The sequence below is a fragment of the Mustela nivalis genome, assembly GCF_964662115.1.
Source record: "Mustela nivalis genome assembly, chromosome: 3".
Taxonomy (NCBI): domain Eukaryota; kingdom Metazoa; phylum Chordata; class Mammalia; order Carnivora; family Mustelidae; genus Mustela; species Mustela nivalis.
In genome coordinates, this window is record NC_139022.1 from 53,979,639 (window position 1) to 54,051,727 (window position 72,089).

Here is a 72,089-nt window from a genome sequence, read left to right on the forward strand (position 1 = left end):
AAGCAAACATACTGAATCATTTTTATATGCATGGTCAACATACCAACAAATGTTAGTTAGTTGATAAATAATATGTCTGCTTGAAACTCCTTAACCTATCACCAAAGATGAAATTCAGAGATTCTACTTTGAAGCATGTGTATATGTGCATATATTTAGGTGCAATTTTAGAAGTATCTTGGACTAGTTATTACTATCTTAAGAATCATACACATGCTGAAGATAAAACTACATAATGAACAGCAACAATAATCTGTATAAGAGATTTTAAACCTCAGTCATAATGCAAAGCGTCTTCAAAAAAGAAGCTGCATAACTAAAATGCATTTTGAGTTAGGAATCTGCATAATTTTATTTTTTTCTAAAAATCTTGGAAAGATATGTATTCTAATATATTTTGAGCCTTGTTGATATCACATCTCCTATTCATAAAATTTGTTGAAGAGTGTTTAATTACAAAACACAAAAAGTATGCACCATATTTATAAAAATATTTTTAAAAATGACTTTACATGTATAAAGTAATTTTGAAATATGGTGAACTTAAGTATGTGCAAATTAGTGTTTTGCTTGCTTTTTATAATCATTATATCAAGCAGTGCTAAGCAATCATATATCAATGCCATTTGATATAGACTCAACTCCTTGTGTGGTAGAAACCTGGGGTTTCTTTTTTCTGTCTTTCCATGTCTAGAAATGTTATCTATGAGAAACATGAGAAACCACTCAAGATTTACCCAGATGTTTATATAAATTAATGATTTAAAGGAGGAAGCAGATAGCGAGGTAGGCTGATATTACTAAGTGGTTTCTCTTAGTTAAAAACTTATTTATAGAGTTTGCAAAAAACCCAGGTATAGCCAATAGCATAGGCCAGCATAATATGAAAATTCCAATAAAATGTAGATATGTTGGTAGAAGTAAATAGGTGATTTTTTTCACAATTAGGTTCTAATATATAAAGGGAAAAGAATAAAAGGATTTATAAAAAGGGTTATGTTCAGTATAATACTTCCTAATATATAAAAATAAAACTTGAACTTAATATAAAGACAAAAGTCAAGGTACTACATTTAATTTGTGAAGGAATATGTCATCAGGTATCCTGAAAAGATCAGTACTTGTAGTGCTATTTATGAGAAAGTAAGTGTAGAAATATATTAGAGAGAGAGTGTTTTCCTGTTTTCCAGAAGTAGGAAATGAAGTGGAAACTGAATGAGTCATAAGAGTTCGAGAAAGGCATAGTAAAAATTGACCCATATTATTTCTTTACTGTTTTTGCAAAGTATATATGAAAGCCTTAGAAGAAATTATTATCAAATACATTTGAGCAAATAAAAGGAAATACTTCACACAGCACTGTGGAAATATATTGCCTTTAGAAGGTCATAGAGTCAAAACTGTTACTGATTAATAAGACCAATGATAATATTTGTATTGGCCAACATGAGGAAGTTGGGGCCAGCTCCATGCTAGCTTCAGGGACTTTTCTCTGAACTTCATCCAAAAGCACTTCTAGCTTGGGGGCCCTGAGTGTGCTTAATTAACTCCGTCTGACTTAGTCATATAGAGTAAAGGCATCAATCTATCAGTTTTGGCTCACTTTCTTCCAGGGAGTTTTAGGTGAAGGTCTTCTTCCTATTTTTGGACTAACAAAAGCAAATTGCCTCCTCTTCCAACCCTCCCCCCTCCCCCCACACACACATATACACCAAAGAAGAAAACATTATACTGGTTAACTCAGCACTTTGATCTGCACTGATGAGTGCATAGTATTTCCTATTCTGACTCTATGCACACAATGTAATAGACAAAATATAAGTAAGTAAGAAGTAAGACTCAGAAAATCTGGACTAAAAAACAGGGTGTTCTTTAACTAACTATGTGATTTTAGGCAAACTATTGAACTTTTCATTCATTTTGTTTTCTCCATTAAAATAATAGATAAAATAAAGTAAAATAAAATAAAACAAAATAATGGAAACAATTACAATAAAACTTCTAGGAATATAAACCCTAAGTCATTAGTAAATTTTTTTTAAAGATTTTATTTATTTATTTGACAGAGAGAGACACAGTAAGAAAGGGAACACAAGCAGGGGGAATGAGAGAGGGAGAAGCAGGCTTCCCTCTGAGCAGGGCTCAATCCCAAAACCCTGGGATCATGTCCTGAGCTGAAGGCAGACACATAACAACCGAGCCACCCAGGTACCTCAGTAAAAAATTTTTAAATTACATTTTTGTTGAAAAATCTATTTGTAATTGAGGAATTCTCTACCATATATGAATATAAAATAAAGTTTATTTTGGATCTTCCTATATGTTTTCTTTTTTATGAGTTTCACTTTTTCTAAATGTTAATTCTGTTCACCAGATCCCAGGTTCTGTATCACTTCGTGCTCTACCAGTATATATGCACATTTATTCCACACTATTTTATTTGGGCCCACCCAAGAAAACTGTCTTAATAAAGTGAAGCTAAGTAAATGAAGGTTGATAATGGGAAAATTACCTACAAAGGAGCATGTTTGAGTTGGCCTTATTGTCTCGTTTCCAAGATTCACTTTCTCAGGTATTTCTTTTTTCACCAAGATGGCCTCAGGAGTCACTTGCTTCAGTTATGGGTAACTAAATTATAGGTACTTGATTTTATTTGTTTATTTATTTATTTATTTATTTATTTATTTACATACTTATTATTTTATGGTAAAGATGGTAAAATTAGCCACAAAACAAATCAAACCCTCCTCCATAAGTGAAGCAGGGTCTAGTGGAATACATTTCCCAACCATCCACCCTTCTCCTGTTGTCTCCAGGCATCCAAGCGGAGTGATGGGTTAGAAAAATCATATGGAAAAAGCTTGGTCTCTGAATCATCACATAAAGGAAACCTGCCTGCCAACTATACAATTTCAACTATTACATCGAACTGCTTTAAGAATTAGAAATAAGCTTTATTTTGTTTATTTATTTGACAGATAAGTAGGCAAAGAGACAGGCAGAGACAGAGGAGGAAGCAGGTTCCCCACTGAGCAGAGAGCCCAATGTGGGGCTCGATCTCAGGACTCTAGGATCATGACCTGAGCCGAAGGCAGAAGCTTTAACCCACTGAGCCACTCAGGCACCCCAATATTTTACTTTTTTATTCCTATTCTTTTCCAATGGTCTTGACCACAATTTAATTTTATTTAACTCTAGTATCTGTATGGGATGCTATAAGTTGGGCTTGTGGTTCCTGTGAAAAACTCGCCCTCCCCCTCTCTAGTTCTGACTCATTTTGTAAAATAGAGGACAAAGGCTTAACCATTATTCTTTTACCAATATAATTGATATTTCAATATGTGTCTTGGATACTTGCAAATTCAAGTTTGTTAACCCTAGAACTAGACCAATTTGCCTGCTCAGTTAGGGAAGCTGATGCACCATCACAAGCTCCATGATGGCGGAAGACCCCTGTAAAACAAAGTATGGAGGTGTGAAACAGAGCAGAGGGTATACTTTCTGTGTGTAAGTTCAGTCCTAATAGTGAGGAAAGAGAAATGGATGAATACAAATCTCTAGCCTTTCATTAGTTTGTTTCCTTCTGAGTCCATTAATCTAGTTAAACCATTTTTGTCCAGTATATTCTCACCCAAGAGTGGCATGACGGAAGGATTGGTTGGGGCAGAAGTGATCAGCCATCTTTCAGGATAACCTGTTCCCAAGAATTCAAGAAATTTGTCCAGGTGAAAACAAGACACAGAAACATCGGTTGCACTGAACAATATGATTTCCATAAGTTACCACAATCACAGTTAAAAAAACTAATGCAGTAAGTCTAATACTTAATGACACAGGACCTCGCCTGAAGCAGATACTTTTGATGTCTCAACTACTACTTGTTTATTTCTCATATATTGTAGCCCAATGTACCAGATATTGAGGATACCATTTTCATAGAGTACCAAAAAATGCTTTTTAGATCATGTTTATTGTATCTAATTCTTCAAGAAAACTTTCCTGCATCTCATTACATCCCCAGCAAAATTAATTGCTTCCTTCCCTAGTGTTTCATTAAGCCCTGCTCAAAATGCCAGAAGACAACTTTCAATAAAGTATTATGATTAATTATACATATTTGCTTTTCCTTACCTAGTTGACCGTGATTAAAATGCTATATTCCTAACATGTGAATCATGGTCAATCAGGAAAAACAAATATATATAATTATCTGTATTATCATATATGTATCAGTTTTATTAATATGTTTATAAATACATAAAATTAATGTAGACTATAATATATTTTATAAATGTATATTTTTATTGTGTTTAATAGGGAAAAGTAATTCTCTCTAAGCAAGAATGAAAAGTATTAAAATTTCAGTGTTATGAAATTCTATGTGTGACTGGGATTTATTTGTGTATTGCAGGAGAGGTTAAGAGCTTTCCAATATCTCTCAAATTATGTCTCCATGATTACAACTCTGTATATAAAATATAGGATGTCAGTTTTGTGTAGTTTTAAAGTAAGAGATAGCAATTCAGAAAGATGGTTTAAGAGAGTCAACTGATAGGATTATAAAGGTGTGTAAAGCATGAACAGTCATGAATTTTTCTTATATGAGCTATTAAATAATATTTGATCTTTTAAAGAATTTTTAATTTATTAGATCAATGTCTAAATTTTTAATAATTTCTTGAAATAATACCTCTTTTAAGTAATACATAGTTTAATGATCTAAGATTTAAAATATTTCAGATCACCAGCTAGTAATAGTTATTTTCTCTTAAATTATTTTAGCCTTCATATCTGTTTATATAAACAGGTGTTTGAATGATGGCATCAACTACAAAACTAAAAAAAACTATATTGTACAAAGAAAAACACAAGAAAATTAGTGTTCTGAAGAATTTTCCATATTTTTGTTACTATTGATAAATTTTCAGGGAAATAATGGCTGTGTGTGAATTAAATGCCGTGAAAATATATATTTTTCGTTAAGAGATGATATTTACCATGGAAAGAAAATAGTTTTTATTCAACATATACTATGTACCAGACCCTATGCATGTAATTTCATTGAATGACATTATAACTCTTATTTGACAAATACTGGAGTTACTAAATGTCACAAAGCAGAAAAGTGGAATAAGCTAACTCTCTTAAAAAAAATAGACATCACAGTGCTAATGTCAATATTATGTTTAAAAACATGAAAGTGATTAGATATCCACTAAACTTTAAAAAAGTATGCTCCACTAATATTTGTTGAGCTCCTACTCTGTACCAGACTGGACTTTTAATAGTCTATATGTATACATTTAAAAATAAGATTAAAAATTTACTGTGACAAAAGTATTTTTTTAAGAATTTAACTATGTCAGCTTTTGTTATAAACATATTTTTCTTATCATATTTAAATAAATGTCAGCTCTATTTGTATATTCCCATTCAGGAAGTTTTATCTGAGAATCAGTCCTGGGAAAAAATTATTTTTAAACAGAAGAGATAAACCGAAAGATCAGATAGCTTTTTTTGGATAATATTTCACAGCTTCTTTTATTGTCTCTTACCTCACATTGATATCTTTCTTCTGATTGCCTATACTGGATACTTGCAATGTTTTTCAGTGCTTTTAAAAAAAAAATTATCATGATCTCTTATGGCCTCGTTTAAAAAAAATCCCTATTTCCTACTATAAAATCTACTCTCCTGCAGTTTCTTGTTAACTTGCTATGTAAACATCAAAAAACTAACTTTTGAAAATAAATACTTCTAAGATTGTGAAATCAATATGGACCAGTCTAATTGAAACAGTTTCATTCATATTTTAGTTTGTGTAACTCCTAATGAAGATTTTCAGTTGTTTCCCCAAAGCAGGTCACATAGTATCTTTCATCAAATGTATGAGTACCTTCTATTTTAATTCAGTACTATTTCCATTGGACTTATTTTAAATAAAATGTAATTTATTCATTTAGAAAAATGTGTACATGTTTTTAATACTCTGTATGTCTATAGCATACATATGTGTATATTTATAAACAGATACAGAGAGAATGTTATAAGTACAACGTATTACATTAATAATTTGAAAATGAGAAATTAGGTACAGAGAAGTTCTTCAGATTAATAAGGAAAAATACATGCTAAGCAGATCTGAAAGATTTTTGAGTGTTATGCAAATTTTGTTAAGCTCTTTTGAGGCTTTGCTTGTTACTTATTCAGAAAAATCTACAGCATTTCCTATTGCATGAGATTGAAAAAGAGCATTCGCTGGTGAAGAGTAGTACTATGCACCCAGGTTAAGGGGCAGAATGTGCGTTCTCTTTCTTTGAAAAGGTGTTCTATATGTTCTTAGCCATAGAGCATTCCTTTTTTTTTTTTTTTTATATTTTATTTATTTATTTGTCAGAGAGAGAGTTTGAGAGCACAAGTAGGGGGAGTGGCAGGCAGAGGGAGGGGGAAGCAGGCTCCCTGCTGAGCAAGGAGAATGCTGAGGGACTCTATACCAGGACCCTGGGATTATGACTGGAGCTGAAGGCAGACACTTAACCTACTGAGCCACCTAGGCATCTCTAGCATTCCTTTTAAACTTAATCTTATTTTGTTATTGGGCTACCTTGTTAGATAATCATAGAGGATAAAGAAAGAGATAACTCAAGGACTGTGAAAAATAGGTAATGTGAAGATGATAGAATTTAAATATGAATTTTGGACATTAACTCAATATTGGGCTGAGATGCTACACTTAAATGGTCAGTGGACATCAGGAAGTCAACAAAAGTTTACAGAACATATTTTTTTTTAACATCTCTGTTTTTTGTTTTTTAATTACTCTAGGATTCTAAAGAAGTTGCAAGAACTAGGAAAATAGAAACAAGAAGGGGTTATTGTAATGTTCAATGTTCAAAACCCATGTTCAAAACCCACATTAGAGCTCTTTAGAAATCATTGTGTTTTGGGGGTCTTTTAAAGGTCAAATTGTGATTTTGTGATTTTTAAATAGGTAATTTTGTTGAAGTGATGTAATCCTTTCTGATTATTTAATACCAATATTCTAAAATACCAGTGTGAGTGCAAAAATATAAAACACTTAATTCATTGAGACATATTATAAATAGTGGATAGGAATGGTAACTTTTAAAAACTATACAACTATATGGATCAAATGAAATGAAATGTTTTCATGAAATATTTATTTTGAATTTATTGTTGTTCTGCCATAATCATTATATAACTAAAAACCACTGAAAATAGCTCTTGGATAAGTTTTGTTTTTAAGTTATTTTAGGTTTTTGGCATGTGACACATGCAAACAATGATGTTCATGAATAGTGATGTCTGTGATCAATGGCTTTTGTGCTAGATACTTGTGTTAGCATGAGGTCCGCTATCCTGTAGCCTCTTGTAAATGATCTTCACCCAACTCACTCATAGACCCTGAGCAAAAAGGACCTATGACCACTTCACTGTAACAATGCTTCTAGAGAAAGAGTAGGCACCTGACCAAAAAAATAGCCAATCAGTATATCAGCCAGCCCGATATGATCTGGTCTGCCAATATTGGCTAAGTCATTCAGACATTCTTTCTTGGAAATGTAAATTAAGTACTTAGATATGGCAGTTTATGGTGAAAGATGTTATAAGTACTTGTAGAGGGGTGCCTACGTGGTCAGTCAGTTAAGTGTTTGCCTTTGGCTCAGATCATGATCCTCAGGATCCTGGGATCAAGTCCAGCACTGGGCTCCCTGCTCAGTGGGGAGCCTGCTTCTCTCTCGTCCTTTGCCTGCCACTCCCTTGCTTGTGCACTGGCTCTCTCTCTCTCTCTCTCTCTCTGTCAAATGAATAAATAAAATGTTTTTTTAAAGTACTCATAGAAACCCAAAGTTTTGAGAGAAGATAAGTTACAATTATGAAGAGGCAAAACCTTGAGAAAACCAAATCTATAAATTAAACACATGTCCTCACACAGTGGAGGAAAACAAGGGGGTTGTAGCACAATGGAAATAAGTTTAGGGAGTAGTGGCCTGTTAATACGGACATCAGAGTGAAAAGCCTGTAGTTGTGTTCTACTCCAATTACTGCCCTACTTGAGGTTAAGATATTTGGCTTCATATAATACATCTGAACTTGTCTTCTTCACAAGCACATGAACTTAATTAGATAAATGACAAGGTAAAGATTTTTTTTTTTGAAGTATAGGCTAAACAAACAAAAAAAAACCAGAGCATTTGATTATCTTTAGAAAAATGCAGTAAAATGGGGATTTCTTTTTCAAGTTTAACTAAACAGAAATATTAGTGTAGCAAAGATAGTAAATTTTGGCACTAACTACAAATCTTCCACTTAATAGCTGTGGGATCTTTAGCAAGGTACTTAAAAACCTCTTGTATCTATTTCAACAGCTACAAATGGGGATAAAATTCATACCTATTTCAGAGAGTTAATATGATGAAGAAGTGTTATTACAGCTGAAGTGCTTAGAGGAGTACCTGAGGCATATAAGATCAGTGAATGTTATTTTTATTTATTTTTTGTTATCATAATCACATGCTAAAATACTTACCATTTGTACATTTAACCACAAAGTGTCCTAATCTTTTTGTGTCAGAAAATGATGCTCTTACATAATAATAACTTAGACATTAATAATGAGTGTTTGATTCTATAGGAACTATTCACATAAAATTAGTTTATATGGTTTAAAACTAAATGAAAACAGAGCCAAGATACAAATTCTTTGTTTTTATAGTGGAACTGACCATGGGAATAATACTTATAACTCTTTTGGAGAGGAAGTAACTATTGGCTGTCGTTCAAGTCACGAATAGACACACTGAGTAAAGGAACTGCTGAGTATTAACTTACAGCTATTTCATTCCATGGCAGACATGGAGTCAAAGGGAACATTTCCACTTACTGTGAGGCTTTGAACTACTTTGGATTATATCCTTCTAGGGAAACATAGAACTTGAAATTTAAAACTTTCCAATTTACTTTTGAATGTATGCTTACTGCCTTATTGTCCATAATTTAAGGGTATAAGGTTTAAGAATTTGTGACAGAGTATGAGAGTTCATAAATTGGAGAGGACTAGAAAGGATAATAAAAAAGATATTTTTCCTTACCTTTATTATTTTCTATTAAGATATTTCTTCTATTTTTTACCCATGCAATTGCTCTTGGACACACTTTTCTTCCCTTAGTTAATTATATTCAGCAAAACCACTCAAAGAAAGCATACTGGTTGTGAATGACTACTGTTGATAAATATCCTTTCCATTTGTAGGAGTTAGGAAGGAATCATCCCTAACCATTTGGGGATTCATCAGTTTAGGGACGTTTAAATAAATTACTTGGCACAGTATATAATTTTAGGTTAAAACTCTTGAAAATAAATTTCTCATAAAGTAAATAGATAAATTATAGCATATTCAATCTTGAGTACATTTTTAAACGGCTATAGCAATGAATATGTTCCAGGAAAGGTTTCCATTTCCTCTGTTCCTTGATTTTTATACTCCTATTGGTTAAATTAATCTTCAGATTATTGATTACCAAGTAACATTGTGAATTGGTCTTCTATAGTGTGAATCTAACTAGCATGTTTGTTTTATCATTAATCTTGTTGGTCATTATATCATTTACTGTTCATTATAGCAAGAGATAAATTGCACAAATGCTTAATATTGTTAGTTCAGCTTGGCTGCTTTCTTTAGTGACACTAATTCTACAGAGCAGTTGGGCAAAATCAATGTCTTATGCACCATTTATATTAAATTATGCTTGTTATATGATTGAATCAACACTACATAGAGTTTTCTCAAGTTAATTGATCAACTCCTACAGAACAAATTAATATGATACATCAAACTTATGGAGTTGTCGTCCAGAAAGAATATAATAAACATCAGTGTTGAAAGAAAACCAGTACTCCTCTTAGAATACTGAACTCCTCAACCCTAATTAAGTGGCTAGCTAAGAGTATTAGAGAAAATGCAAATGTAGATTTAATGGGAGATTTTCCTACTTTTCTAGTAGGAGTTAAGATGTATATATGTCAGGTGAAATAAGTGCATTTGTTAAAACATTTCAGTCCCCCCCCCCCACCCGTTACCTGCCCCACCTGGTTAAGAAAAAACAGATTTTGAAAAATCACGTAGGAGGTTTTTTTTTTCTTTACCAGTTTAAATGGCTATAATAGGAGACATCTCCCTAAAGTTGAATCTTAGTAAATACTCTATGAACTGCCTTCTATGTTTTAACAAATTAACTCAATTTTCATATTGTTCAAATATTTCTTTTATGAGAACAGGATGTCAAATTTATCCAGCTATGTTTGAGTATTACTATGTTTGATAATCATTAACACAAATTCATTAGAGTTCTGTGTGGATTGAGGATGAGTATAAGAGGGGTGCCTGGTGGCTCAGTCAATTAAATGTCTGCCGTCAGCCCAGATCATCCCAAGGTTCTGGGAACCAGCCCCTGCCTCTGGTTTCCTACTCAGCAGGGAGTCGGCTTCTCCCTCTCCCTCTGTCTGCTTCCCCCAACCCTGCTTGTGCTCTCTCCCTTTCTCCCTGTCAAATAAATATTTAAAAAAGAAGAAAGGATGAATGTAAGAAAATTAAAATATTATAAATTAGTATTACATCAAAAAGTTTTTCAAATAATTTAGTCCTTCTATTTTTGCAGACTTGAGATTTTGAAAGTTTGAGCCATTGTAAAAAGAAATGCACACACACATGAGATATACATGTATACACACATACATACATACTAGAACTTCTGCCTCATATAGGCAAATATTATATAAGCAAATATAAGAAAGAACATGTAAATCCTATGTGTTTATTATATATGACTTAAAGAAAAAATTCTATATAAAGTATTTTACTTTGTTTAATATACAGTGTTAAGTTTAATGATCTGGATGCATTTAAAGTAACTAATAAATAAGAGAAGAAATGAAAAGTATTTAAGACAAGTAACAATCAGTAGCATCCAGCTAACTACCTGGTACTTTACCAAAGAAATAAATATAAAACTGGAGAAAAACATGTTGGTCTGCTTTAGCTATGTATTGTAAAGATGATGCAAGATGAATACCTTTGAGCAGTATTCTGTTTATCTATGTTTAAAGATATAATGGCTTGACACTATATATTAATTTAGCAAAGTTAGAGTATGGGTGTCCCTTTCAGTTTCTTTCCCTGTTCCATAGCATACCATTTCATTTCTCTCTCAAAGTATTCCCTTAGTGTTTAGATATAACCCTTAGGAAAGGATGCAATTGATAATAAATTAGTCTTTTCAATCTCCTCTGATTAATAACTAGTTAAAAATTATATACAAGTTTCCTGAACAAACACATAAATTATATATTCAATGTCTTCTCTGTAGGGAGGTGACAAATTATAACTATATTCCTTTGTGTTAAATAGCATCTGTTGAGTGAAAATATAATTACAAAGTACGTTTCTTTTAACTGTATTTTTGGAAATTCTATGGGATTACATTCCCAAAAGATACTAATTAAAATTACTTTAAATAACTGGGCCACTCAAGAAAATATTTGAAATTTTTATATTTTCAAAATGAAAAAATATTTTACCATGATGACATTGCATCCTACATATCGTCAGATATCTCAGTAAAAATTGAATGGACATGGGGCAGCTGGGTGGCACAGTTGGTTAAGGGGCCTACTGTTAGTTTTGGCTCAGGTCATGATCTCAGGGTACTGGGATCAGGCCCCACTTTGGGCTTTGTTCTCAGTGGGGAGTCTACTTGAGGATTCTTTCTCTCCTACTCCCTCTGACCCTCTGCCTGCTGTCTCTTTCTCTCTAAAATAAATAAATTTTAAAAAGATTAAGTGAACATAATCTTTGTAATTTTATTTTATATATTCAAGTTTTAATTAACTAAGTAATATGTCTTTAATTTATTGTAAAAGCATGTTACAAGTTTAATGATACTATAATCATTTGAATTGTATTGCCTACACATTAAGTACTAACATTACGTGTCATGAAAGGTACTTTAGAACTATAGGAATAAAGCCAGTATATTTATAACAAGAATTGATACAGAGATGAAAGACCTGTACTCTGAAAACTATAAAACACTGATGAAAGAAACTGAAGATGACACAAGAAATAGCAGATCATTCCATGCTCATGGATTGGAAGAACAAATACTGTTAAAATGTCTGTACTATCCAAAGCATTCTATGCATTTAATGAAACCTTGTCAAAATACCAACAGCATTTTTCACAGAACTAGAATAAACAGTCCTAAAATTTGGAACCACAAAAGACTCTGCATAGCCAAAGCAATGTTGAAAAAGAAAGACAAAACTGGAGGTATCACAATTCCAGACTTCAAGTTATATCACAAAGCTCTAGTAATCAAAGCAGGATGGTATCAGTGCAAAAATAGGGGCATATAGATCAATGGAACAGAATAGAAAACCGAGAACAAACCTATATTTATATGGTCATTTACTCTTCAACAAAGCAGGAAAGAATATACAATGGGAAAAAGAAAGTCTCTTCAACAAATGGTGTTGGGAAAATGGTGTTGGGAGAGATACATGCAAAGAATGAAACTGGACCACTTTCACCATATGCAAAAGAAACTCAAAATGAATTAAAAACATAAATGTGAGACATGAGAACATTAAATCCTAGAAGAGTGCACAGGCAGTGATTTCTCTGACATTGGCCATAGCAACATTTTTCTAGGTATGTCTCCAGAAGCAAGGGGAATAAAAGCAAGGGAAATAAAAACTATGTCAAAATAAAAAGCTTCTGCACAGCAAAGGAATCACTCAACAAAACTAAAAGGCATATTATTGAGTGGGAAAATATATTTACAAAGGACATATGTGATAAAGGGTTAGTATCCAAAATATATAAAGAACTGATACAACTCCACACCTCAAAATCAAACAACCAAGTTAAAAAGTGGGCAGAAGACATGAAGAGACATTTCTCCAAAGAAGACATCCAGATGACCAACACACACACATGAAAAGATTCTAAACATCACTCATCATTGGGGAAATGCAAATCAAAACTCCAATGAGATATCATCACACACCTGTCATAATGGCTAAAATCCACAACACAAGAAATAACAGATGTTGCTGAGGATGTAGAGTAAATGGCACCCTTGTGCACTGTTGGTGAGAATGCAAACTGGTGCCACCACTATGGAAAACAGTATGGAGGTCCCTCAGAAAGTTAAAAACCAAACTATCCTAGGATCCAGTAATTGTAGTACTGGATATTTACCCCCCAAATACAAAAATTCAAAGTGATGCATGCATTCCTATATTTATTACAGCATTATTTACAATAGCCAAATTTATGGAGGCAGCCCAAGTGTCCCATCAAAGGATGAATGGATAAAGAAGATGTGAAACATATATATCTATATATATATACACACATATATATACTAGCATACACACACATATATACTCATACAATGGAATATAGCAATACAAAAGAATGAAATCTTGCCATTTGCAACAACGTGGATGGAATTAGTATCTTGCTAAGCAAAATAAGTCAAAAACAGGTATCATACGATATCACTCAAATGTGGAATGTAAGAAACAAAGCAAATGAGCAAAGGGAAAAAAGAAAGAGAGAGAGAAACAAACCAAGAAAGACTGTCAACTATGGAGAAGAAACTGATGGTTACCAGAGAGGAGGTACATAAGGGAGTGGGTGAAATAGGTAATGAGAATTAAAGAGTATACTAATCATGATGACATTTGAGTAATGTATAGAATTGTTGAATCACTCTGTTGTACACCTGAAACTAATATAACAATACTGGAATTAAAATAAAAATTAAAAAAATTCTTAGAATAAAAACTACAACAGATAGAAGAAAAAAAATTGATTGAAATACCTCTGTATCTGATAATTGAAGATATAAATGACATGCTAAACACATGGTACCTTATTACAATTTTTGCTATAAAATATTGATATTCTTATTTATATGGCAGTATGTTGGCATGGAATTTCATAAACTGTTTACTCTTATTCCCCATAAAAATTCTTTTGCAGAAAGTTGAGGTACCATAAACTGTTACCTGCATAATGTCTATAACTAATTGTACCTTAATTCATAGGCACTATAGGGTGATGGAATAAATTAGATCATTTAGGACCCAAATATATTTTATTCCCATAACTTCCTGATTATTAGAAGTTAAACACATTTTCTATAAATGGCATTTAATTTTTTTTTTTTATTATGGTTGGTTTCAGTCTGAAGGAAGGCTTGATTACATGATAGAAAACCATTCTTTGGGTGTGTCTTTATAACATTAAAGTGAGAAAAACAAAAATAAAAACAAGATGGGAAAGATGAGAAAAACAACATTGCATGAATTGCCTTTTTTTTTTTTTAAACATTTGCCTGGATGTTTTATATCATATAGACACACTGATTGAGAGGCAGCTTTTCATGTACATTAGCAGGTAGATTTAATGTAGATTGGTAATTTGGGGTTTTGTTTTAGGCTATAAATTGAAAAATCTGAAAAAAATTATTGTCTTCAACATTTACTTTTGCTTTTTCATCTCTGTCATGAGAAATTTGGAAAAAGGTAGCTGGAACTGGTAAGGACTTCACAATGCTGTTAGGAGTATAGGATCCTTTGAAATTTTATTTTATTTTTAATTTTTTTTATTTTTTAAAGATTTTATTTACTTATTTGACAGACAGAGATCACAAGTAGGCAGAGAGGCAGGCAGAGAGAGAGAGGAGGAAGCTGGTTCCCCACTGAGCAGAGAGCCGGATGCGGGGCTCGATCCCAGGACCCTGGGATCATGACGTGAGCCGAAGGCAGAGGTTTAACCCACTGAGCCACCCAGGTGCCCCTCCTTTGAAATTCTAATCATTTATTCCTAACTTGTGAAAAGTTCACTTGTAGTTTCAAAATGGTTTCTTACTTCTGGGCATTAAATCACTTTTCCTGGCAGGAAGGGCACGGGGAAAATGTCACATACCTTGGAGTCACCCATCCTCCATCCCTTCACTCAGACATTTTAAGGAATTTTCATTTTCATTAAAGTTACAATCAACAACTTCTGTTTATATCACATTGACTGGAATCCTTTTATGTGAGTACTCCAATCTGCAAGGGAAAGTGTAAAATAAAGATTTACTCTCCCTGATGCAATTAGGAGTATTTTTGTAGTGAGAAGGAAAAAAATGGATTTTGGTTATGGAAATTTTACTCTTTGCCTCAGTCTATGCAGTAGTTTTACAGAGTAACTTTATTATTAATATTGCAGTATTCACATCATTTTCAGGGCATATTATATCCAGAAATCAGAATAACATCTAAGAGATGGTTCCTGCATAGAGATATTTTATTAGAGTAGAATCAATATGACTATTACAGTCAGGCAGAGAAATTTGATTCTTTGTTTTTTTCTCTTACCCAGATGTGTGAATTTAGGCAAGTATCCTGACCTGAAGTTGCTTCATTGACCGTATACTGTTGCTGAGTGAAATTAAATAATCTATATAAAGAAGATGGCACATGGTACTCATGGTAGTCAGTGATTGTTACTCCCCTCCTCCCACCTGTGTATCTGGTATCCTTTTTAGTCTGAAAAGGACATTTAAAATCTTTCCTTCTGTAAGTCAGTAAGGTTTTTTTTTTTTTAAATCCATGAGTGTCAAATCCTTACTACCTTCCAAAGTACTACCTTACTACACAGTTATCATTATCCTAAGAATTTTAATCATTATTGATGAATTGAATTTGAATACAGGACTCAAGAGAGTAAGGAGTTCATTTTGCCCATTTAGCAAGACATTACATGTAATAGACTCTTTTGAACTAAAAATTAATTTTCAGAATTTTTTATTGTATATTTTTCTTTTCCCTACAGCTACTGTAGTCTTCTTGGTTCCAAATTATCTGGTAGCTGCTCTTCGTCCTTGCTAAATTTTGTTCATTTTTTTGTATTTGCCATTATTGTTCTGTCCTTTTTGAAATCTCCACATATCAGATCTCAACCAATGCAGCTATTAAATTATTAGAAGAGGTCATATCTTTAGTAAGTAGATCTCATTCTAAATTATTTAGGAAGAATATTGCTTAAAAAATATATAAAAAGCTTGTCCCTCTTAATTTTAATCCTCACACATTTCTTACTTTGTGATAAATTATGTGTTTATGTTTTGAAATATTTAATACTTTAAAAACAATTTTCCATGATCATATCTAAAGGTAAGAGAAACTATTTAGACTTTTTCCAACTTTTACAAAATTACCTTAAAATATGAAAGTATGTTCCATTTTAAATTGAAAGTAAAACAAAACAAAAAAAAAGTATTTTCATCTCAAAATAAACCAGAAGGATCTTATAATAATTATGGTTTATGATAATAATGAATGGATGATTTTTTCTGGTAAAAAATTATTTTACTAAAATTAAATATAAAATTATTAAAATATAACTTAGAAAAATCTACCATTATCAAATCAAGAGATTTTTCAATTAGTATGAAACTATCAAACACAAGATATAAATTCTTCCTACTTATTGAATATTACATTTGATAATCAAGTAGGACAAAGGAGGAAGTATTCTGAAATACATATGAAATATACATTCTGAAATAAAATATGTTATATTCATGTTTGTATTTTCTGGCTTTTTCTTGCCAAAGTCTCCCAAGACTCTAGGAGATAACTCTTTCAGCCTTACTTAACACTCAGGTCTTGTTCTCTGTTATCCAAAAACCCTCCAGTCTAGATGGTTTCATCAGCACACAATGCAAATCTTCTTCTTAGAGATTTTTTTTTTTTTTTTTTTTTGAGCACTTCTTACTTCCCAGGTCCAATTTCAAGAACTACTTTAAATACTGTCCTTTAAACTTCCTCAGACTTCATAGACCATTTTAAGGTAGAATTTGCCGCCTTATGTTTTTCATCTGGTGTCTGTTTCTTTTCTGCAACTAAATTATGAACTCCTTATGGGCAGAAATAATTTCTAATCCTCAAAGAATGGCACATGATTTATGCATGTTTATTATTACTAATGATATAAAGAACAATTTCAGCAAAACACAAAACTGTGAACTAACTCTGCAATGGATAAGTAAAACTATATAGGATAGGTAACATTTAAATGGCTAGTTAAAGGATGCCTGGATGGCTCAGTTGTTAAGCGACTGCCTTCAGCTCAGGTCATGATCCTGGACTCCTGGGATCAAGTCCCACACCGGGCTCTCTGCTCCCCAGGGAGTCTGCTTCTCCCGCTGACCTCTCTCTCTCAAATAAATAAAATCTTAAAAGAAAAAATGGTTAGTGAAAAATAAAAGGAAAAGAAAAACCTTACTGTTTAAATCTACATTGTTTCACAGACAATTCATAAAAGAAAGAACATAAATACATTAACTCTAGCCATTCATGAAAACAAGGACTCCCTCAGATTCCCTGAACTCAAAACAAATGAAAGGAGCTTTGGAATCTAAAAGGAATACCAGGCTTCCTATCTGTTAAGTTTGGTTTACTTGAAAGATGCTCTGTGAGATTATATTTGCTATGGGCAAATAAGGTGATTCCTCTTCACATGACAGACCAGCATGCTGGAACATTTTGTCATAGCATATAAAACAGAAAACTCATCGGCTGTGTAAATTCGCATTGGTATATTTTGACCCCAGATGGATTGAATTAGTTGAAAGTAGCAAGCAAATCTGCTACATCTTCAGAAACTTTCTGGTCTTGTCTTATCTTTATTTAACCACAGTGAAGTATCCAGGATTGGACAAGTGTAGCTATAGTGTTTGTCGTGGTTAAAAAAAAAAAAAGGTAAAAATGTCCACTCAAACAGTTGAAACAGAGAAAGCTGCCTGTAGAATACCTGTGCCATATCTCCTTTATTCTTTTTCCCCCAGTATTCAAAAAGAAAATAAGTGGCAATGATGAGATTTTCCTTTAAAAGTTGGAACTTTACTATTTGATAAGAACTTTTGCTCACAAAATAAGCCTTTGGGGTTATTTGTAAGACTGATGGGAGATATTTGTGGAACAAGAGCCACATGTAGTTGCTTACGGCTTCTTTGAGAAACCATAAATTCCTCTCTGTTGATGTAATATTTATGACCATAATTAGGTGGAGGAAGGGGAAAAATCCAGCCTTTATCTTTTTGGTTTTGGTCCTTTAATTTTGATTTTGAGCAACTGATTCAGGCAGTACCAGACAACAGGTTATGTAAGATAATTTCTTTTTGATTCCTGTGATACCCATAGAATTTTGTTTAAGTTATCACAAATAGAGATGATTTTCTTTTCATTGGTTTAATATTTTCTTCCCAACATATATCACATCTTATCATTTAAATACTTACTTTCTTATGGTGAAATCACATCTGTTACGCTTTTTACTGAAACCTCTTACTTCTGCAACAGATTAAACAATCTGAAGTATGAAAAATAAGTCTGAAAGAAATCATGGAGTTTGTTTTCTTCATCTTGGAATAAAATGCTATAAAAGGATAGAAGAAAAAAAAAAGTTTCTTCCGAGTTCTCTAAAATCAGACTGTTTTCATAAATTTTTATCTAGAATACATATGGATCCCAAAATTAAAATCTCTTACCTCATCGATAGTTATTTGTTGTTTTTGTACTTGGCAAATAGTGATCAAAATGCCCAACACATCTTGCATTTTTTTCTTAAACTTTCTATAACCTTTTTCATAAACTACGTGATATTTCAACTTCCTACCTAATAATTAACATACTGTCAAGTGTTAATATAAGCACAGCCACTCCTTAAATGGAATATTTAAGGTATCATTTTTTGATGCCCACCCTTTCAAAGTAACTTACTATTCTTTATTTCCTTTAACTATTTTATCACATTCAGCAGCTCTTTGACTTTCTTCTTTCTATGCACAGTGGAAAACAAAGGAAGCCTAGTCTGCATCAATGAAATTTTATCACATTGGTCTGCATCTTATTTTCTGTTGTAAGCACACAGAAAACTAAACTCTTTCTATAAAAGTCATTTCAGCTTTTAATTACCTGTGAAATATTCCTTTTGATTTTAAGTGGAAAGTATTAATCTATCTGGGAATGTGACTTCTTCCTTAATCCTCCACTAGATCTTACAGACTTTTTCAATATAAAATTTACATATTTTATTCATTCTAAGACAGTATCTTCTATTTTTTATTGCAAAATATTTAAGCTTTCATTTTCATGTTTTGCATTTTCTATTAATTGGAAACCAAAACTGCTGATATGGCACTTATATATCTATTTTCCATATATAACATATTTTTTTATTTATTCTTCTGTGTTACTAAATGTTTCTTTAACATGTATCACAGATTTTTATTGAATTTATTAAATTTACTTTAATTGTACTTCTAATTTCCAAAGTCTCTTTTCTATTCTTTAAATAGACTCTTCTCCTAGCATCCTTTGTATCTTCTCAAAATTACACTAAGATTATATATCCCAGTATTTTTAAAGTTTTCTTTTTAAAGGTCTCTTGTTTCATCAACCATCAAGGGATTTTTTTCTTACTTGCAATCTCTCTCCTGTATTAATATGTGTTTCCCTAAAGTGTGGTGATTCTTGTTGGACCATTAAGAATATGGGATCTTGCCAGAGTAGTTAAGAATGAAGAATTGTATTGATTCTTCTCAGTGGCTTATGTGGATTTCCTCAGCCGTTTTTAAAATTGGTTTGTTTCCCATTAGGCTTCCCTCAGGAATGGGAGGCCAACAAGTTGTTCTTACAGAGTAGGGAAAGAACCTGTGGACTGTTATATTGTGAACAGAAAGGGAGTCAACTGACAAAACAATTTCAGAAAGAACTTCAAATTGATATGGAAAAAAGATTTAAAAAGTGTGTTTATTTTGTAGAAATGAAACTTGGCAGATAACCTAAAAGCCCATAATTGGAAATGGGTCTATAAAATATGGTTAATACATGCTATGGAGTGCAATATAGCAATAGATGTATACCAACAAATATTTAGAAATTTAAGGTAGATCCTAAACATACTCTAATTTCAGTAAAGACTGGATGAGAAGTGGTGAATGAAGGCAGTTAGTAGGTCCTTTGGAAAATCACTCAAACCTTTATTCTATCCTGTTTTTTGGTTTTGTTTTTGTTTTGTTTTTGGTGTCTGGTGCAGACTGCTTACTAAGTAATACAAATTACGTATTACTAAAACCCACACTTCACTTTTGTTTTCCTGATTTTCTGTCACCCAGATAAAACCGACAAAACATCGTTTCATCTGGGCATTCTCTTGACTTTCAATGTGTATATGTGTAGGCATCAGGAATAAACCATGGGTTTGAAATGTTTCACAGAGAAGGATTTTCTCTGTGCCATGGAAGTAATCTTCTCCCAAAATAAACATTGATTGCCTAAGTACATTTTATTTGGCCATTTAATTCATTCACACCTTTGGGACACTGGGTGTTGATTGTTAGTAAAAGCTAATCATTCAGCTAGTTATCATGCACTGCTTATATTCACCCAGACCCTCCTTTACAGCACAATAGCTTATCCAGTCTCAAATATCTTTCAGAAGAGTCTTAGTGACTTCTAACATTTTAGTAGAACAAATGTTTACTATTAAGTAGCTTAAGTGGCTAGAGTGAGAAAACATGAGAAGCGCAATTTACCACTCCCTGTCGCTTCTATTGTTAACTTTAAAATAAAGCAAAATTAGATTTTTTGCTATTTATTTAATTATTATTACATAATCAGTGACTTTACAAGTAGCCCCTAATCACAATGACTTGTTCTGGATACATTTTTTTTTTTTTTTTAACATTTCTCTTAAATGACAGTCCTCTCTCTCGCTCTCTTTCCTTTGATGTTCTATTTTACCAGATTGGAAGAGTATTATACATCACTAAGAAAAAATATGTTTCTAGATGTTTTCTTATTCATCGATAATTTTAAAATTGGCAAGGGCTGCTGGGGGCCCCTGGTCATCTCAGATCTGTACTCTCTAACACACTTGTGGAAAAATAAACCTGTAACCTTAAATAAAATAAATACTAGCTTCAACTTTTATGTTTTTCCCTCTTCTCAGATTATCAGAGACATGTTTTTATTAACAAAACTAACAATCAAAAATTCTAAATGCTCTATGGAATTAATGCCATTTCCTTATTTTCTCCTGTTTATTAATTTTTTAAAGAAATATTCCTGCCTGATGAAGCATATGCTTGTGCATACATGTGTTAGTCTTAGCATTAGTAAATGCTTCTCAATACTTGCTTTCCCTTTTCTCCTTTGGGGAGTGAAAGTCCTCATCAAAGTGTGCCTGGGGTTAAGATACAGTAATTTCACTTTGAATGATACCTCTTGCTCTAGCATCTGAGCTCCATTTACTCCCTTGCCTGCCAAAGATAGCATTTTTGTACCCTATGCTTGACATAGTTTTCTCTTTTTTCTTCTTCACGTACATTTTTACTTTTGTATGATTTAGGTTGGCCCCACATTCTAAGCTTAATGAGTGTATACAGCTTGGCAAGCAAGAGTCATTTATCTGGAGGGCTGAACCAGCTGCAAGATACAGAGCTTTTATTTCATCTTGAGGAAATAAAACAAGAAATACTAATATTAAACTAATCTTCACATTCACATAGGGAAACATTTGGAGAACCTTTGGAAATATGGAATAGATTAGGGACACCATTAAAACTACCAGCTTATTATAGTGGTTGACACCTATTATGAAGTAGTATCCAAAAGAAATGAAGGTATCTTGTTGGAATCTGTATCAAATAGAATATATAAAGGAAATTGGCCATTATGTAAAGATTTAGTTTAGGTATTTTATTCCTCTGGAACTGTGCTTTAAAATTTAAATTTGAAAAGATATTAGTAGAATAGCTACTAATTGATTAGAAATAGGCTTTTGAACTAGGAAAATCTTACCAGAACAGTCTGTTCAGCTACCATAGTGATTTTCATTTCTTTCTTTCAAAATGATGTCTTACGATAAGTTTTCCTTATTATGATTTAAGAGGAAATATTTTTATTTCAGATATAAAGATAAATCATGTTGATTTATAAACCAAAGGGAACAAAAGTAATTGGTGTGATTAATTTAGGAAAAATATATTATCAGAAATAGAAACCGACTCATACAAATTATAGTTGACTCTTACATTATTTTGCGTATATTTTGTATAAAAATGATGTATGGCTATTACCTATACCCAGGAAGTAGCTAGCTAGCTATATATACGAAACTTCTTCAAACTAAACGCGCTGTTTACAACACCAGCTCACAAGTAGTTACCTCAGACCTCTTTTCTTCCTTTAATATTTTCATCATGTCCAAATTACTACCTAACCAGTTATGAAATATGGAACATACTAAAAAATATTTGCTTGTTTTTAGAGACTTGTGAGAAAACCTGGAAAATTATATATTTGTATACATTTTCCATTCTATTCTTGACTTTTGTGCATTCAGTGTAAGTTAAATTGAACATAGGGGAAAACTTTGAGGACCGGTTGGTAAGTCTAAATACCCCACCCCACTGCTACTATCTTCCAGGATGTTTTCCTAAGTTAGTAGTCAGCTGTCAGCTCTCTTTCTTCTCACAGTGTTCTGCTTCAGAGAAATCAGTCAGATTTAATTCATCTCACTCATGTCTCTTAAGTTTTTAAAACCCACACTTTAATTGGTGTCCTCATGAATTGGATTTAATATAAGGATAGTGTGACCCAAATAACTATAATACACATGCAACGATTACTTTTGTCAGTGACCAAGATGTTCGTCATCAGAACAACACATTGATTCATTGCATTTGCCAATATTAAAAGCAATTATTTTTATCCTCTTAAAATTGTATCTCAGTTAGATATAGGAAATCTATCATTCCCTCCTCTGCTTAGTTTGGCTAAGCATTCATGGCACTTTTTCAGAGTTTTCCCTCAACATAATATTCCCAGCAGCCAGTCTTAATTGTTCAAAACTTGTGATGAAATAAAAATTACTTAACATCCCTGACATAAATAGAGGCAACCATTGGAGTTGGGAGGAATGAATAAAGTTTTGTTCACTGTAAGGTTAAAAAGTCTAAATTGCTATCCGTGACTGTATTTTCTAGCTTTCCCTGCATCCCCAACTATCCACAGAACAATTGCTCCTACAGTAAACTCACTGAAACTCTGCCACTATTCTTGGGGGAATAGAAATGTAGCTGGATGGGTCATGAGGAAAATTAGCTTTTCAGAACAAATTCTGCTTTCTAGGCCTCAGCTTTCTCAACTGTTAAAATAAGGAATTTGTACTTAGCATTTAACAATCACTGAGTTCCCATCTGGTTCTATAGTATGACAACTCAGTGCCAAGGTAGGTCATGGCTTCTGGGAGGTGTTATGGAGAAGGCTTCAAGTTTCTTATTTCTGAGCCTTTAATAATCTGCTATACTTTTTATGGTTTTACAGTATGCGACTTTCCTTTTTTTTTTTTTTTCTATTAATGTATAAGGTACTATTGATTTCAGAGATACAGGTCTGTGATTCATCAGTATGATCTAATACCCAGTGCTTTTTACATCACATGCTCTCCTTAATGTCCACCACCCAGGTACACCTCCCTCTAATCCCTCTTCCCTCCAGCAACCCTCAGTTTGTTTCCTATGATTAAGAGTCTCTTATGGCTTGTCTCTCTCTCTGGTTTCACCTTGTTTTACTTTTTTCTCTCTTCCCTTATGTTCCTCTATTTTGTTTCTTTAATTCCACATATTAGTGAGATAATATGATAATTCTCTTTCTCTGATTGACTTATTTCACTCAGCATACTACCCTCTAGTTCCATCCACATTGTTGCAAATGACAAGATTTCATTTATTTTAATGGTAGAGTAATATTCCAATGTATAAATAAATATCACATCTTTTTTTTTTTTTAAGACTTTATTTATTCATTTGACAGACAGAGATTACAAGTAGACAGAGAGGCAGGCAGAGAGAGGAAGGGAAGCAGGCTCCCAGCTGAGCAGAGAGCTTGGTGCAGGGCTCGATCCCGGGACCTTGGGATCATGACCTGAGCCAAAGGCAGAGGCTTTAACCCACTAAGCCACCTGGGTGCCCCAATATACCACATCTTCTTTATCCATTCAATTGTTGATGGACATCTGGGCTCTTTCAATAGTTTGGCTATTGTGGACATTGCTGTTCTAAACATTTTTTCTACTTCTAGTAAATGGTTACTTTTGTCCATTCATATTTACTAACTTGGACTATGGATTGATATATTTTTGTTTAATATAAGTATTAGAATGTGTCATGTTCTAAATTTTGAAATGAGACCTTCAAAATAAAGTATACTGCATGGAAACTCAGTTCTTGAAGATTTTAACTAAACCTACTTACAAGTTTTAAATTTAATGCTATTTTAATTTGGCTCAGAAGAAAAGCAAACTTGTAAGCTGCCAAAGATTTACATATTTAATTCAATTGCTTTATATTACAGTGATAAAATCAGTTTGAGAAGGCATAATGGGGAGGCCCAAGGAAAACATTAAAATTCAATGGAAAATTAAGCCATGTATTTTGTTGCCACAATTGATTATAAACTCCAGAGGATTAAGCTCATATATTTGGGACTCTCAAGACAGAGAAAAACAGAAAAACACAGTGATGAACATCCAAGTAGGTAGTTCTGGAGTTCAGTCATTGTTTTCTTAAGTTTTGAATGCAAGTGATGATAAACTCCTGCATCTCTTCTTTTATTCTAACATAAACTGTACATTCATTGCCTTATTTTAAAATACATATTTTGGAGCAATCTCCAAATAAATGGGGCTTATATCACAGTTTAAAAAACAAACAACAACAGAATAGATAATAAGAAGTATGGTTTAATGATAAACCCTCTTAAATAATTGCAGTGGACAAGTTTTCCTAAAATCATGTGTGTTTAATTAGAGCAGAATTTCAGGGAAATGGCTTCTGTAGTTATTTTCTATTCCTGAGAGCATGTACTTTGCTTTTAGCTTTTTCTAAAAATATGAATGAGGAACACTTTACATATCAATCCTTTGAAACCAACTTAGAATTGGAAATTTACTATGTAGTGTACCTTAGAATTCCTCATTAATTTTAACTACATTGTATCTACATGTTAGTGGTTCCAGAGAATGCAGTAAAACCATTATAGTCAAGAAGACAGTGTTAGAGCTTGTGTATGAGTTAAAATTATTTTAATCCAGAAGTCTTTGGTTATAATAGAAAAAGACCTCGATTACAACTTCATATTTTAACCAAAGTGAATAGTATATTTGTGGAAAGTTAAAATTGAGATTAACAGAAAAACAATATTTTTCTCATGCAGTTGATGTCAACAAGCAAAATTAGGATTGCTTGTTGATTCTTACAATCAAAATTTAGTTTAAAATTTGAAATTAACTTAATTAAGAGTCTGTTTTTTCCCTTACAAATAAACAAAGCAGTATTTCCTGGTACTTACCTTCCAAATGTAAACATTACATTTTTCTATCTTTCTTCGTTTCTCCCAGCTTTTCTCCTTTCCTCTGTTCCTCATATCCTTTCTTCCTCCCCTCTTTATTTCTCTTCCAGCCTTCCTTCTTTTCTTCCTTCTTTCCTTCCATTTTTTATTTTTTACATTAGGAAAAAATAATAGTTACATATTGAATTAGAATATAAGTCAGCCATTTGTCTATACTTCCAATATTATATTCAAACTTCAAAATATAAAATAAAATAATTCTATATAGTATATTAATGTAATAAATAAATGTAAAATTTATAATTAACTTGATGAACTAAGTTTATTTATGAAAGCTTTTGACTGAATTTGCTTTGTAATATAGACTTTGACTTTTTTTTATTATCCGCAACTCTATGGTGTAGTTAAATCATCTTATGATATTGTCCCTATTAGAGGTTAAAAAGCAAAGACTTGAGTCCATATTTGATTACCGTTTTCCATTATACCTATAAGAATCAACATGGTGGGGGTGCCTGGGTGGCTCAGTGGGTTAAGCCGCTGCCTTCAGCTCGGGTCATGATCCCAGGGTTCTGGGATCGAGCCCCGCATCGGGCTCTCTGCTCAGCAGGGAGCCTGCTTCCTCCTCTCTCTCTGCCTGCCTCTCTGCCTGTTTGTGATCTCTCTCTGTCAAATAAATAAATAAAATCTTAAAAAAAAAAAAAGAATCAACATGGTGCATTGCAGTATTTTCTAAAATGTATCTCAAATATAGGAGATAGTTTTTATGTAGTTGCCTTAGCTAGAGTTACCTCAAAACAAAGGTGAAAGTTACAATGTTATTGACTGGGAGAAGAGGGGTGGCCCAAATCCAAGATGGAGAAGAAGAAGCATACTAAGAAAGAATGTCCACTAATGCAGTCATGCATCACAGCACTAACTACCACTTTAAGAGAAGCTGGAAGGAGGTACTGTCTCTTGCTGTGTCTAGGATGGCACATTTAAGACCTCTGGGCACACATCAAGGGGAGCCAAGCCACAGAGAAATCCATGGAAGCAAGATAGGAAAGAGAACACATCTTCTGGACTCCTCTGTCTCCCAGGTCCCATTGGCTAAAATTTGCTTCTTGGACAATGAATTCCCCTGAAATTACAAGTGAAATCATTTGACCCATTGTAGAGGGTTCTAAGAAAAGACACCTTTTATGCTGTGTAGTTATTGTTTCAGTTAGGTCCAGAAGAAATGAGAGCAGCTAAGAACTCTGGTTCTATGGCTGCTCAGCCTGGCTGTGCAATAGGGACAGTATCTGACTAGCCTCAGACAAAGAAACCTAAGGTATAGATGAGTACATGAGAGGAGGCACAGGAGATGTGGTTCCATATGGTGCTAAGTGGAGGAGTCATTTTATTCTCATGTCCTTTGCACATGGACTATTTTATACAAGCTTCCTATACTCATGTCCTGGCTTGTTACCTTCCAAGATCCATTAACAGAGTCCCATGTTCTCCCCTTAAAGTCAAACCTCAACTCCTCTACTTTCTCTAAATCTTTGGGTCCCATTCTGTCTTTGGAACTGAATTTTTGACCAGCCCCTGCACTATTATTTAGAGCCTCTCAGTTTTTAGCAGCATTCCCCTCAGCATTCCCCCCCTTCAGACTTTTAGGCCTGATTCCTATTCTTCAGTTCCTATAGTTTGCTCAGTATTCCCATTCTGACCCTCTCTTCAGATGGGATTTACCTCTCCACTCAGATTTTTAACCTCATTGGCTTTCAGCAGATCATCCATGAAATAGCCCCACACCCATCCCTCACAAGGCAACCTGCCTTTTCTGCTAGGTTCACACTGTTTTTCTTCACAGCCCAGCTCTGGCTTTTTGTGCCAACCTTTGTAACACCAGCCATGCAAGCATGTGTCTATCTGTAGGCTCTATCGCCTTTCCGCTAGTCTGTTGCCTATAATTCCATCTTTTCAATTCCCTATTGTATTGTTTTTCACTTCTGTCTACATTCTTCTACTACATTTATTTATGGAGTGATTGAGGAAAATCTTTTCAAAAATTTTCAAATCTTATAAACTAGGCTTTTAATCTCTAAAATAAATAAAAAGACAAACCTTTGACTCTGATATGGTATTGTACATCTCTCTGATGAATAAAAAATAGAGGAATCTAGAGAATGGAGGACTTGGCTTTTCTCTCTTTACTTTGTGATTGTGTTCTCTTCCGGGGATGTTTATGTTACCTAAGCTGCAGGTGTAGTTCTGGAGTCCAGGAGTCAGATGGGAGGATTTTCCACACATTTAGTTGGTTGAGAGTTATTGGTAAGACATCTTTCCACGGAATGAGAGTACATTCCAGGAGATGCTATTGTGACTTTATATCTAAAAATTGGTAGACACATGAGATGTTTAAGAAGTCCAGTGCCATGACAAAATCTGTATATTGGGTACATAACAAATAAATAATTTAGAGGAGCACTAGTGAAGTGGAGATATCATAGTTTTGCATAAGACAAAACAAGATGAGATGAAAATTGTGTGGAAGATTCAGATGGAACTAGAAGTGAGGCATACATTGATTTGGTTATTTCATTTTGCTGAAATTTAGTTTCCTCCTGTTCTAAAAATGATAAAAATTTTAACACTTTGAGGATAGTGAGGCTATTAGAAAAGATTGCATGATAGTAAGCACCTAAACACAGTAAGCATTCATTAAATACTAGCTCCTTTCTCCCTGTCCTCTTTCTACCTCACTAAGCACTGTAAAAAATGGGGATAATATTTTGTGTCATGAAGAAAATTCTGACTTTTTCTTAGTGCAAGAAAAATGTTAGGAGTATTTATATTGTGAGATTCATGTAGGAAAGCTCAAAGGCAAACTTCTTTTCTTGGAGGGGTGTGTATGTATAAACAAATTACCTCTAAGGAGAATGCATTGTGAGGAAGGGGCATAGTGTCAATTTGGACAAAGGCAGAAACTTTCAGGGAACCTCTGGGTAGTGCACTTAGGTAGGTCATACTAGGACTGCTGCCCACGCACGTGGCACCTAAAATTGCATTAGAAAAGGTACCATTTCCTTTAGAATGCAGTGAAGCACAGTGGCTAATGACCTGGTGAATGGGAGCAAGTCTCTGTCCTCCAGGATCCAAGTCTTCTGCCAAATCCAGAGTTGCCTAGCTCCCTTAACCCTAAACATCCCCAGGCCATATCCTCCAGAGAATTAGGAGTTCCACTTTCAGAGGCCTTGTGGATTTCTCTGCTGAGCAGAGAGCCCGATGCCGGGCTCCATTCCAGGACCCTGAGATCATGACCTGAGCCGAAGGCAGAAGCTTTAACCCACTGAGCCATCCAGGCGCCTCCTAATTTTTGATAATTATAGAACTACCTTCTCTCGCAGATCCTTGAGCAAATTACCAAATGACAAGCAAAATGTTGTGTCAACACAGTGGAACAATTGCCAAGATGCAGATTTAATTTCATTTGCAGAAAACAGTACTTTAAAAAAAGGTAAAAAAATAATAAAATAAAAAAATGAAGAAAACAATATATTGCAAAATTTTTGCACATATGAATTTCTAGGATTTGATTTATAAAGTTTCTGGATGAGTTTTAACATTTTTGACACTTAAATTGCTTCTTTGTATTGTATTACATACATATATTGAAAGAGTTTTAAAAGAATTGATACAAGTAAATATTAACACGATTATTTTTCACATTGTTGAACCCATGAATTCTTAAATAAAAAAGAGAAACCATTTTATGAGGGAAGACGTCCTATACAGAAAGGAATTCATAGAATGAATATAGAATTCATAATGTAAAATTTCATAATGTACAGATGATTTCAAAATTGTCCTTTGTTTCAAAATCTAGTTTTTAGTTTATAATTCCATGGTGCTTTCACAAAATTAAAATATTTAATTTGGTTCACTTGAGAGACTATTGGCCATATAAAGCAAAGTCTTTTTGAAAAGAATAGTGTTATATATGGATAATAATCTCAGTCTCTGAATCATCAAATATAAACCCCTTTTGTATACAGACTTTTCTTTACATACCACCTGGTTTTTCTCAATCTCTAATAACAAGTAGAGCCTGAAATATAGGACAGAAAGAAGCAGAATTTTTAGTTATTTGTATATAATCTTATATTCTTAGAATGGAAAGATTTAAGATTTCTCTTAATAAAGAAAATATAATTATACTTCTTAGCAAAATCATTTACTACTAATTCTATTTAAATATAGCTTATTCAAAATAGGAACTGGAAAAATATTGTAAAAATAGACTTGTAATATGGTAAATCTATGTGTGGTTCCTGGGTTAGTTGCTTCCCAGTTGTTTGACTCTGGGCAATTTACTTAACATGTCTAATTTTATCAGTTATGTCTTTAGTAATAGGAGGTTACTTTCTACATCATAATCTGGTATATGTACAAAACAATATGTTCATCATAATACACCTAACATAGTCCCCAAAATTGTACTTAGAGTTTATTTTTTTATTGATGTTTTACCAAGAAATATCCATTTATATCTAACTAATTGGTAAAAGATAGAAAAAGTAGTCTTATTGGGGCACGCAGATGGCTCAGTCTGTTAGGCATCTGCCTTCAGCTCAGGTCATGATCTCAGGGTCCTAGAATTGAGCCCCTTGGGCTCTCTGCTCAGCAGGGAACATGCTTCTCCCTCTCCCTGTGCCTGCTGCTCCCACTGCTTGTGTCTCTCAGTCTCTCTCTCTCTCTGTCAAATAAATAAAATCTTTTTCTTAAAAAAAGTAGTCTTGGGGCGCCTGGGTGGCTCAGTGGGTTAAAGCCTCTGCCTTCGGCTCGGGTCATGATCCCAGGGTCCTGGGATCGAGCCCCGCATCGGGCTCTCTGCTCAGCAGGGAGCCTGCTTCCTCCCCTCTCTGACTGCCTCTCTGCCTACTTGAAATCTCTGTCTGTCAAATAAATAAATAAAAATTTTTAAAAAAAGTAGTCTTATCTATCCATGAAATAGAAATTAGATGTCAAAGGCAATTTGTAAGTCTGTTTCAATTTACTGTTGCTTTGAAAAGAGCTGGAGTTTTTATTCCATTTTACTCTGACACCACCAACCCACCTTCATTGGAAATCTTAGGGTTTATGTGCATTGCAACTGTTAATGTTCATCATGGCAACCACCTGGAAAGATCCTGAGGAGAAGGGAACACACCCAAAGATAAGCAGCCTAACTGAAGTAGAGAAAGAGATAGCACTGATGCCTCAATTTTACCACCTACAATGAGCGTACCTGAAAGTACGAAAAAAAATGTATTCAGTACAGTTATATGAATCAATCAATTTTCGTTTTTGCTTAAAAAATTTTAAATTCAGGTACTCTATGCTGAGGTTATGAGATTTACTAAGTAAATATTTACTTTCTTGTACTCTTAATTTTCTTGAAACAAACCTCATTTTCTTCATTGATTTGAAGGTTTTTTTTGCATGTGACTACAAAAATGATAATATCATCTGAAGTGTGTGGCATTTAGTATTTTGTAGGAGATGTTATATGATATTGACTCAAGATCTACAATTTAATTTTTATTCCTTTTTGGAAAATATACTGGGCTATAGAGAGAAATATTATAGATGAATCCTTAAAAGAATTTTGAATATTTTATGTATTTTTTATTATTTTTTTAAAAGATTTTATTTATTTATTTGACAGACAGAGATCACAAGTAGGCAGGGAGGCAGGCAGAGAGAGAGGAAAGGAAGCAGGCTCCCTGCTGGGCAGAGAGACTGATGTGGGGCTTGATCCCAGGACCCTGGGATCATGACCCGAGCCGAAGGCAGAGGCTTTAACCCACTGAGCCACCCAGGCGCCCCTAATTTTTTTATTATTTTTAAAATTGTTGGTTGTTGGCACACAATATTACATTAGTTTCAGGCATACAACATAGTACTTTGACAACGTTGTAAATTACCCTATGCTTACCATAAACATAGCTACCCATCTGTCACCATACAATGCTATTATAATACTATTGACTGTATTCTCTATGCTGTGCCTTTTATGGGTGAAGGAGAGATGGAAATATAGGCTTCCAGTTTTGAAATGAGTAAGTCATGAGGATAAAAGGGACAACATAGGGAGTTTTTAATATATTTAAACAATTTTATCAAATCTAATTTCAACAGCAATTACTGACTACATATTAATAAAATTTATACATTTTTATGTTTTTTCTTTGCCTCCTCAAAGGAGATTGATATTTTTTATCTTTTCTCTTAATAGTTGGTTTGTATTTAAATCGATGTATTCCTAAAATATAATTTAATTGAAATTATTAAAAATAAAGCATTTGTCATTGTTTTGAAATTTTATTTTTTCTATATTACCTTTAATGAATAAAAAATGAAACAAAATATTCTGTGTATATGTACAGCAATTTTGTCATTAAACTAAATAAGACAAAACTAGCTTTTCCTCGTTTAGGTTACTATTGAAACTATAGCAGACCAAATATTTCACAGGGATGTTTTTCACTTAGCTCATTTACACAGGCATATTAGGCCTAATTAGTATTTTTTAGTCATAAGTTATTCTTAATAACCTGAGGACTATTGCATTAGTGTTACAATTTATAGGTCTATAAGAAAAGCAAGTTCGAGAAGGGACAATTTCCTAATTTGCATGTGCTAATTAGATAGATATTAATTCTAATTTTAAAATCAGTAATTTAATATTTTTGTAAACTAGGACAAGATAGTAATTCTAATTAGTTATACCAAATTGTTACTAAATGGAACAAATTTAATAGTCCCTTTGAATCTGTTAAGAAAAGTTTGGTTGTCATAAATATCTCTGTGTATTGTTTTGACCTCTGCTTCGACTACACAATCCCAATTTGTTTTAAATGTTTTCCCAGGTATAGGACTCCATGATTAATATCTCTTGCTGTGTTATCTCTGCTGCTAATGAAAAACATTGGGTGTTCTTTCACTTCACAGAATGCAAACGCAGATGAAAAAATTTCACAGGTGAACTCCTTATGAACACTTCTAATTGCTTAGGAACAGTGTTTGAAAATCTCGAGTAATTTGCCATTATAATGAATAGCATAAACCGTAATTTTTCATAGTAATTAACTTGTGTCAGCACCATTATTTTTCATTAATTATAAATGAGAAAGAATGAAAGAACACCCGCAGGAACAGATGTGCGAAATTGTCTCATAGGTTCTGTTTTAGGTTTTGTTTATATTTTTTTTCCCTATCAGTATACTGTTTTGGGTATACTATCAAGCATGAGGAAAATGCAGATGGTGATACCTGTTTGGGGCAGAAAGGGATAAAGGGCATTTAATTAGACTGTTGCCCGTGAAGTCCTTCCATTGTTAACAAAAGTTGTTACTCACATGCCAGATAAAACTACAGGAAAAAAACCTTCAGTAAATACAGTTAACATAATTTGAGAAATGTATTTTGACTGCCTTTTTTTTGTTGCTGCTGTTGTTAGAAAATAAAAGCCACTTTCTAGTTTTGTAAGATTTTAAGCCTATGGTATGTGAATTAAAGTTAATTTTAAGAAAAGAAAGGAGGCAAGAAGGAAGGATGAAAGAAAGAAAGCAGAAAAGGAGGAAGAGAGGATGAATTTTATAGTGATATTTTTATGGTTAGTTGTATTTTTTTGAAAAATTTTACATAACAGTTTTCATTTGGTTTCTAGGGAGTAGTATAGAGGTATATGTTGGATGTTTCTGCATTAAATCCACTTTTCAAAATCTCTTATAAAAAATAAAACCACATATAATAATTAACCTAAAATTATTATATTCTGAATTTGCTTTCACCTTATAGTTTATTAGGATGGTAACTTGACTGGCAGAAATCTAGAGGTATTATGAGTGTTGGCTCTTCACAAATTTCGATCAGAACTGTCCTCACAATGATTTCTATCACACGAAGGCAAAAAAGACTGAACTGTCAATTTTCTACAAGGTGAATTCCTTTGGAAAGTTCACCTTCTTTTTTATCATAATTTTCTTCAGCATTGATCCGCTTACTTTTCCCTAGCTTATTGGATTCTTCTAGATTCATACTGTGTTTCAAATACTTTGCTATCCACAGAATCCAAGTAAAATGTTCCTGCCTTATATTACAGTTTTGATTTATATCTATTTATGTTATGTTATGTTATGTTATGTTATGTTATGTTATTTATTTATTTATTTATTTGCTTTGGAAGGAAATCTCTATTTTTTTCTTTATGTTTTGTTAGTTAATGTACAGTGCAATATTTGGTTTCTGGAGGCAATTTAGTGATTCATCGCTTACATCTAATACCCAGTACTCATCACAGGTGCCCTCTTTAACTTCCTTCACCCATCGAGCCCACCCCCACCCACCTCCCACCATCAATACTCAGTTTGTTCTCTGTCCTTAAGAATCACTTGTGGGGATGCCTGGGTGGCTTAGTCAGTTAAGTGACTGATTGTTGATTTTGGCTTGGGTCATGATCTCCGGTCATGACGAGGGTGAGACGAAGCCCCCAACTGGGCTCTATACTAGGCATGGAGGCTTTTTGAGATTCTCTCCCTCTGTCATTCCTATCCTCACATACTTGTGTGCTCTCTCTCTCTCTAAAAAAAAAAAAAAAAAAAGTGGGGGGGCACTTGGGTGGCTCAGTGGGTTAAGTCTTTGCCTTCGGCTCAGGTTACGATCTCAGGGTTCTGGGATTGAGCCCCACATCGGGATCTCTGCTCAGCAAGGAGCCTGCTTCCTCCTCTCTCTCTCTGCCTGCCTCTCTACCTACTTGTGATCTCTATCTGTCAAATAAATAAATAAAATCTTAAAAAAAAAAAAAGGGTGGCTTCTGCAAGAAGAGCAGTGCAGTGGGTAGTATTTCAAAGAAATTTAGTTATTCTTGTTACCTTAGTCCTCCAAAGTTTCCTAATGTTGTTATTACAATTATTAGACTCCAGTGATTTTTCCCAGTATAGAAAAAGATAGGATGAAGTTGTGAGTCATTTAGGTAGCCTACTTTGGCAATCAGTTATATCTATGTCTGCGTCTATGTCTGTTTCTGAATGTGTTCCCAGTCCTATCAGCATAGCCATAAAATAATTTTTTCAGCATGGCTATTTATGTCTTAGAACAATGTCTAGATTATGTCTAAAGGATTTGAATTTGCCACTTTAACTTATCCAGTATTTTGGTGCAACCAAATTATCCAACTTAATGGATACTGTCAGTGTTTTCAGTCCCAACTGACAGATCTTGTGTTAAATTGGAGGAACAAGTATCCAGTATCCTGTGGGTTTTACTATCAATCTACGTCCATGATTTGATGACATATTTTACCAATATATGAATGGGTAAAGGCTTCCAATTCCATGTCTTTTATTATTTCTTAATAACCAATTCTGCATACCCTACTTTTGTTTTTTTAACATTTTTTTAAAGGTTTATTTATTTGAGAGAGAGAGAGAGAGACAGAGAGCGCCCATGAGCAGGGGGAGGAGCAGAGGGAAAGGGAGAGAATCTCTTGCAGACTCCCCAGGGTGTGCAGAGTCTCATGCAGGGCTTGATCTCACCCCATGTACCTGAGATCCCAACCCCAGCCCAAACCAGGAGTCTGATGCTCAACCCACTAAACCACCCAGGAACCCCTGAATACCCCACTTTAATTAAGCAAATCTTGTCAAAACCCAGTCTAGTACCAACTGTGATACTGATTAGGATTATTTTATTGCAATCGATAAAATCTGATTATCAATTTATCAAATTATTTAAAAATTGAAAAAGAATCATATTATGGAAAGTATACAGGGTAGCTCCCAGAATTGATAAAATGTGGAAAAAAAAATCTGATTCAGACATCAAACAACCAGAGTTAACTCTGGCTATCTTAGAAGTAGAAACTTATTGGCAGTGTTTAATGTGCCATCATCTGAGTGACACAGTTTCAAAATTGTTGGGATACTGCATTTCTAAAGAAGGTTCCAATTGCCTAGGTGAGACCAAGTTTATAATAGTACTAACTTTACTGTTACTGACTTGGCAGGAATTAACTAAATAAGATAATAATATAGGCCCGAAACTCTATAAGTTTTATACATTTTATCTCATTTAATATTCAAAAAAACTTTAAAGACAAATCTCATTAGTATATTTATGTGACAGAAGAGGAAATTGGAGATCAGAGAGGTAGGGTAATTGGCCCAGGTCAAGGACTAGGATGTAGTGAACAAAGATTCACACAAAAAGGCTCTGGGTTTTACCAGTCTTCTGTGTGGCAAATTCATGGACAGAACTGTATTTGTGTTTTTACAAGTTTTATTTCCTACAGTAAAGCAATTTTTTTCATTATTTTGGGTTAGATCTTTACTTTACAGAATTATAGAACTCTTCTTGTACCTAAGCGAGAGTCAATTCTGCAAGCACAACATTTTGAAAATTATAATAATTAAAGCAACAGATCCAAACTATAGGGACTCGTTCAAAGCAAAGAAGTAATTCTATTAGTTATTAATTTCAAAGTTAGTGGTTTTACTGAGGATCCTTTGATTATGATTTTCTAGTTTTTCACATTGAGGCTTGAAGGTGTTTAGTAAATATTTAATTTTTGCCTTTTATTAAAATTTTTTTGACCTAATTATAATAAACATAAATTCCCCAAAGGTATTCAGTTGGAAACAAAATGTTATGTTGAAGAACAAGTCTTTGACATGGGTCTGTTGAAACAATTGTATATTAATTAGATCTTTTGGATTTATTTATGTATTTTTGGTATGGCAAAGAGTAGGAAAAGTCTTCTTCATTATGTGGTCAGTTTCTGCTGTTGCTGCTGCGGCTGCTTCTCCTCCTTCTCTTCTTACTACTCCTCCTTCTTCTTCTCCAACTCCTCCTCCTCCTCTTTTTTTTTTTTTTTTTGTTGTTGTTTATTTATATATTTTGGCACTTTGTTCTTTACTGATTTTTTATATTCTTCAACATGTCTTATATACTTTTAAGATAGTGCTTATTCATTATTCACAAACATTTTTCCCAATAACATCCTGCTTTTCAGTTGATCCAGCTGTCAAATCCAGGTCCTTTATTTTTTAATTTTCCTGATATAACTTTCTAAAATTAGATTTTCATTATATATATATATGTGTGTATGTGCGTGTGTGTGTGTGTGTGTGTGTGTGTATTGTGTGCGTACATATTATATATAGCATTCAACTTGAAGTTGGAAAGCCTTGAAATATAATACAGAATTTCAAATCATTTGGTCATACTAGACAAGATGATGTGGTTACTTGATTTTATGCTTTCTATTTCTGAACCTTGATTTCTTTGGGTTTAATTTACTTTATTTTAACACAAAACTCATTTGCTTTTATTAGTTTATTTTTGCAGTAGTTTGGGAAGTATACATTGCTTAAAAAATTCTTATTATTCTAAAAAATTTTAATTATAAAAGTTAATAATGAAGTAAGATTTTACCATATGCCTTTAACTTACATAATCCCTATAAAATTTGAAAATTAGTAACTTACATGCTTTTGTATTATTCTATATTATGCTGCCTTGTGTAATAGTATGCATTTAAGTTTTTTTTTTCCATTTCTTTTCATGGCTTAATAGCTCATTTCTTTTTAGCACTTAGTAGTTTCCATTGTCAGATATACCATAATTTATTTATCCCTTCACCTAGTGAAGAACATCTTGGTTGCTTCCAACTTTTGGCAATTGTGAATACAACTGCTATAAATATCTGCATATGAGTTCTTGTATGAACATAAATTTTCAACTCCTTTGGGTAAATACCAAGGAGGGTGATCACTAGATCTTATGGTGAGTGGTGTTTAGTTTTATAAGAAACCACCAAACTGTCTCCCAAGATGACTGTGCCATTTTGCATTCCCACCAGCTATGAGTGAGAGTTGTTATTACTCTCCATTCTTGTCAGCAATTGTGTCTGTGGTGTTTTGTATGTTGGGCCTTCTAATAGTTGTGTGCTGGTATCTCATTGTGTACTGGTATATCATTATTTTAATTTGCATTTCACTGCATATGATGTGAAACATCTTTTCATATGCTTATTTGCCATCTGTATAACTTCTTTGGTGAGGTGTCTTTTAAGGTAGCAATGCCTTTTAAGGTATTTGACTTATTTTTAGACAGATTGGTTGTCTTTTTTCCTTCACTTTTTTGGTGCAGAGTAAATATATTTATTTTTAGAAGTAGTGAGTCATTAATAGGCACTTCAAGAGGTAATTAAAAGTAAATAGATTGGAGTTGACTGTAAGGCTTGGAGATTTCTTTGAGATATAATAGATATAATTTTGCATATGCTTAAGGTATAAAACCCATTGATTTGATATAATTATATATTGCAATATGATTACCAGTATAGCATTAGCTACCACATTTATTGGGTCTTATAATACCATTTCTTTATTGTGATGAGAACATTTAAGATCTAGTCTCAAGGAGACATCACCAAGATGGTGACATAGGTTATTCCTGAATTTGCTCCCTCATATGAGAACAACTAACAACTTTTTAAAAATAAGACACCACTGAGAGAATACTAGAACATGAGAGTGAGGGAGAAGCAACTGCCCCTCCCCACACCCCACCCCCACCCCATACCAAAGAGACCAAAACTGGCTAGATGAATAAGAGAAGTAGCTACATATTGACTGCATTGTTCCTCCCCATGTTAGCAGAGCACCACAGGAGAGGTCTCCCCTGAGCCTCTGGTTCCTCCAGTGGGAAAAGAAAATTGGGGGACAAATCGCTTACGCAGCATTGTGATCACTTTGTGGAAGTCCTTACTGTGATCTCACACCATCCGTATCACAGGGGAATCTAGGGCAGATTTGGTTGTGACAGAAAGTGGGGAGGGGCTGACTACAACCAGCACATGGATCTTGGTAGACCAAACTCATAACTGTGTGCCCAAGTAGTAATCTTAACCAGACATTTTTTCTTATCTGCAGAGCCAAGTCAGAGGCTTGTAATCACCAGGGAATTCAGTGGGGGTATAGATCCTCAAAGAAGGAGCTTTGTTGGCCTTAGAGCTCAGTTTGCCCATGCCCAAGGAGCCGAATCACAGTCCTTCCCACTGTGGACAGTGGCTTCCAGCCCCATCTGACCAGAGGTTTGGCAGCAAATCTTGGAAGTGTGGCTTAGCAGCACTTGAGCTAAGAGGTATGAGAGCAGTGCTGATCACCCTCAGAGCAAAGCCAGTACTGGATGTGGAGCATTCTCATGCTATGACAGGCAAGGCAATTAATATATAGACTGAAGGTAGCTTCCAGCCTCTCCTAACCAGACACCCTGTTTACGAAATTGTGAGTAGCCTGAAGTGACCACTTCCAACAGGGCAAAGTTCCTGAGACATAACCTTACCTGCATTGGAGAGTGTCTTCAGGCCCTGTCTGACCAGAAGGGCTGACATCAACTTTTGGAAGCTGTGTTGGCCCAGTGGGACTTGAGGGAAGGCAGAGCTGATAGTATGCAGAAAAAGCTCCATGGCCTTGTTGAGTCAGGGAACTTGGGTTGTAGGCTAGCTTAAATTAAGACAATAAGCAAACAACTTTACTGGCCTTGGAACTACTTCTTGCTCTGTACTTGGGCAGGGGATCTAATTTGTAGTCCTGCTCATCACCAAATACAGCTTTCATCCTGTCTGGGCAGGGGACCTCACCAGAGCACATGGGAAGCTGCATAGCCCACTCAGTAGCCCTATGTGTACTGGCACTTAAACAAACAGTACAGCCTATCAGCAGAGCCAAACTGGGGGCTTCACCTGAAGAATTCATTGATTACTCTGGATTGATTTGGATCATCAAATAAATAATGGGCTGTATAGGTCCTGGTTCTTGTCCTGCTGCCCTCTCAGGGCAGATAAGCTAATATACAGCACCATCTCCAACTGAAAACAACACTGAGTCCTTGCCATCTAGTAAAGCTGACCAGAGAATCCAGGCAACCAGAAGCCCATCCTATATCCTTATTTGGGTGGGAAATCAAGTGAGCAGTTCTATCCAAATACTCTCAGCCAATGGCACAGCTCCCATCCCTATCCTCAGAGATTGAGCAGTTACCTCATCCAAAAATAAATCATAATAGCAGATCTTAGCTGCCTGAAGAGATTACTGGCGGATACTCTCAGAAACCCAAACTTGGCTGACTGGTGAAGAACTGTCTCTGGCAAACCAAACCTGTAAAGTGTGGGAGAGGAGCCCTAATAACTCAAATGCACAGTATAAAGAATCAAAGATTACAAAAAATCAGGTAAATATGACACTACCAAAGGAAACAAATAAAGCTACAATAACTGACCCTAAGGAAATGAAAATCTATGCTCTGTCAGATAAATAATTAGGAATAATCCTCTTAAGGAAGTTAGCTACCGGAAAACACAGACAACTAAACAAAGTTAGGAAAACAGTACAAGAACAACACAAGAAGTTTGACAAGGAAAGAACCACAACCACCACCACTACCACCACCACCACCAATAAGAAAAACAACAGAAATCCTACTGTGGAAAAACTCAGTAACTAAACTTAAGAATTCAATAGAGAGTTTCAAAAGTAGATTGGCCCATGAGAAGAAAAAAATCAGTAACCTGGAGTATAGAATATTTGAAATATTTAGAAAATTATTCAGTCAGAGAAGCAAAAACAAACAAACAACAACAAAAAAACAAAAACCAAAAACCAAACAACAACAACAACAAAACTGAACAAAACCTATGGGAATAATGGGGCATAATGAAAGGATCAATATTATTGTGGGTACCACAGACAGAAAAAAAAAAAAGAGAAAGGGGTATAAAGTATATTTAAATAATAATTGCTGAAAATTTTTGAAACTTGAGGGGTGAGGGTTGGGAATGGACGTCCAGATCCATAAGGTCCAAAGGACTCCAAATAGCTTGAATAGAATAGGGCTAGACTGAGACATATTATAATTAAACTGCCAAAATTCAAAGACAAAGAATTTTAACAGCAGCAAAAGAAAAGTTATATCCAAGGGAACCTCCTTAAGGCTTTTGACAGATTTCTTGACAAACTTTTCAGGCCAGGAGGGAATGGGATTGCATATCCAAAATATTGTCTCTATTTGCAGATGACACAATTATAGAAAAAAACCAGAAAACTGCTAGAGCTAATTAATACATTGAGTAAAGTTGCAGAATACCCATACAAAAATCAGTAGCATTTCTATACACTAATAACACATTTTCTATAAAAGAAATTAGTAACATTTACAGTAAAATACTAGAAATAAATACTAGAAATAAATTTAGGAGGTTAAAGATCTCTAGTCTGAAAATGATAAGACATTAATGAAAAAATTAAGAAGATACAAATAAACAAGAGAAGTATACCATGTTCATGGATTAGAAGAATTACTGTAATTAAAATTTCAGTGATACATAAAGCCATCTATAGATTTAATGCAGTCCCTATCAAGATTGCAGTGCATTTTTTTTTTTACAGGAGTAGAAAAAAACAGTCCTAAAATTTATATGGAACCACAAGACAACCCAAATAGTCAAGGAAATTCTGAAAAAGGAGAATAAAGCAAAAGGGGTCACACTTCCTGATTTCAAGCTATATTATAAAGCTATCATCATCAAAAAAGTATGGTACTAGCATAAAAACAGACAAATAGTCCAATGGAACAGAATTCAGAGCCCAGAAACAAACCCAACTATATCCAGGCAAATAATATTTCACAAGAGAGCCAAGAATACTTAGTGGAGAAAAGACAGTCTGTTCAATAAATGGTGCTGGAATAATTGGATTTTCTCGTATTTTTAAAAAATGAAACCAGACTTATAACACTTATAAAAATTAACTCAAATTGGATTAAGGACTTGAATGTAAGTCCTGAAACCATGAAACAACTAGAAGAAATCATAGAAATAAAGCTCCCTGACATAGGTCTTTGTATTGATTATTTAGGTATGCCACCTAAAGCACAACCAATAAACCAAAAATGAACTAGTGGGACCACATTAAACTAAAAGACTCAGCCCAGGAAAAGAAACAATCAACAAACTGAAAAGAAAACCTACAGAATAGCAAAAAAATCGCAAACCATATATTTGAAAAGGGGCTAATACCCAAAATGTATAAAGAACACATATCATTCAATTGGAAAACAAAACAAACCAATTTGAAAAATGGACTAAGGACTTGAATAGACATTCTCCAAAGAAGATGTACAGAAAATCAACACATACATGAACAGATGTTCAATATCACAGATCAGTAGAGAAATGCAAATTGAAACCAGTATGAGATATCACTTCACGCCTCTTAGAATGGCCATCATCAAAAATACAAGAGATGGCAAATGCTGGCATGGATGTATAGCAAAGGGAACCCTTGTGTGCTGTTAGTGGGACTGTAGATTGATGAAGCCACTATGGAAAATAGTATGGAGAATCACTTGAAAAGATACATGCACCCCCATATTCATAGTAGCATTATTCACAATAGCCAAGACATGGAAACAACCTAAGTGTCCATCAGTGGATGAGTGGATAAATCACTTGTGACACACATGCATACACGCACACACGCATACATGTGTGCACACACACAGATATACATATATACACTGGAATATTACTGAGCTATAAAAAATGAGGAAATCCTACCATTTGCAATAACTTGGATAGACTTGAAGGAATTCTGCTAAGTGCAATAAGTCAGAGAAGAGAAATGCTTTTTTATTTCACTTATATTGAAATCGAAAGAAGGAAGGAAGGGAGGGAAGGAAGAAGGGAGGAAGGAAAGAAGGAGGAAGAAAAAAAGGAAAGAGAGAAAAGGAAGAGAAGAAAAGGAAGAGAGAGAGGGAGGGAGGGATGGTGGGAGGAAGGAAGGATGGAAGGAAGGAAGGAAAAAAGGAAAGAAAGAGACTCAGAAAAAGAGATCAGACTTGTGGTTACCCAGTGTGTAGGGTGGGTGGGAATGGGGTAGTTGGTGGAATGTGGTCATGAAGTATAAACATCCAATTAAAAGATAAGTACTAGAAATATAATTAATGTACAACATGATCACTATCGTTAACACTTCTAATACAAGATACAAGAAAGTTGTTAAGAGTAAATCTTAAAGAGTTCTCATCACAAAAGATTTTTTCTTTTTTTTTCTTATTTTATTATATCTGTACAAGATGGATGCTGGTTGAACCTGCTGTGGTAATCATTTTACAATATATGTAAATTAAACCATCATGATCTATGCCTTAAATTTATACAGTGAAGTATGTAAATTATTTTTCAGTAAAACTGGGTGTGAGGGGTTAGTCTCTTAACAACTTTGAAGTATGTAATTCAGTATTTGAGTATAATCATAGTGCTGTGCATCAGATTTCCAGAAATTATTCACCTTTTAGTTATAAGTTTGTATTCTTTAATAGCATCTTCCCAATTCATCCAGCCTCAGCTTTTGCTAACTATCACTGTACTCTGTAGGAGTTAAGCTTTTTTAGATTTCACATATTAGTGATAAGGTACAGATTTGTCTTTCTCTATCTGGCTTAACTCAGCATAACGTCTTCAATTTCTATCCATACTTCACAAGTGGCAGAATTTCCTTCTTTCTCATTGCTGAATCATATTGTATGTAAAACACATCTTTATTCATTCATCCAGTGGCAGACACATATTGTTAATGCTGCAGTAAACATGAGAGTGCAGATATCTCTCTGATATCCTGAATTTATTTTCTTTGAATATATATCTAGAAGTGGGATTACTGGATCATATGTTAGCAGCAATTTTTAATTTACTTTTTAAAAATTTTTTTTGAGGAAACTCCATACTTCTTTTCATTGTGATGAACTAATTTATATTCTCACTAACAGTAAACAAAGATTCCTTTACCTCCACATCCTCATAATACTTGTCACCTTTTGTCTTCTTGATGATAGACCATTCTAACAGTTGTGAGATGTTACCTCACTGTGGTTCTGATTTGTATTTCCCTGGTGATTAGTGATGTTGAGCATCTTTTAATGTACCCTTTGGCCATTTGGATGTCTTATTTGGAAAAATAATTGTATTCAGTCCTCTGCCCACTTTTTAATTAGACTGTTTGTTTGCTAATGAGGTAAATGAATTCTTTACATATTTTGGATATTAGCCCTTTATCCAGTATATGATTTGCAAGCATTTTATCCTATTTGTTAAGTGCCTTTTCATTTTGTTGACGTTTTCTTTTGCTGTACTTAAGGTTTAGTTTGATGTTGATTTTTGCTTTTGTTGATTTTTGCTTTTGTTACTTGTGCTTTTTTGTGTTTTATCAGAAAAATCATTACTAAAGTTCATGTCTTGGAGCATCTTTCCTATGTTTTTTTTTTTTTTCTTAAAGCTTTATGGTATCAGAACTTATGTTTAAGTTTTTAATTGATTTCAAGTTAATTTTTGTAAAAGTGTACAGTAGACCCCAATTTCATTTTTCTGTGTTTACCTGTCCAGTCTTCAGCATTTTTTGTTGAAGAAAGTATCCTTTCACCATCAAGTTTTATTGGCCCCCTTGTCAAATATAATTGACCATATATACAGGTATTTCTGGGCTTTCTGTTCTATTTTGTTGGTCTGTGTGTCCATTTTTAAGCTGATGCCATAATGTTTTAATTATAATAGCTTTGTAATATTGTTTGAAATCAGAAAGTGATGCTTTAAGCTTTGTTCTTCTTTAATGGGATTGCTTTGGCTGTTTGGGGTCTTATGTGGTTGCATACAAATTTTAGGATTTTTTTTCTATTTCTGTGAAAAATGCTATTGGAAATTTTGTAGGGATTATATAAAACCTATAAATGGCTTTGGATAATACATTTTATACATTTTTTTTTTTTTAAGATTTTATTTATTTGTCAGAGAGAGAGCGCGAGCGAAAGTGAGCACAGGCAGACAGAGTGGAAGGCAGAGTCAGAGGGAGAAGCAGGCTCCCTGCGGAGCAAGGAGCCTGATGTGGGACTCGATCCCAGGACGCTGGGTTCATGACCTGAGCCGAAGGCAGCTGCTTAACCAACTGAGCCACCCAGGCGTCCCGGATAATACATTTTAATGTACCTTGGAACATGACTATTTAATGTATTTTGGTGCCTAATAGCTTTGGGATATTCTACTGGTATTAATTATTCTAATAATGAATGTAGGCTATCTTTCCATTTCTTTGGGTTGTCTTCCACTTCTTTCATTAAAGTCTTACAGTTTTCTATGTAAATATTTTTCACTTCCTTGGTTAAATGTATTCCTAAGTATCTTACTGTTTCTTCTGCTATGGTAAGTGGATAGTTTTCTTTTTCAGAAAGGTCATTATTAGTGTATAGAAATTCTGAATATTGATTTTATATCATGTAGCTTTACTGAATTCATTGATGACTTTTAATAGCTCTTGGTTGCATCTTTATGATTTTCTCTATATAGATGTTTTCCAGCTTATGATGGTTAGAATTTCAAATTTTCAACTTTACAGTGGTGTGAATGCAGTACAGATTTAGTAGAAACCATACTTCAAGTTTAATTTTTGATCTTTTCCCAAGCTAGCAATATACGGAATCCTACTTCTCATGATGCTCAGCAGTGGCAGTGAGATACAGCTCCCAGTCAGCCACACAATCAGGAAGGTAAATAAACAGTACATTTAAAACCATTCTGTGCCCATATAACCATTCTCTTTTTTCATTTTCAGCAGTGTTCAATAAATTATGTGAAATATTTAATACTTTATTATATGTAAAAGGCTTTGCTGTAGGTAAGTTTGCTCAGTGTTAGACTAATGTAAGTATTCTGAGCACATTTAAGTCAGTTAAGCAAGATATATTAAATGCCTTTTGATTAAAAATATTTTCAATATTCAGTGGTTTTATTGGTACATAACCCCATAATAAATCAAAGAGTATCTATGTAAGATTGTATCAACTGCAGATAACAATTTCACTTCATCTTTCAAATTTGGATAGCTTTTATTTCTAGATTTATCTTATCTTATTGTTCTGGCTAGTACTTCCAGTGCTATGTTGAATAGGGTGATGACAATGGGCATTCTATTATATTGTCCCTGATCTTAGAAAAATAGTTTTCAACCTTTAACCATTGAATGTAATGTTACCTGTGAGTTTTATTGAATATAGACTTTATTGTGATGAGGTGTATTCCTTTTATACCAAATTTGTTGAAGATTTTTATCATGAAATGATGTTGTATTTTGTCAGATATTTTATGTGCATTTACTAGGATGACCATACGATGTTTTTTTTATTCTCTTAATGTAGTATATCACATTAATTTAAGGTTTTTCAACTATCCTTATGTCTCAGAAATGAACCCCACTTGGTCATGGTGTATGATCCTTTCAGTGTGCTGTTGAATTCAGTTTGTTAATATTTTGTTGAGAATCTTCTCATCTGTAACTATCGGAGATATTGATCTATGGTTTTATTTTCTTATAGTGTTATCTGACTTTGGTATCAAGATAATCATGGCCTCATAAGATGCATTTGGAAGGGCTCCCTCTTCCTGTCCTCAGTTTTTTGAATAGTTTGTGAAGGTTTGGAGGGTTTTTTTAATGTTTAATGAATTCACCAGTGAGAACGCCTCCTGGGCTTATGTGTGTTGGGAGGTTTTTGATTACTGACTCAATCTCTACTCGTTATTGGATTGTTCAGACTTTATTTCTTCATGATTCAGTCCTGGTAGATTGTGTATTTCTAGAAATTTATATCTTCTAGTTTATTTAATTTGCTGGCATATAATCACTAGCAGTAGTCTTGAGATGTTTAGGGAATAAAATTATGACCATTACCGCTATTTTTGCTTCTGTACCTTCGCTTGCTAACCCATGAGGAGATGAAAAAATACCAGCAGACTTTCTGTAGGTACTCTGTAACCACCCAACCCCCGCCCAGAATTGAACCTGGCAGAGTGGCTGCTCCCGGACCCACACCCGGCTGTGGGCTGAGAGATAACAGCCATCTGGTGCCAGAGAAACCCCCACCCAGAATTGGAGCTGACAAAATGACTGCTCCCGGGCCTCTCACCCAGCTCTGGTGCAAGAGATAATAACCATCTGGCACCCCGCAGCTTGACAGGGAGACCCTGGCCAATCCTGAGGTGACACATACCCTAGCGGCGCCAACTAAGCAGTTTGAAGAATGACAGCCCTTTGACCTAACCAATAATCTCTTCCCAGCCTTTTCCTGCTCTGTAGCGCGCCAGTCATATTATAGAGTTGCTTTTTTATTTTCCCATGGTATGTGGCAATTTGTTACAAGATGCTATGATGTATGCTAAGTCCCTGCCTCCCCAAAAATATTGTATAAAAGGTGTTCTGATCCCGAGCTCCGCACCTCTTAGCGTCACCGGCAATGAGTGCACGGAGGTCCAGGTTCGAACTCGTAATAAACAACCCCTGCTCTTTGGCTTTGACTCCGGACTCTGGTGGTTCTCTTTGGGGGGGTCTCGGAATTTGGGCATTCCAGTCTCTTATGATCCTATGTATTTTTGTGTTATCAGTTGCAGTGTCTCCTCTCCCATTTCTTATTTTATTCATTTGAGTCTTCTTTCTTTTATTCGTAGTCCACCTCAAAATTTTTAATTTTTTTTTATCTTTTCAGATTACCAGCTCTTAGTTTCATTGATCTTTCCTACTCTTTTTTCTGATCTTTATTTATTTTATTTCTACTCTGATCTTTGTTATTTCTTTTCTTCTACTAAGTTTTGGCTTACTTTGTCCTTTTTTCTGTTTCCCTTTATATTGAGATGGAAAGTGAGGTTCTTTGAGTTATGTCTCATTTCTTAATGTAAGTATTTATTGCTATAAATGTCTTAGAACTACCTTTGCAGAATTCATATGTTTTGATTCTGTTTTTGTTTATTTCAAGATACTTCTTGATATTCCTTTGATTTCTTCTTTGACCCATTTGTTGTTCAGAAGCATGTTGTTTAATCTACACACACTTGTGATTTTTCAGTTTTCTTTTTGTTATTGATTTCTAGGTTTATACCATTGTGATTGGAAAAGAAACATGGTAATTTGGTTCTTCTTAAATTTAATAAGACTTGTTTTGTGGCCTATTATATAATCTGTCTTGGAGAATGTTTGTGTACATTTGAGAAAAATGTTTATGCTGCTTTTGTTGGATTCAAAGTTCTATAAATTTCTGATGTGCATTTGGTATAGTGATTATTTCAAGCTCAGTGTTAACTTGGTGATTTTCTGTCTGATCTATCCACTGAAGAAAGAGGGTTATTGAAGTTCCCTACTGTATTTGTATTGTTGTCTATGTCTCCTTTCAGATCTGTTAGTATTTGCTGAGTATATTTAGGTATCTCAATGTTGGGTGTGTATATTTATGTTTGTTGTTATCTGTTTTTGATTAACTGACTCCTTTATCATTATGTAATAATCATTTTGTCTCTCATTTTCATTTTTGGAATAAACTCTACTTTAGTATAAGTATCATTATCTCTACTTGCTTTTCTTTTCTATTTGCGTGGAATATCTTTTTCTGTCTTTGAGGTAATAGAAAAAATATATTGATCTCTGCTCCAGATTCTAACAAGGTGACTGAGTAAGCTCCTGGATGGCTCCTGGGTAGGGCTTGTCACCAGAAGGGCTAAGTGGTAATTAAAAATTTGGGATTTTTGGTTGCCACTATCCCAATTCTCTTGACAATATGGAAGTGCTGAAAATTGAGCTAATGATCAATCATGCCTATGTGATAAAGCCTCCATAAAAATTACAATAGTATAGGTTTCAAAGAGCTTTCAGATTGTTAACACATCCTCCCATACCAGTGAGGGTCCCTATTCTATGGGACAGAAGCTGCTGCACTTGGGACCTTCCCAGACTTTATTCTATGTATCTCTTCATCTGCTTTTCATATGTATCCTTCATTATATCCTTTAATAAGGTGGTAGATGTTAGTAGGTGTTTTCCCAAGTTCTTTGAGCTGCTCTAGCAAATTATTGTAATCCAAAATGGAGGGAAGTCATGGGAACATCTCTTACATGCCCAAGTCAGACAGAAGTTGTAGGAAACCTGGGCAACCACTACTTGTGATTGGCATCTGAAGTGGGAGGCAGTCTCATGGAACTGAACACTTAACCTGTGAGATCTGATGCTATCTTCAGGTAGAGAGTGTCAGAATTAACTGTAGGACACCCAGCTGGTATTGCAAGGAATTGCTTTGTGTAGGGAAATCTCCACACATTGGATGTCAGAAGTATTGTGAGTGTGCTAGTGTTCTGTGTAAAAGTAAGGAGGAGAAGGGTAGGTTTTTCCAGTAGACCAGCCCTTCACTTTGAGACTATGTGTGTTTTTGTAGCTGAAGCAAGTCTCTTACAGACAGCCTGCAGTTGGGTCTTGGATTTTTGTTTTGTTTTGTTTTGTTTTATTTTTATCCTTACAGTCACTCTGTGTCTTTTGATTGGTGAATTTAACTCATTTAAATTTAGAGGAATTACTGATGTGCAAGGACATACTAATGATATTTTATTAATTACTTTCTGGCTGTTTTGTATTTATTTTGTTTTTTGTTTTTCCTTCTGTTTCTACCTACCTTTGTGAATTGATGATTTTCTATGATGATATGCTTGTTCACCTATCTTTATCTTTTGTGAATCTACCCTAGGATTTTTCTTTATTTACATGAGGCTTACAGAAATCATCTTACAGATATAACAATCCATTTTAATCTGTTGGAAACCTAATTTCAATTGCTTACAAAATTGCTACCCTTTTATTCCTCCTTTCATGTTTTTAATGTAACACATTACCACTCTTTGTTGTGTATTCATTAATAATTTATAATGATTATATTTTTTTACTATTTTTCTTAAACTATTATACTATAGTTGTTTCATACACTTATATTACAGAATTAGTTTTTAAAATATAACCAATATTTATTTACTTTTAACATATATTTATTTTACTTTTAGTGTGTTGTATATATTCATGTTACTAATTAGCATGTTTTCATTTTAGCTGAGGAACTTTCAGCATTTCTTGCAAGACAGGTGTAGTGGTGATGAATTCCCACCCCACCGCCATTATCCTTCTCTCTCTCTCTTTTACAGTCTAGAAGAGCCTTTATTCTGCATCATATTTGAATGATAACATTGCTGGATAGTGTATTCTTGATTGGCTCTTTTTTTCCCCCCTTTTGACACTTTCAATTTATCATTATATTCTTTCCTGGTCTCTAAGCTTTCTTCTGACAAATTTGCTGATAGACTGATGGGAGACCTTCAGTAGGTCACAATCCTTTTTTTCTCCTACTGCTATTATTATTATTATTATTATTATTATTATTTCTGTGATTTTTGACATTTCATTATAATTTGTCTTGGAGCAAGTTGTTTTAAGTTGAGATAATAAGGTGATCTATACACTTTGTGAACTTGAATCTCTAAACCTTTCCCCAAGTTTGGAATGTTCTCAGCTATTCTTTCTTTCTTTCTTGTTGAGTTTCCTTAAAACAGCTATTTTTTATTCTTTATCAGCTAGATTGAAAAATTCTATGTCTTTGAGTTTGGTTATTTGAGGATTTTTGTTATCTTTTTGTGATGACATGTTACCTTCCTTCTACGTTTCTTGTATTTTTTGTTTTGGTGTTTTCATATTTGACACCTCCTCCTAAATCTGTACTTATTGTCCTCCCAGTGTTAGAATTTTTCCATTGGTCTCGTTTATGTCTGGAATTTTCCCCAGCTTTGTATGAATACGTCTGCTCCCCACGTCTTTCTCCCTCTTGTGGCTGAATTCTTAGTTTGTATGTTTTCTCTTGTTTTTACAGCTCAGTGGGCTGGCTGCTGGAAACCTTTCTTTTGTTTTCCGGAAAGTGGCACATTTAGCTTAAGTTTGTGTTTTCCTCTTTGCCGGCTTTGATTTTATGAGCACATGCTATATTCAGTGAGCATTTCCTTGCTACTGCACTCATGAGCATTCACAAGGAGCCAGATACGGAGTGCAAAGAAGTGTAGGTTTAGCACTTAGTTGGGGATTGGGAGTACCAATGGGTAGGTTTGGGTGTCCTTGGATAAGGCCTTCCCGCAGTTTTGGAGAGTCTTCCTGCTGGAGTCCTTACCAGTCAGAAGGAATTGCAACCCACTAATGCCCTTTCATATTCTTTTATGCCGCTTCCCTGATCTCCCCACCACCCCCAGCCATGGAGGTCCTGCTTCAGTAGTGGGTGCTGCTGGAGAGAAATGGGTTTCTCAGAATCCTACCCAACTGGAATATCTGAGTGCTCATTCACTATTCTCCTTTTCCTCTGTGAGAGAGGTCATTCCTGGCTGTTTCATTTCAGTTCTATTCTGTTCTGTTCTGTGTGGCTCTGGAGGAGGGACAATGCTGGCAAAGTTCCTCTAACCCACCTTAGTACATTCAAACTCATGTGTTTTTGTTTCTTTGTTTTTTTTGTTTTCCCCCAAGGGAATATTGGAATTTCTCCTTAGGAAAGCTAGACTTCTACAAAATCTGTGTTGTCTTTAAATGGCCAAATCAGTACTTTCTAGGTTTTACCCTTCATGACCAAAAAGAGATGGGCCTAGTGTGTTGGCTTCTTTGGGTTCCACAGACTGTACTGAGGTCTGTCTGCTTAATATCCAATGCACAGGTGGGCAAGGCTTCTCCCAGGCCCCTGGGTATATGGTGCTGGATCCGACAATTTTTAGAGGTACTTCTGTTTGTGAAGGGATGCTTGTTTTTAGTTGTTAAGAAGGAGGACAAAGGGGGAGATGCTGTACTGCCATGGTGCTGACAACACCCTGATTTCTCATTGTTGAGTTTTAAGAGTTATTTGTATATTTTGGTATCAGTCCTTTATCAGAGTTATCTTTTGCAAAAACTTTATTAGTTTGTGGCTTATCTTATTTTCTTGACATTTTCTGTTTCAGATCAGAGTTTCTAATTTTAATGAAGTCTAGTTTATCAATGATTTTTTCTTGGATAAAGCCTTTGGGTATGATGATGGTTAAGAAACCATCATCATACCCAAGATCAGCCAAGTTTTACTTTTTTATTTTAAAATTTAAAATGTTAAAAAAAGAATACACAAGAGACTCTGTACATGGCCTCTAATGTCTAAAATATTTAATACATTGCCTTTTACAGAAAAGGTTTACTGACCCTTTATATACCCCAAAATAATATTTAAGTGAAGTATTCTGAGGTATGTAGATAAGATTCAAAGGAAATTCATAGCCTTGTATTTTTACGTCTAAAGATCTTTATGCCCTACATAAAAGCAGATACGATAACATCACTAAATAAGTGAAACATTTTAAAGGAAAATTTGATATGTAACATTTTCAGATTAAGGATTTATCAGTATTAAGAGTATGTATGTAGTTATGATTATAACTGAGAAATATTAACTACAATGCAGAATTTTATGACATAGAAATTACACATCCAAAAAAAAAGAAAGAAATTACATATCCATAATTTTATTTTTGAGTATTTTATGGAACATTTTATGAGTGCCAATTAGAATATCTATATATATGTATTTTACTATGAAACTTAAGTTTGAAGGGTCACTGAAAAAAGAAAAAAATTACTTGTCTTTTTAATCCTGTGTTAAAAAAGATAATGACTGGTTTAACCATTTTTATTCTGAGATTTACATACAGAAGTTTTTGAGGCTTAGAGAATCAATTTAAATGGATTTTCTCCAGTTGTCCATATTCTTATTTAATAATATATCCTCTTCTCTGATGATGGCAGATTTAGATGTTAGGGATTTATAACACATTCTTTGCACAGGTTATGGGACTCTAACAAGAATACAGATATTAAAGACCTTGGTCAATCCAGGGAATTTAATGTAATTGTCTAAAAGTGTCTACTTCTTATAAGTACTTAAGTTCTCCTATTATCTGAATTAGTTTTTATTTTGTGTATGCACTGATACCATTAAATTTCTCAGATCAAGTGATAATTAAGATTTTTTAGCTTATTAAATTAACAACTTTTCTCATATTTTATTAATTGAGTTTTAGTTTTGAAGAGATGATAGGATATTTTCTTTCATGGAATAAATTAATGTACAATATAAGTATCTTTTAGAGCAAGGTGGCTCTATGAAAATTCAAAGTGAAAATGTTATTTACAAGATAAGAAAGCCACAGACACTAATCATTTGATATTTCTTTATGTTTCTCCCCCTTCTCCATATAGTACCGATTTTTACCTGATGAGCATAGTATGATTTGATTGTCTAACACTTTTAGAGATTATGAGAAGCAATGTCCTCAAAGATCTCATAATGAGGAATTGAGAAATTATAGGCTAGAATAACCTGGAAATTAATATAAGGCAGCTTAAATGCTAAGAGAAATATATATTATATGATCCCACATATATAAGATTAGCCCACCTTATTTTGGGATTGGGGGACATCCCACTGAAAACATTAAGAGTTGAGAAGAGTTTTAAAGGATAGGTAGAACCTTGAAAGGGTAAAAGCATAGGTAACTTCATTTTGAGAAAACTGTAAAAGGCTTGACTATTTCCAGAATGATGAGAATTACAAGACGTTCACCATAAAGTCTGATATACAAGCATCTACAGAAGAACCTGAGGAGTCTACCATGATTTTTGTGCAGACATAAGGTTGATTTGTTTTGTTTGTATCCACTGAATTGCTATAATTGTCAGTGTGAAAGATGATCTGAAGTAGGATGATTAAGGAGAATATTATTTTAGTAATTTAAAAGACAACTTAAAGGGTCCTTCTCTAAGAAGAATTGGGGATGGATAGATGCAGGGTTCACATGCAATGTTAAAGAAGTCTGGAGATGAGAGAGAAGGAAAAATCTAGGTTTCACACTAAGAAGATTATACCTAAGGAGTAGACTGGAAGGTAATTCAATTACCAAGTCTTAAGAACTAGGAAGTAGAGAATGCATTTTGTTGGGTAATAAATTCAGCTTTGTACTTGAAAAGAATGAGATTGTGCAGTGTTTTCAGGTCACCCACATGGTTATGCTGAAGAGCAAGAGTATAAGTTTGTAACTTTGAAGATAAGTGTAATACAAAGATATGGTACTAAATTTCATAGACCTAAAAACAGGCTGGTAAAATCTATGCACTTTTAATTCAATGCACATACACTGTCAGATATACATACCAAAAGGTGAATACCATTTCAGTGATATCTGATTGTTTAAAATCATTAAGGTATATCAGTTTACCCAAGGAAATATTTTGAGTTAGAAAAGAACACAATCTTAAATGGAACTTGAATCAAAAGTAGGATGTATCTCATAAGATAAAAAGAGAACAAATAAAGCAACACAAAGAAAAAAAGAACTTACTAAGTTCTTAGTAAGAGAGCTTACTAAGAGAGCTTACTAAGAGTAAGAGAGCTGAAGAAAACAAAAAAGGCAAGAGTTGTAGATATTAGTAGGAAGTTCACCATTGCCAGATGCTACTCTGTAATCAGTTTGGGTAAAAGTAAAAATTTGAGGTGCCTGGGTGGCTCAGTCAACTAAGCATCCGCCTTGGACTCTGGTCCTGATTCTAAAGTCCTTGGAGCCTACCTACATCCAGCTACCTGCTCAGTAAGAAGAGTCTGCTTCTCCTTCTCCCTCTTCTTCTTCATACCCCCAACCCCCTGCTTATGCTCTCTCTCTCTCTTTCTTTCTCTCAAGTAAATAAAATCTTTTTTAAAAAGGTAAAAATGTACTATAGGGCATAGGGTTTATCAATTGCATAATTGTTAGTAATTTTAGTTGGGTTAAATTCTTCTGATGTAGTAAGAGAATAGACTGATAGATTGAAGGATGAATGCCCATTTTTAAAAATTAAAAAAAAATAATTAAAATTTTCTTATTTGATACTTGGATACTCTTAATGTATTATATTATATTGTTAATGTTATGCATTCATATTAATCAGTGAGCTTTATAATGACTAAACTACTATACTTTTGTCTTTAGTGAAACTGTCCCATATATAGTTTCTATAAAAGTAAGTGGTATTATACCATGTGACCTCACCTGGGCCTTAAGTGCTTGGAAATTATACCAGAATCTGAAGCCTAATAATTATTCTTTCTGCTACTGTGTGTATTGGGTTTTCTTTGCATTTTGTCAATAAATTTCCTTATTACTTGGATTTTTTAGAGGGGATTTCTGTACTTTGCAACTGAAGAAAAACATCAAAACACTAGGTCCTAAAGGCTCCTATATAATCTCCCAAAATTCCACAGTAAATTGCTGGGAGAAATATAAGAAAGAAACTAACAATTCTCGTACTGCAGACTCAGTGATGAATGAATATCTAACATGACGAATCTCCATTTTCATTAATAGGTGACCCCACCCTTCCCAGGCTTTGGGGATTTTGAGGTCCTCCTATCCCCATCTCCAGCTGGAGAAAAAGTCAATAATTCTGGTGACTATATGGCTTGTCTCCTCTTTAATTTGTCATTTTTAACCACTTTATTTCTGTTCAAAAAAAGTTTGCACTTATAATTTGCTTCATTTTTTAAAAACTCACTTACAGCTCAGCTTATTTCAGTTAAGACAGTTTTTCATACTTATATACACATTACTTTTTATCTTTTTTTTCCCTTCCCTTTCAACTCTTCTCCAGGAAGGTCTTTGTTGACCACTCCTTCTTTCCACCTTTTATCTTTATTCCATTTGTGAGTCAAAGAAAGACCTCCCTTAAATATAATAAGCATAAAAGAAAGCTAATAGTAAACATACATCAAGGAAACTAAAAGTCATTTATTTGAAGTGAATTTAGTCTTAAAGAAAAGCAGGCGAACATTAAATTTGATAAACTTTGAAATTGCTTAGAATTCCTCATATTAAAAAAAAAGAATTCCTCGTATAAATCTCCTTTACTTCCATCTGCTGTCTTTTCTTCTGTCTACCTCTTTTATTCCCCTTTAATGAAAACTCTTATCCTTCAAGAACGACAATTCATACTAACTTTTTAAATCCCCATCCACATTTTCTGTTTCCTTATGCTGTTTTGAGATTTTCACTGAATTACATTGAAAACTCTTAAGTTTTAGAAGCAACATGTAATAAAACTGTTATTTGTTTACTATACTCTGGAACATAATTAGTATTCAAAATACTGCTTCTGTGAGTAATCCATTTGATTTTTTAAGAAAGATCTTTTTCAAAGTTGGAATCTCCCATTGTTATGAAACACTGAATAAATTAAAAAGAAACTGAAATCAAGAATTTAAAAGTAATCTTCAAAATAGGTCAATAAAAAAAAAAAAAGAAAAGAAAGACACCTGAAATTATATGAACTCACTGTTTCCATTAGTAGATCTTTTCTTGGGTAATCATCAGTTTGTTCATCAAAGTTAACATTTTACCAGCGGTGAGCAAGTTTCCCCCATGATTAGAAGCATCTAAATCTGAGCAGCACTCTTTGGCATAACTCTAAATTATATGCCATTTATTTAAGCAGTTACTGTGTAATTAGTGTGTCTTAATTTGAGCATTAAAAATGTATTGAGTTCTACATGCAGCATTTATAATTACAAGATCAATTTGTGGTTAACTGATTTCACTGCTAAGATTTTTGTATCTGGAATATTATATGCTTTTCCAAAATTGCCACAGTAGAGAATTTTCTGTTGGAGAGTACTTCAGTAAAAATAAATCATTTGTATTTTATGGTAGATATTGAAACAGGCTAAGTATAAAACCAATGAAAGAACCAATAATATACTAAAAATAAACTCTTACATAAGCAATCATTTATATGTGCATGTATACATACTTACTAACATACAATATACATAAGTATGGTCATTCCAGGTTAATTGCCCTATTTAGGAAGAATAAAGCCTTTATTGAAGCTCGATTTGTATTTTTCTGAAACCAGGCATTTTAACCTGGTGTATTTTAAAAAAAAAAAAACTCGTTTTATGACTTCCATAAGCAATGTTGTGAAAATATTCCTATTTGTATTTCTATGTTGGCAGAAACATTTAATCTCCTCTTACTCTATGCAAGTTCTCACGCCACTTAAACATCAAAATGACACAAGCTTGACTTTCTCCTAGTATCAAGCACAAATATGATTGACATAGTAGATTGTGTCATGATACAGATATGTTTATTCTTTGACTAAAGTTGATAAACTGATTTTCCAAGGGAAAAAACGGAAGTTTCAGAATGCCATTACTTGGAGTTGTGGCACATTAAAGAGCTATTTAAGAGCATACATCTGGAGCACAGCACAATCTGCTGTTGGAAAGCATAATTAGATACTTAGTTTGGTGTGCAGAATTTTGCATGAATGACCCTGTTAGTTTTTCCCCTTAAATCAAAACAAAAAATACCCCAAAGGCTCATCTTAAAAATGCAGCTTCAGCAAAGTTGGTGTACAGTATGTTTGGGATTTTAAATGATGCATTGGGCTACCAATTTGGGCATCAATAAATAAAGTATACAAGAATAGAAAACAAAAATTGAAAAGGAAAAGGAAGATTTAACTGGAGAGCTTGAAAACAAAATCAAAACAATAGATATCTATGAAACAATAAAAGGTTTAATATTTACCAACAGAGGCATATTTTGGAGTTTAATATAAAAATGAAAATTAATATATTATAATATAATACAATTAATGCACTTTATATTAATATAATAGTATAATTAATATAACTTAGAAAAGAAGTTGAAATCTGGAGAAGGTATTTTAAGAGGTAAAAATTTTACATAGCACTAGTGGTATATATTTAAGTCATGGACCAGTTGTTTTGTCTGCAGTATTTGTGTGAAATAGACCTTTCACCTAATTTCACCCTCCTTGTCTGAGAAGTCTTGTTGATTGGCCTCTACTCAAGTAGCCATTAAAAATGAAGCAGTATTGGGGTGCCTGGTTGGCTTAGTGGGTTAAAGCCTCTGCCTTCCGCTCAGGTCATGATCCCAGAGTCCTGGGATCGAGTCCCACATCGGGCTCTCTGCTCAGCAGGGAGCCTGCTTCCCTTCCTCTCTCTGCCTATCTCTCTGCCTACTTGTAATCTCTGTCAAATAAATAAAATCTTAAAAAAAAAAAAAAAAGAAGCGGTATTTTCTTTCTGGAATTGTTTCATGGCGAATCCCTGGCACAATCTGGGATAAACTTATTCCCAGTTCAAAGGGTTTTGGAACATGGAGTGGTGAAGAGGAAAGAATGAGTGAGGGACAGAGAAGGAAGGAAGAGAGAAAAAGGGAAAGAGGGAGGCATGAAGGGAGGGAAGAAGACACAAGACATGAGGGAAAGAGAGAGACAGAGACAGAAAGAGAGACCCAGATATGGAGAGAGATGGCTCAAGAAAGAGAAGTTTTTCTTCAGTACCAGCAGTACAGCATAACGTACCTCAGTGACTGTTAATGCCATCTATACTAAGAAGTAGAAGACATTTTTTTGTAGGAAGAGTGAAGAAAGAAGCAGAAATGCATCAAGAAAAGAAAAAAGAAGTAATATTGTCTTAAGACATCTAAATGTGTGGTTCCTAGTAGATTTTGATGTGAGTTATATACTTGTTTTAAGTTCTTTGAGATATATTAAACTTTTTTATCCTTAAGCTGGTTGAATGGGTTTCTGTTACTTGTAACATAAAGAATCCTCACTTAGTTAAATACAATTACGTGAGAGAAAAAGTGATAATTGTAGAATAAATGTTTTAAAAAGTAATTTATGATTAAAGATTAAGTGAAAAAAGCAACAATTTATTAGAAAGCAACATGTAATTATGGTTTATATATTCACATAAATATTTCATATGAAGAAAAGCTTTGTCTGTAGAGGAAAACTCAAGGTAGAGTTCCCAGTTAAGGCAATAAAGTTCAGCACACAATTAGGTATGACAATTCAAAAATGTTTAGAATTTACATTTTTTTCATCCATCTATAATTCACTACAGAGCACTCTTGTAAGTAGAGTCACTGTTGCAAATTATGGCCTGTCAAGAATTGGATTAGTGAGATTCAGCATTTTTCAATCCATTTTCTCATAATGACATCCCATCCACTTCCAATTTCAATCTCTAAGTGCTATCTATATTTGTTTTATATTAATGGTCTGGCACAATTTCTGTTGCAATAAAATTCTTTATTGATAACTTCTCCCAAAGAGCTCTTGGATAAGAATGCTATTTTGATTAATAAGAGCTCAGGTCTCTGTTAAATGTCCCTATTAATAATACACTAGAGGTACTCTAAAGATGAATGTCAGTAGCCCTTTGTCAACACTTTATCTTAAAAATAGGCCTTGCCTCAACACACACAGAGATACACAAACATCAGCTGGGCACCAAGACAGTAGCCAAATACCTGTACTTAGTGACTAGAGAACAATGATAAGATACATACACAGTTTTTAAAGAAAATAGAGCTTGTTATATGATGAAGAAAATGGTAAATCACTGACTGGCAATGATTAGAATTTATCAGAAAAGCAATCAGAATAAGAATAAGTCTTTTATTTTTGATGCATTTTTGTGTTTGCTTGAATGGTAAAAAAAAAAAAAGGACACCCAGTTTAATCTTTGTGCTTGCTTTAAACTTTTAGAAGGGAAACAGGCTAAATACAAAATATTATCACTTCAATTGTTTCTATAATTTAGAAGGAAAGAGTAGCAATCTCCTCCCACATAGTTTATTCCCCTTTCCTCTTGAGTTATATATATTTATAAATTCATATTTCTTATTGAAGTTCAATTTATAAAATATAGCAGAGGGTTAGTTAGTTGATTGCTAAATGAATCTAAGAAATGGACTTTCATTGTAATTTTTAAACAATTAACATAAATTGATTATCTCTGCTGCCTGGTTTCCTGGCTTAATTAAAAATAATCATCTTTGTTAAAAATACGTTTTAAGGTGAACTTTATCAATGTTGCTAACAGCGCATCAAATCAAAAATATATTCTTTCCTTTTTTAATTTCCCCCCCTTTTTTTTCTTTCCCTGCTGTGAACTGAATGCCAGGCCCATCCACATTCCTTTGTGTATGCTTTCCTCAAAGAATTTATGCTATACCAGTCCTTCAACTACTGTATCAGTACAGGTGACACAGATCTATAGCTAGAATATGTTACTTTGCATTATAAATTGAGTGACATTCGACTTTGGAATTACAAAATTAATAAACACTTAGAGACCATATTCTTTACTTCTCTTTTATTATAGGAGATTAAATTGTGGTAAAATAACATATGACGTGACAAAAGAAAAGCAAAACCAAACAGAAATCTATGCTTCTTTTATATCACTCATTTTCATTTTTGATGTGAAGTTACTCTAAATCATAGAGTAATCTTCAGTTTCAAACACTTAAAAGCAGTGACGTATCTTCTTAATTTTTCTTCATCAAATCTCACCTCTCTAATTTATTCTTGATAGTGTAACACTTATTTATTTATTTTTTTGCTATTGCTTGGAAATTACTTGTCAATATTTAGGAACTTTCTAATTAATTGAAATTGGATTGTGTACCTGAGACCTTTCTTGTTTCTTGAGAAAGGCTTGTACCGCTATATATTTTCCTCTCAGGACTGCCTTTGTTGTGTCCCACAGATTTTGAACCGTTGTATTTTCATTATCATTTGTTTCCATGATTTTTTTCAATTCTTCTTTAATTTCCCGGTTGACCCATTCATTCTTTAGAAGGATGCTGTTTAGTCTCCATGTATTTTGGTTCTTTTCAAACTTCCTTTTGTGGTTGAGTTCTAGCTTTAGAGCATTGTGGTCTGTAAATATGCAGGGAATGATCCCAATCTTTTGATACCGGTTGAGTCCTGATTTAGGACCGAGGATGTGATCTATTCTGGAGAATGTTCCATGTGCACTAGAGAAGAATGTGTATTCTGTTGCTTTGGGATGAAATGTTCTGAATATATCTGTGATGTCCATCTGGTCCAGTGTGTCGTTTAAGGCCTTTATTTCCTTGCTGATCTTTTGCTTGGATGATCTGTCCATTTCAGTGAGGGGAGTATTAAAGTCCCCTACTATTATTGTATTATTGTTGATGTGTTTCTTTATGAAAAAGTGCTCCATATCACTCGGCATCAGGGAAATACAAATCAAAACCACAATGAGATATCACCTCACACCAGTCAGAATGGCTAAAATCAACAAGTCAGGAAATGACAGATGCTGGCGAGGATGCGGAGAAAGGGGAACCCTCCTACACTGTTGGTGGGAATGCAAGCTGGTGCAACCTCTCTGGAAAACAGCATGGAGGTTCCTCAAAATGTTGAAAATAGAACTGCCCTATGACCCAGCAATTGCACTATTGGGTATTTACCCTAAAGATACAAACGTAGTGATCCAAAGGGGCACGTGTACTCGAATGTTTATAGCAGCAATGTCCACAATAGCCAAACTATGGAAAGAACCTAGATGTCCATCAACAGATGAATGGATCAAGAAGATGTGGTATATATACACAAGGATACTATGCAGCCATCAAAAGAAATGAAATCTTGCCATTTGCGACAACATGGATGGAACTAGAGCGTATCATGCTTAGCGAAATAAGTCAAGCGGAGAAAGACAACTATCATATGATCTCCCTGATAATGAGGAAGTGGTGATGCAACATGGGGGCTTAAGTGGGTACGAGAAGAATAAATGAAAGAAGATGGGATTGGGAGGGAGACAAACCATAAGTGACTCTTAATCTCACAAAACAAACTGAGGGTTGCTGGGGGGAGGGGGTTTGGGAGAAGGGGGTGGTATTATGGACATTGGGGAGGGTATGTGTTTTGGTGAGTGCTGTGAAGTGTGTAAACCTGGTGATTCACAGACCTGTACCCCTGGGGATAAAAATATATGTTTATAAAAAAAAATTATATAAAAAAAAAATTGAAATTGGAAACTGTAGTTCCTTATCTTAGAAATAAACCTGAGATTAGAAATAAAAATGACAACAGAGTACCCCAAAAATCTATAGTAATGTCTATTAAAGTCTGGATGAAAGAAAGGCTTTTAAAAACTAGGGTTTAAGAACTCATGAAAAAAAACAGAAAATTTAACAAAGATGTAAGAAGAATGAAAGATAAGAAAAGCAACATGATTCTTTCCATAGAAGTCTAGGCTGAGACAGTTGCAAGGGTGAATTGGTGGGAGGGTTAGGTGAGCCTGGTGGTGGGCATTAAGGAGGGCACATATTGCATGGAGCACTGGGTGTGGTACATAATGAATCTTGGAACACTGAAAAAATAAAATAAAATTCAAAAAAACTACAGGGGTGAATTGAAGCTAAAATTTAATCCATTCAAGGCTTAAGTTATTTTTACAGAGGCAGCATACTACTAATACAAAAATCTAACAAAAATAAATATTAAAAAATTTTTAAAAATCTGATTATAGATGTGCAACTTTGTTAAATATTAACAAGTGTAATTCAAACAATACAGTATAGACCATTGAAGTCACTCCAGAAAGATAAGAATAGATTGTTCTATTCTAAACTAACTAAACCCATTAATGCAATTCAGTTTCTTATATAGAAATAAGGGAAATGCAGTATAGACACAATTCACAAAAGAAAGTAGCAATAAACTTTGTTGGGGAAAAGTAGATAGGTTAAATGAACCTCTCTAGAAATCAATGAAATACATACTTAAGCAATAAGATTTCACCTTTAATTTATTAATGATGAAATAAATTATATTTAGTGACATTGAGAGCTCAAACAAGTACTTTAACCTTTTCTAGAGCAGTTTTGTATTATATATTTTTAATAAGCATATTTTTATTTAAAAATTCTAATGCTAGAAATATATCCTATTTAAATAATTATTAACATGCTCAAATACTTAACTACAGTAATATTCAAAGTATTTTGAAATAATACAGTGGAAGATTGGTTAAATAAAGTTGATTGCATACTTTATATAATTTAATGATGCATTTAAGAATAATGCACTAATCATTATAATGTACTCAGTGAAAAATAAAATCAACTTACAAAGCAGTATGCTTCCTCTCTCTAAGGTAAAGGGCTATTACCTGGCACACACACACACACACACACATGCTGGGCAAAATCATACATATTAGCATTATATTGGAAAGAAATTCTGTAAATTTCAACACATTTCCAAAGGCAATTATAATCTTCAAAAATTCAAAAGAACATTATGTAATAATTAGGATGGTCTTGCAATTTAGAGAACACTGGCAATTTTAATTTTCTTTTTATTAAATATTGAGTTAATTTTATAGTGTTTAAAATTAATAATATAATTATTGGATTGCTTACATAAACAGTCCATTCTCATTGATACCAAATGGTTGCAAACTTTAGACCAATGCTAGAGGCCATTATAAAATTTCCCTCAGAATCCTCATGTACTATTGGTGGGAATGCAAACTGGTGCAGCCACTCTGGAAAACAGTATGGAAATTCTTCAAAAAGATAAAAATAGAACTGCCCTGCGGTGCCTGGGTAGCTCAGTGGGTTGAAGCCTCTGCTTTTGGCTCAGGTCATGATCCCAGCATCCTGGGATCGAGCCCTGCATCGGGCTCTCTGCTCAGCAGGGAGCCTGCTTCCCCCTCTCTCTCTCTGCCTGCCTCTCTGCCTACTTGTGATCTCTCTCTGTCAAATAAATAAATAAATAAAATCTTAAAAAAAAAAATAGAACTGCCGTAAGATCCAGCAGTTGCACTACTAGGTATTTGCCCAAAGGATACAAAAATACAAACATACACCCTTTATCAGTAATAGCTAACTCATGGAAAAAGCCCCAATGTCCATTGACTGATGAATGGGTAAAGATGTGGTATATAGGGGTGCCTGGGTGGCTCAGTGGGTTAAGCTGCTGCCTTCAGCTCAGGTCATGATCTCAGGGTCCTGGGATTGAGTCCCGCATCGGGCTCTCTGCTCAGCAGGGAGCCTGCTTCCTCCTCTCTCTCTCTCTGCCTGCTTCTCTGCCTACTTGTGATTTCTCTCTGTCAAATAAATAAATAAAATCTTTAAAAAAAAAGATGTGGTATATATACACAATGGAATATTACTCAGCCAGCCATCATTTTCAATTTACATGGATGGAGCTAGAGAATGTTATACGAAGCATATAGTAAGTGAGAGAAGACCAAATACCATATGATTTCATCCATATGTGGAATTTAAGAAACAAAATAGATGAACATGGCGGGGGGGAAGAGAGAGGCAAACCAGGAAACAGACTCATAACTATAGAGAACAAACAAGGGAAGAGGGTGAGGGGATAGGTTAAATAAAGTGATGGGCATTAAGGAGGGCACTTGTGATGAGTACTGGATATGGTATGTAAGTGATAAATCACTAAACTCTATGCCTGAAACTAACATTACACTGTATCTAAACTAACTGGAATTGAAATAAAAATTTGAAGAAAGAAAAAAATTCCCTCAGTGCACATTCTTCTTTGTATTAATGAGTAACTTTTTTTGAAATGCATTCAAAACTGAATAAAAGACATTTACTAATCTTTTTCTAATGGATTTCCTTAGAAGGACTCCAGACTGTGCTTTGATAATGATTACTATAAATTAGTGGTACATGTGAGACCGAGTAATGTCTCAACCCCAGTTTTCCTGAAAAATCAATACCAAGACATGATTAATATGTAAGGTTTTTATTAGGAAAAAAAATGTCTAGATGAGAGAGAAGGGGTCTGGGCAGACTGAGAAGACAATGCAAATTTCACCGAGTGCAAGAATGAGAGAAAAAGTTGGATGAAATCATCGAAATGTACTACTGGCGCAATGTAAGACAGGCTTGGCTAAGCTGTTGGGAAGTTTTCAGGTCCAAGCTGGTGATCAGAAAGTTTGTTTATACCAGAAACAGTTCTAGGTTAGTATCTCTGTTGCACTGCAGTGTTGGCTGGGAGCAGCCCATCAGATAGTTATGTATGCTTGCAAAAATGTGGTTATGAATCTCAAAGTGCAGCAACCGTTTCACTCATCTATTATATTTTCAAGGCTGCTAGAATTAGGATGTCTTAACATTAACTTTCAGATTACTAATATAATTTATTATATATTTGTTTTCCATATTTTTCCATTTTAATTATTTGTTTCTATGTATTTATATATGAGCTATATGAGTATATATGCATGATATATCACACAATAAATATATAGAAACAAATAAGTACATACTTAGAAATATATATGTGAAATATATAAAAATATATATTTCTCATATATATCTGATATATATCTTATATTCTCATATATCTGATATATATGAGAAATATTTAGAAATATATATATAGTCTTCTCAAATACAACATTTACTTCTATGTTATCCCTGAAGAAAGAGCAATGTAACATTATCTATGACTAAATTATAAGATTCAAAGTATAAACACATATTTTATATACTATGTCAAGTTCAAAAGAGTTAAAATGATTGTCATGTCCTATACTTAGAAATTTAAAGATTCTGTTAAGAAAGCATTATAAAGATCAACTGTATAAGAAATAGGAAAACATGTCCATTTAGCCTGTAGAAGCATAGTAAATGGCCGGGGGGTGGGGGGGTGTGTTGGAATTCCGAAAATTACTAAAAAATTTAGTAGCATGCAAGTCCATGCAATTTCCAACTTTCTATTTATTCTTCCTCCAGTTTTGGCCTTATTTTTGTAATAAATGTACAGTTCAATTAATTAAATTTATTAATACATAAATTTCATATTACTGTATTTTAACCTCCATTGTCTGAGTAATTTTGTCTTTCCTTTTTGTTTTGTACTCTTTCTAAATCAGTCTTGTCAAAACTACACAAAAAACATGAAAAATCTTCTTTCAACTACAGTTTTTAAAAGTCTTTGCTATTGATTTTTTTATTGATTTCTTTTGTTTAATTTAAATTTGATTCGCCACATATTAGTACATCATTAGTTTTTGATGTAGTGTTCAATGACTATTTGTTGCATAGAACACCCAGTGCTCATCCCATCATGTGCTCTCCTTAATGCCTGTCACCGAGTTACCCCATTCCCAACCGATATCCCTTTCTACAACCCTGTTTGTTTCCAAAAATCAAGAGTCTCCAGGGTTTAGCTCCCTCTGTGATTTCTTTTCTGTTTTCCCTCCTGTCCCCTATGACTCTCTGTGCTATTTCTTATATTTCACTTAGCAATTTTACTGGTTTCTATCCTTATTTCTTTTCTTATTTTTTTATTTCACTCTATTATTTTTCTAATTTCTTCAGGTGTTTTAATTCTTTCTTTTCTAATACACTGAAAGATAGATTTTCTAAGTATTAATTAACATTTGTGTTTTTCCTGTAATCAGTGTATGTTTTCATGTTCATAGGCTGAAGTGGTAACAGAAAAATGTGTCTAACTAAATATTAGGGAAAATTTTTTAGCCTTTTAAATTGACAGAAGATAGAATGTGATCTATTGAAAACTTGTAGTGGTCTCTTACTGACCCCTCCCAACTTGTAAGCAGCAAGTCAGAGAAGGTATATGGTTTTTATGGCAAATTGGGACTGGATGATTTTGAGTCATTATTGATGCAGTTGAGAGGGCAATCTGTCCAAAGTGGATGCTGGGGTAATTAAGGTCAATATCAACAGCATTTTAGCATTCTTAGCACATGTAAACTAAAGGATGTTTAGACTATTTTGTATTTTCAAAGTGTCCAGATATATTTTGGTATATGAATCATAACAATGGAAAAACTTCCCAAGCCAAAATAAAGAAATACTCAGCTAATGAATTCAAAGTGTTCATACTGGGGGTCTAGATCTGTAGTACGTGGTCATAGAACCAAAACCCATTTCATTTTTGTGACCTGACATTCTTACTTAGGAAGTAAAGGCAAATATCTCTAAAATTAAGAGCCTATTAATTCAGCTGGTGGGAATACTACTGGCTCAAAAACAACCCAGAAATATTTTATTACTTATGGCAATTATTTCTTAAAACTGGTTTCTTGACCTTAGCAATTTTCTTCTCATCCTGTGCTTCAGGGGGTCAATGCAACCGCACATGTGGTTGCCAGGATACATGTGCACACACTGCCTGATGCAAACCGCAATGGAATAGCTTGATTTGTCATCAAAATGGAGAAAGCTTGAGGCAAAAGTGGTGTGGTGAGTAGGAACTAGAATTTGCAAATGCTGATTGTCTTGTGAATTAACAAAACAGTGTTTGTAGCAGTTGATACTGTGCGTAAATGCTTTTGTGTGTTTGTCTATCTGTATACTGAAACTTAGTTGTATAAGTATGTATGTATTTCTAATGTGAAAGGCACATGAGAAGAAATAACAATTTATAATCGATATGTGGTTAAGAGTTTGCATTTACTATTTAGAATCAATGAATAATGACATTGCATTATTTCCAATATTAGTTTTTCCCACCTGCTTAGTCTTACATTATAGTAACAATTGCCTTATTTTCCTGGTTAATAAATATTACCCAACAGAATTTCTGGAGGAATCTTAAGTAAACCACTAGAGCTGACTTTGCCATTTGCTATTTCCACACCATTTTCAAAACAGACATCATTTTGAAAGATTGTTAACTATGGAGTGCCTGGGTGGCTCAGTGGGTTAAAGCCTCTGCCTTAGGCTCACCTCATGATCCCAGGGTCCTGGGATCAAGCCCCGCATTGGGCTCTCTGCTCAGCGGGGAGCCTGCTTCTTCTTCTCTCTCTGCCTGCCTCTCTGCCTACTTGTGATCTCTGTCTGTCAAATAAATAAATAAAATCTTTAAAAAAAGAAAGAAAGAAAGAATAAAAGATTGTTAACTAAAGAGTTTTGAAGTGAATTTCAGTTTTGTGCCTGAACCTATGGCAATGCTATTTGAAATGTCCACCAGTAAGAGTTCTAAGGGAGATGGAGTTCTCTGCAGTACTAAAAGATATTTAAATACTTACATATCATTTCTCTATGAACAAGATGTTTTAAAATTTTTTGAATTATTTTCACAGCATTAATACTATACAGAAGAAATTGTAATATGCCAAAATATTTTCTCTTGATTAATTTTGTTATGTAGAGTCCTTCTTATGATTGTATGCAGCTTTCTTTTTAACCTATTAACTTTAAATGAAATGAAAATGGTCAGAGATGACTGATATAGAGAGCTAAAAATGAGAAGGAAAAGAGATTCAACTTTTCTAGTGCTAGGAAATTAAAATCATAAGGAGATGTGAAGTGACTTATGGCTCATTTACTATTTAAAAATCATAAACATTCTGTAAATTAAATTCCCTCAAATCACCCTTTCCATGTTTTCAAAAGGGGCAAATACACCGATCTTATCTTTCCTAAGATAGAAAGGCTCTTAAAAGAATTTCATGTTGTAAAGAATTTCTGTGTCAAAATCTTACATAATATATAGACATTTAATTGAGGATATTAATTTCTGTACTCTAGATGCTGACACATAACCATTTAGCATTCATGTCATTGACAGATATTTATTTCACCACTGCAAGCTATAACATATAAAAATTTAATTATGGATATTCATTTCCTTCTTTTAACTGTGATGTATACCCATTTAACTATCACATCATGGATACATATATTTTCACCAGTGCAAGCTGTGAAATGTTAAAATTAACTGCAGACACCTATTGCCTTGTTCTAGTTTCATGCATGTAAAAACTAGGCACAAAATTGTAGACAAACAGGTATTTTACTGTCAAATACTTTTAATAAAATGATATTTTCAATTTTAGCAAGTGAATATTTAATCTTTCAAAGAACTGTAATTATAAATTTAGATATGAGCAGTTGTCTAACAAATAATATGAAACTGAAATAATTCAATATAACTTCAAAAATAAAATTTCAAAGAGACTAATATTTTTATAAAAATGAAGCATATATGCTATAAAATGTCAAGAAAAGGGAAAAAAGCACCTAAAATTAAAAATTCACACCAAAATTCTAACACTTGAAGATAGTCTTTGACAAAATTCATTTATAGTATAGAGAATATCTCTCTATTGCACATAAAAAGTTATAAAGATAAAGATATATAGGTAGACAGATATTTGAAGATATACAAAGAGAATAGTGCTTTAGAAGAAAAATTCTTAAAATGCAATGGCATTTAACAAATAAAGCTAAAGACAAAGTACAGAGATTGATGAATTTCAGATAAATCTTCTTACCACAATACATATAGTAATATGTCTGTTTAAATTCAGAAAACATATCCAGAACTGTGTGGCTTTACATTGGGTCATCAGAGAGAACATTACAATTACTGATGCCTGAGTTTTACCCCATAAATTCTGATTTAATTGATCTAGGATGGTGTGGCTGAATTATCGGGAGTTTTAAGTGTTATTCTAACATGTAACCAGAGTTGAGAATCACTGATCTAAATCAGGGAAAGTTATAATGAAAATTTTAAGTTATGTAAGATTTAAAAAGTTAAAAGCTTATTTATTTATAAGCTTATATTTAAAGCTTATTTGTATATATAATAGTTATAAAGCATGCAGCTTCATTAAGGAAGAAACTAGCAGATTTACACTGCTGTTATTACTTTATTATTATTATTTTTATTTTACTGACCAGGAATTAAATATATTTTATCAATCAAACAATTCTCATAATTATTTTTTTATCTTTTTTTAATTTTTTTAAATTTATTTATTTTTTTATTAATTTTTTATTTTTTATAAACATATATTTTTATCCCCAGTGGTACAGGTCTGTGAATCACCAGGTTTACACACTTCACAGCACTCACCAAAGCACATACCCTCCCCAATGTCCATAATCCCACCCCCTTCTCCCAAACCCCCTCCCCCAGCAACCCTCAGTTTGTTTTGTGAGATTAATTATTTTTTAAAAGATTTTATTTGTTTGAGAGAGAGAGCTTGAGTGGTAGAGAGAGAAAGAGCGCGCCCGCGAGCTCGCAGGAGGGGAGGCGAAGGGGCAGCAAGAAAAGCAGATTCTGCCCAGCAGGGAGCTCAGTCCTAAAACCTGAATCCTGATCTGAGCCCAAGGCAGACACTTAACTGACTGAGCCACTAGGGTACCACCCCCAACAGTTATTTAATCTTAGTTATTTGAATTCATTCAGTAACCACAAATACCCTTTCAGTATGGTTTCCTCTTCCCTCTGCTTTTAATCATATCTTGAATGGCTGAATTTAATTGGTTTATTTCTATATATCTATCTATTCAACCATTTATATGTGTATTTCATGTATTTATGCTATAGTTTTCTTAGAATTAAGTTTTAGAAAATTGGGGAGGGTATGTGCTTTGGTGAGTGCTGTGAAGTGTGTAAACCTGGTGATTCACAGACCTGTACCCCTGGGGATAAAAATATATGTTTATAAAATATAAAAAACAAAAACAAAAACAAAAACATTTGCATGAGGCAGTTGAAAAGAATTATGCAATATTTTTCAGTTTATATTTCACTTAAATTTCTGTATATGCATACATATGCTTATAGCATATCAGATATAATTAAATTGATGCTGAGTGTTAGAATTGCTAATATTTCTTTTTTACTTAAATATTTAATAAAATATTGAATATATTTAATTACATATTCAAAAAAAAAGAAAAGAATTAAGTTTTAGAAAATAAAATTCTTGGTTTACATTGTTTTATATAAAACATTGTAGGTTTTAATTTACAGTTTATATTAAATCCCTTGAATATTGCTATAGAGAAATGTGAAGTGAACCAGCATTTTGCCTACTTTAATTAGCTTTTTTTTCTTGTTCATGTGTTCATGACTCTTCTTTCTTTTTTAAGCTTAGTCTCCTGATGTTTATCATCATTTTTTTTTTTTTTCTGGTGCATGATACTTCATTATGACTTATCTCAAGTCTCTAACCAACCATTATTTCTTTTTAACCCCTTATGTATGTGTGTGTTCTATTTCATTTTGCTTTTCAATATGACCAGTTAAGCACATAATGGATTTCATTTGCCTTCAGTATCTATCATTTTAAAAAATATGTTTTGTTGGGGCGCCTGGGTGACTCAGTGGGTTAAAGCCTCTGCCTTCAGCTCAGGTCATGATCCCAGTGTCCTGGGATGGAGCCCTGCATCGGGCTCTCTGCTCGGTGGGGAGCCTACTTCCTCCTCTCTCTCTGCCTGCTTCTCTGCCTACATGTGATCTCTGTCTGTCAAATATATATATATTTGTTTATAAAGGATAAACAAAGGAGCTTGCATTAAAAACAATATAATGAACAATAATTTTAAAAATTGTGCACCATCTACTCAGGCCAATAAGTGGAATTTCCTAAAATCTAAGAGGCCCCCCTAAGAGCTCCCTTCTTATTCCCCCCACTGCTGGGTAATCATTTCTAAATATTGTGTCTGGTTCATTATGTTTTTTTACAGGATTATTACATATATTGTTATTCCTAAGCACTACACAAAAATTTTCAAGCAAATAAATAAATTCATGCCATATATTCATTTGTGACATGCTTGTTTTACTCAGTGTTTTATTTTTGAAGTGAAAATAACACTGATAAATATACCAGTTCATTCAGCTTAACTGCTATTATTCTATTGTGTAAATATTTCATATATTTTAAAAATGTGTTTAACTCTTGTTGAACATTCCATTGTCTTCCAAGTATTTTACTTTTTAGAACAATGTTATTATAAATATTCTTACATATATTTCTTAGGCTATGTGTATGAGTTATTAAGGGTAAATATAGCCTAGTAATATAGCTTCTGAATCCTAGGATATACTCATGTTCACCTCTTGTGTGGTAATATCAAATTTTTTTTAAGTTTATTAAAAATTTTGCTCCTCCAAATGAGAAATATAAATATACTATATATCCTCATATATCATATAGCTTGTATATCTTCAACTGCATTTTACTTTGTCAATTTTTTTTGACAGTGAAACATAATATATAATTGGCACATGAAACATAATACATAATTGTGGATTTAGTTTGTATTGTATTTTCTATTGATTACTTTAAATATCATTTCTTTGTGTGTGGACCATTTGTGTTATGTATTCTTTGAAATTCCTATTAACATCTTTTCCTGTTTTTCTCCCCACTGAGTTGCTTGTTCTTGTTGTTTTGTAGATATTCTTTGTTCTGGATATTTATCTTTAGGAATAAGTTTAATATATATCTTTACCAAATACAGTAGACTTCTATCTTGGTGATTCCCACTGAAACATACTTTCATGTACTCAAACTCTGAGTATGTAGTACCATTCCACACTTTCTGAATTTGGCCATGTACATTTCTTTGATCACTTGACATCCTATATTAGGGTTATATAAACGTATGTTTCATAAGCATTTTTTTATTGGACCTTAACCTTTTGGAAGTTTCTGTACTGGTTACCAGCCATGTTGTATTCTATTTTGAACTCATCAATTTTTGTTGGGGTTAAGAAGGCCAGAGATTTTTTTCATTCTTAGTCTAAAGATCTTTGTTCCAGCAAAATAATATAAAGAGAGCTGCACTTGAGGAATTCCCCAACAAAAACTCATGTGCATCTGGGCTTGATTTAGATGATGAAATTCTAAATTGCAGGATGATGTCTGATGCTACAGTAGGATGAGACATTAGGGAATTTGTGGACACTGAGTATGATTTGCATATGTGGAAAAGATGTGAGTCATTAGGAGTCAGAGAGCAGATTTCAAT